General features: G+C 35.3%; 3 protein-coding genes across 4 annotated transcripts; 1 reads left to right on the top strand and 2 right to left on the bottom strand.

Annotated features, from left to right (window-relative positions):
- Window positions 1-51110: 51110 nt before the first annotated feature.
- On the top strand, window positions 51111-56201 carry LOC141696995 (homeobox-leucine zipper protein HDG2-like). 2 transcript variants are annotated; one of them, XM_074501171.1, is made up of 12 exons: window positions 51111-51248; window positions 52371-52685; window positions 52819-52936; window positions 53014-53202; window positions 53304-53777; window positions 53910-54011; window positions 54216-54416; window positions 54537-54717; window positions 54815-55071; window positions 55259-55354; window positions 55448-55827; window positions 55913-56201. In XM_074501171.1, coding segments are annotated over exons 2-12 (2265 nt in total). In that variant the 5' UTR covers window positions 51111-51248; window positions 52371-52419; the 3' UTR covers window positions 55914-56201. The 2 variants fall into 2 exon arrangements, with proteins under 2 accessions (XP_074357272.1, XP_074357271.1); XM_074501170.1 differs by lacking the exon at window positions 51111-51248 and having other exon boundaries at window positions 52193-52685.
- Window positions 56202-56318: 117 nt separating this feature from the next.
- Window positions 56319-61672, bottom strand: LOC141696996 (septum-promoting GTP-binding protein 1-like). The gene is made up of 8 exons (XM_074501172.1): window positions 61190-61672; window positions 60841-60961; window positions 60660-60753; window positions 60473-60512; window positions 60307-60390; window positions 57912-59364; window positions 56767-57759; window positions 56319-56590 (listed from the first exon to the last, which is right to left on the bottom strand). Exons 1-6 carry the CDS (start codon window positions 61502-61504, stop codon window positions 59200-59202), a joined length of 819 nt encoding a protein of 272 aa, XP_074357273.1. The 5' UTR covers window positions 61505-61672; the 3' UTR covers window positions 56319-56590; window positions 56767-57759; window positions 57912-59199.
- LOC141695324 (uncharacterized) lies at window positions 56447-58226 on the bottom strand. The gene is made up of 3 exons (XM_074499580.1): window positions 57912-58226; window positions 57649-57759; window positions 56447-56590 (listed from the first exon to the last, which is right to left on the bottom strand). Exons 1-3 carry the CDS (start codon window positions 58224-58226, stop codon window positions 56447-56449), a joined length of 570 nt encoding a protein of 189 aa, XP_074355681.1.
- Window positions 61673-72089: the final 10417 nt, after the last annotated feature.

The following is a 72089-nucleotide window of genomic DNA, read 5'->3' as shown; positions in this document are numbered from 1 at the left end:
GCACAGACATAAGGAGGGGAGTTTATGCCTAATTCTCCAATAGCAGCATTGTAATCATATCCTATTCCAGATGTTTGATTAACAGCTTGCTTACTGTAGAACTCTTTAGCCTTCGAACAAGAATTGAAGTAGGCTCTAACCTTAGTCTCAAGACCGGTGATCTTGTCTTTGAGAATAGTTTCGAGTTTTCTATAACAGTCAACTCTATTCTCTAGAAAAGATACCTGTTCTTTTAATTTGTCTTGATTAATATGCACAAGTCTTAATTCATTGACCTCTTTCTCAAGGTCTGTGATCTTTAAACTTAACAGTTCATTATCACGACGTGCACAATCTAAGTTACCTCTTAGATGATAAACCATTTCAGCATCAGAAAGTTTTACCTCTATTCTTGACGATGAAACTTTTCCATCAATAGCCATAAGAGCAAGATTTCCTTCATCTTCATCTTCACTGTCAGTATCATCCCAGCTTCTTCCCTTTGCCAGATAAGCCCTTTCAGAGTTCTTTCTTACTTGCTTTGGCTTCCTACATTCTGTGGCAAAGTGTCCCAACTCATTGCAGTTATAGCATCTAATGGTGCTTCGATCAACCATCCCTGTTTTGTACCCACCACTGCTGGTGTTAGAGGATGAAGATCCACCTTTCTGGAATTTGTTGTAGTTGGACTTGTACTTAAGCTTGGGATTCCTCCTGAATCTGACATGGGAGAATCTCTTGACAATTTGGGCCATTGATTCATCTTCCAATTGCTCCAGCTCTTCCAAGGAATAAAAATCATCACTTGATTGATTTGTAGTAGGAGGATCATATTCTGCTACTAACTCATTTTCCTCACCCTTGGAAAACTGTACCATTCTTTCTAACTATTGAGATTGTTGTTGTTGTTGACCTTCAGCTACAAGTGCAGTAGATATGCTGACCATTCTATCCTTCCCGTAGACTTCCTTCTGTTGAATCTGCTCCAACTCATAGGTTTTTAACACTCCATAGAGCCTGTCCAAAGAAATCTCACTCAGATCTCTAGCTTCTCTAATGGCGGTGATTCTATGTTCAAGATGAGCTGGCAGTGTTAAAAGGAACTTTTTGTTGACCTCCCTGATTGAATAATACTTTCCATTGATGTTCAGGTTGTTGATCAACGCATTGTACCTCTCAAACACTTCAGTAATTCCTTCTCCTGGATTTGATTTGAAATGTTCATATTCAGAGGTTAGGATTTCCAACTTGTTCTCCCTAACTTCCTCTGTGCCTTCATTAATCACCTCAATAGTTTCCCACATGTGTTTGGAATTTTTACAGTTCATCACATGTCTGTTCATCAAGGGATCAAGGGAATCAATTAATATTAATTGAAGGCTGGCATCCAAGGAGGCTTCTTCCTTCTCAGCAGGAGTAAAATCTTCAGGCTCTTTTGGATAGGTTCTAGCTTCAGTAGTCACCACACCATCTATTATTACCTCCGGTTCAATAATCATCGGAGTTTTTATACCCTTCTTTAACAAGTTTGAATATTTGGGATTTGCAACTTGTAAAAATAATAGTATCTTCTTCTTCCACATGATATAATTCTCTTTATCAAATTGTGGAATTTTAACGGTTCCAACTTTATGTGAAGTCATTATGAATTTTTGAATAAATAAAAATTCAAGGAGTTGAAAAATCACAAAAGTCTAGGATCTTGATTTGTTCGTTAATCAGAAGGCTCTGATACCAATTGTTAGGTCCCAATTTGTTTGTAGAAGGGGGGGTTGAATACAAACAGTACCAAATAATCAAATAAATGCGGAATAAAAAATGTGAAACAAAATTCAAGTTAAATAAAAATATTATTAAACTTGAAAGGTGTTACAACAACTGTATCGATTACAAGGTATTAATCTCAAATCAATTATCATAAATCTAGAATAAATTCGACATGAACTTTTTCTATTTTTGCAATAATTAGAATCAAATGCTAAACGCGATTTGAGATTAAGTTCTAGGGATTTTGATCCGCTAGATTGTTACACAAGAACAAGATAAATAATTCTAGTGGTTTGGATTTAACATTAAAAAACTAGAATTTTGATCTTGATGTAAGCAGAGAAGAAAATAAAATGTTTCAAGGCGGCTGCTTTCTTTTCTTTGTTCTTGAATGTGTTCTGTATGATTGAGAGTTTTGAGTTGAATGACTTCTGCTTCTATTTATCAACAGCCGAATTAATTGAATTGGAATGACAATCCTTTAAGCTTGTATGACAATCGGTGAGACTATCCTTTTGAGCTAGCAAGACAATCGTTTGAACCAGCATGACTATCGGTAGGACAATCTTTTGAACTGGCATGACTATCGGTAGGACAATCTTTTGAACTGGCATGACAATCGGTATGACAATCCAGATTGTCATGCTAGTTCATTTTCAATTGTCTTGCTGATTTAAGATTGAATTTAATCCAATTAAACTTCTGAAAATCATTAATATTAATTCAGAATTAATTAATCAATTAATTCAATTAATCAATAAATTAATCTTTGCAGATATAATTTATTTTCTTAATTAAATTATAAGACTTAATTAATTAATAGAGAATTAAAACTAATCTTAAGCAACAACCATTCTTCTGAAAATCTTCTGATAATCACAGTCAATTATGAATCAATTCCGCCACTTCAACGTTGACACTCGATGTACGGTCTGGTTCATGAGTGACTAACTTCTGTGACGTTTCTTCATGTCTTGACTTTGACGCTTTGATTTTCTTCAGATTAAATCCTTGTAATTAATGATACTCTGACGAGATCTCTGTCACTTGATTAAATCCACGATCTTGATTTATATCACTGAGGCATGATCAACTTCTTGAACTTCTTCCAGTGAATTACCTCCTCAAGTCTGTAGATGAACCTTGTTTCTGAATCCTTTGACAGATATTACTTTGTGAGATCTCTCTGACGGTCGATCCACTATTTACTTATTACATTCTTATTTGAGTTGAGTTGAATCCTCGAATATACAAATAGGCTATGACATATGACTTACATAAGATCTGAAAACTAAACATAAATCATATTAGCCATGACATTATCAAATATATCTAACAATCTCCCCCAACTTGTAAATTAGCATAATATACAAGTTTAACAGATATTTGATGATATCAAAAACATTAAGTACAAATGCATGAGAATTAGACTAGATAACTACAACTTACAGTCCTTAAAGCTTTACCAATCTTTAACTTCTGATAAAAACTTCAGTCTGTACAAATATTAGAATTTAAGCAGTTGTAGATCTTGACTTGGCTTCACTTTCTGATCTCTCTGATGTCAGGAGTTGTTCTGAGATAGTTCTTCAACAAACATCTCTCAGCATATCTAAGTTCATCAATCATTCTCCTTTTAGCATCTTTAAGCTCTGCATTATCTTCACCAATTTGAAAGATTGCAGCCCTGAGATCATTAATCTTTGCTTTTCTTATATCCTGATCCAGTCTGATCAAATAAGCTTTATCAGACTCAAGATTGAATTCTACAGCCCTGTAACCCAGAAAGGTAGTTATAATTTTAGCAGTGCTGGGCCTCATTTCAACTATATCACCCTTGTGATCTATGTACTTTGGAACATATGTGCTATCAGACTTAACAGAATAAAGTCTTTTCGGTCTTTGAATCTAATCCTTCAAATAGTTTACAGCACTTCCTGTCAATCTGTCATTCACTTGAAGTAAGAATAGTACATGCTCCAGTTCTTCAAAATACTTCAATGGAATGGCATTTTTCCTTATATGATAAACCCTACCATCTGTCATAAAGTACAACAAGATGTGTTCTTTCAAGTAGGTATGGTAAACCATTTGTATCGATTCCAGTTGATTCAATCTCTCAGGAGTTGCTCCAATACCTGGTTCACTCAAGGAAGTTGGATCATTGGTAGTGTTCTGTATTCTTCTTTCATCAGCACTTCCCAATCCAGTTTTATCTCTTGCTTCCTTTCTAGTAACTACTCTTGCTTCAAAACCACTTGCAGCAGTCTTCAAAGGTTGAGTCTGTTTTGCTTTAGTGAATCCTGGTAGGAGTGTCTTTGGTCTAACTTCTGATATCAAGTTAACTTGAGCTATGTCAGAGGTTACTTGCTTCTTTGGAATATCAGAACTTACTGTCTCTTGACTCTGAACAACTTGAGCCATGTCAGAGGTTATTTTAAGAACTTTTCTTGAAGTCAGAGCAAGATCATCCTTTTCATCAGTGATTTCTTCATTCTCAGGAGGCACATAAACCTTGATAGGTTCACCAACCTTTTCTTTACCCTTGGATCTTGGATCTATCTGCGGTTGTGATTTAGCCAATGGTGCTTCACTATTTGTCCTTTCTTTTATCACAATGCCTTTGAGTTTTGGAAGTGTCTTTTTACCAGAAGCTTCAGATTTAGATGTGACTTTTTCTGATTTAAGTCTGGCTTCTTCTTCCATTAAACTCTCCAAGTCCATTCCTGGATTTTCCTGAAGAAATAACTGTCTTGACATTTCTTCATCAAGATCTAAAAGTTCATCAGAACTTATCCTTTTACCAGTAGTAGAATTAATTCTTTTTCCAGCATCAGAACTTGTCATGTGACTTGTGATTTCAGCTTTTCTTGATGAGAAACCTCTACCTTGACTATGACCTCTACCCATTCCAGGGTTTCCTTGATCATCCTTTTCATCATCCTTCCCTTTCAGTGTCTTGTCAGTCTTGCATTTGGACTTAATTACTTTCTCCCCCTTTTTGGCATCAGCAGGTAGTAGAAGAGAGACAAGCAATTCCACTGAGGCTTGGATTTCAGTAAGTTGAGATTGCTGAGAAGCTTGATTTTTCAGAATATCATCAATCTGAGCTTGTTGTGTTTCTTGAGTCTTCTCAATATAAGAAATCATGTCAAAGGTAGGGTGGAAGAACTTTTTCTTATCAATCTTGTGAACTTGTTCTTGCTTCATTAGTTCTTCCCTTAAGAGATGTAACTCTGCATGAGTATTTGAATGAAGACCTTGTAAATGTTTAGTACTCAATGCAGTGACTCTAAGCTGTGTTTTGAAATCATCAGTATTTAACATCTCATCAGCTTTTGTCAATTGCTCAGCCAGATTCTGTGCAGAAGGAGCACAGGTGACTGAGTTCCATTCCTTAGTCCACTCCTGTCCTGCAGGAGTTTCACTCCAAGGTACTGGTGCTTCTCTTGTAACAAACTTCTTAACAAGTTCAGATTTAATAAATGTTTGTTGAGGAGCATGTTCTGAAGGACCTGCTTCATCAGCATCTGCTTGTAGAGCAGCATCACCAGTATCTCCAGCATTTGCAGCATCAGAACTTACAGAATCAGTATCTTCTGATAAAACAACAGTGTGATTAGCAATGGAGGCTTCAGCATCCTCTAATTGCTGATCTGGTTCTAAGTTCTGATCAACAACCATATCCTGATGCTCACCAAAATTCTGATCATCAGCATCTAGATGCAGAGAAGGTGTAGTAGATAACTCTGGAGTTTGAACAGCATCAGTCACATGTGTTGTTAAACGATTAGTTGCTGTTGGAGCTTCTAAGAGAATTACTTCAGGCACAACCAAGGTCTGGATATCAATATCAGCACTTGTGCCTGGATCAACAGGAGATACAGATTTTTGAACAGGAGATATAGGGTATGTTTGGTATTGCTGTTGCAGACAGCAACAACAACTTTTTGCTGAAAAGCAGTTAAAAAACTGTTTGGTAAAATTTAAAAGCTGCTTTTCGGAAAAGTGCTTTTGACCTAAAAGCTGTTGTTAGAGAAAGCAAGTCCCCCCATGCTTTTAGAAAAAGCTGCTTTTCATCTGTTGCGGGAAGCAGATGCTGATTTCACCATCAAGCCTTACCAAAAGTATCATTATTTCTAATTTTTTGCATCAACACATATACGTATAAAAAAATTACCAAACAAGTCATTTGATTTTTACAACAGCACTTTTTTCAGCAACACTTTTTCTAACAGCACAACAATTTTTAACCGCAATCCCAAACAGAGCCATAGATGGTGTGGTGGCCTTTTCAGTAATAGCTTCCTGAGTTGGAGTTGATGGAGAAGTAGAGACTGGAGCAGATTCCTTTTCTTGTGAGATCAGAGATTCCTGATCCCCTTCCTTAGCTGCTGCTTCTTCATCATCTGAAACTGGCCTTTTTGCCCTCTGTTTCTTGTATATCTTTGTAGATATGGATTCCTTGGGAGTTTCAGGAACAGTCATTCTTCTAAGCCTCTTGAGAAGCCTAGATCCCCCAATTCCGGAATCCTTCTGAGAAGTCACTTTCTCAGCTTCTTTAACAACAGGTTCTGAAGAAGGAACCTGTTTCTCAGTATCAGATTCATCTCTCAAAGCAATCTTCCTTTTCTTTTGAGGTGTTTGAGGAACAGTCTTTGTCCTCTTTGGCTTGGAAGAGGAAGGGTTCATAGGAGGTTCTGAGGATGAGGGTTGAACTGTCTGTGAAGTTGAGAGATATGATCTAAGATATTGCCTTAGTGTAGGTTGAGTAGAATGAGTGGGATGTTTTGATGGTTGTTGTGATGTTTGGGAGGTTGTGGTTGGTTGGACATCAGGATAAACAGATTTATAAGTAGCAGGATCAGCATTTACTAAGATCTATTTTACAGACTGAGGAATCTGTAAAGGTCTGACCACTGGTTTCTTAGTGTCAACATTTACCAGGTCATTAAAGTATCGTTTTGCAACTTTAAGAAGGTGGAGTTGAGGTACTAATTAGTTGAGGTTCATCAGTACAAAAAGTATATATAAGTTGACCGAATCTAGCAAAGTAGATAACATTCCTATCCTCTGTCATCCTATCCCCAATTAAACCTATTATAGCAGTTGCAAAATCAAAATGAGTTTGGTTTATAATGGCATACCCGATGTGCTGACTCATTATGGGTATGGCATCAAAATTCGAACACTTGTTCCCAAAAGCTTTAGTGATGCAGTCGAAGAAGAAGCTCCATTCCCTCCTGATATGAGCCCTTTTCAACTGCCCAAGCTTTGCCAAACTATGTTCATATCCCAAACTGGCCATTAACTTCTAAAGAGCTGATTCCTCTGGAATTGAAAAAGTACATCCTTCTGGGAGATGTAGAACCTTACGTATTGTATCAGGAGTGACTGCATATGAAGAATCACCCACTTCGAAAACAATACTAGGAGTACCATTTGGACCACCATTATCAAAGTTTCCAGTCCTCCAAAGTGTCAGATTTTGTTGACTTGAGAAGACGGAAGGTTGGGTCAACGCATACCCAATTTCACTATGTGCAAGAAGATCTTGCACAAAATGCAATTCAGATGGAGCTTCAGCATTATCAAGAATAGCAGCATAATTGTTTGGAACAAATTTAGCTCCATCAATGATTAAATCCTTTGGTGCCATGAAATTAATCGAGATGTGTAAGTGCCTGTTAGGTGTTTGATAGAATGTCAATATGAAAAACCAATGTTAGAAGAAGTAAGAGAGTAAAAGCAGATAGAGAGAAAAAGTGTGAAAGAAAATAAAAGATTAAAAAAATCCTCTCTATGTCTTACTTATACTTTAAAAAAAATGTAACCGTTGGACACCTGTCAGACATGTAGTAATAACGGATAGTTACTGGGCTCGAGAAAACAGTAATCATTACTTACCCACTTGCAGTTTTTCAAGGAAAAACCGTTCCACTTACCCAGTTATTCCATTAATCAAGGTGAAACAGTTTTAATTCAAAATTGAAACTGTTCCCACTTATTTAATTATTTATCACTGCAACATCAATATTCTGAAAAAAAAAATCAAGTGAAAATGACCATAATAAATCAGATGAGCAAGTACTGAGAATAAAATCAAAACTTAAGTTAAAACAGAATTTATATGGTCATCAGAATATGAATATATATCAGGATTTATCAATGCATTACAAAATATCTCAGAGACAAGATCTTGAAACAAAAACAAATTTCATTAATATATCAAGAGAATACATTCATGAAATTTAAATTACATCAGAACTTGTACAAGATTTCCCTAAGCTGCTAAACCTAACGTCAACAGCCTTTGTCCTAGCTCAAGAAGCAGGGCAAGGCTGATGATGAAGAAAAACAGGAAGAAGAAAATAAATCATTTCTTCTTCCTACTCTCGACAAACAGAATAACGAGTCATATGATTCGCTCTTGCAGGCGGAGAGCTTCCATCCTTTCCTCCTCCAATTGCTCCAGATGGCGATGGTAATCCATATAGAAGAACAGGAGGTGGGTGAGTACCTCCTGGGGAACGGAGTCCCAAATCTCATCAGGAATGGCAGTGACGTGCCATTCCTGCTGCCAATCAGCACAGCTCAGCTCCATGTTGAAAGTTTCGTAGTTCAAAAACATATTGTATCTGACCATGGTGTTTTTGATATAAAAAGTATGAAGGTGAGTTTGTGAGAAAAGATTTGATGGGAAGGCTGATGTGAAGTGGTTGTTTATATAGGCAAAAGAATGCCAGGAGACGCAAAGAAGTTTAATGCTAACAGGTAGAATTAATTCTACCTCATCTCCCCAGACTTTGAAAAAGAAAAACATTCATTGGAAAGAGAAAACATGGTTTAATGCGCACAAGAAGCAAGTAAAAGGTGACTGTTCAAGTACGAGTACCACTATCCCTAACCATAGTGATTATTAATCTTCCACTTCAACATATTCAGGTTTAAACTGAGACTGTTGTCAAATTTTATCCACAAATAAGTCAAGTAAAGAATCAGACGTGAATATCAGAACTTAGACTTATATCAGAACTTAACAGTCATCAGAACATAATCTCTTAACTCGAAAAATGAATGCCTATCTTAGTAAGTCCTCACACAAATTCTGATTTATATTCTTCAGAACATAATCATCAGAACATGCAATCAAAACTTGTCCTCAGAATTTATGCAATGTGACACAATGACTGTTCATCTAAAACAACATAGATCACCACAGTGATTTTCATCATTCATATGGAGTGGTTAGTGTGTGCATTAAGCTAAATATCAGACAAAGAGTAAAGTCTGATTCACTTCAGTATATCTTAGAAATAAGGCATAACTAAAACTTTTCTAAAGAGCTGTCATTATCCTGAAACCTACTGTTGAATGAGTTCATGTTTGATCCACCTCAACTATTGTGTGCTAATTTTGTGCATCTTTTTAAATTCCTTTTTACAGTGGCTTCTCAGTGTAAGTGAGTCACGACTGCTTATCAGAACTTATGCTATTATCAGAATATTTCTTCAGTAATCATAGAGTGTGAAAAGTCACCAAGAAAATATTTTATTTGCTTTTCTGATGCATATTACTTAATACCAGCAATGCACTTGGGTCTTCCCTTCCACATTTTTACTCTAGATCTCAAAGGAGTACCTGATTTTTAATCCTTGTCTTATTTTTTTTTCTTTTGATAAGTGAGGTTTATCAGCACTTAGTTCATTCGACAGATTTACTAGCATCAGAACTTAACAGATGAGTAGCATTATTCTAGTTTGTGACTTAGTAATAAGATAGACAAAGTAAACTCAACTAAGCTCAATTATCAGAATTTGCTTGTGTCAATAGATTTCCACAGAAATAATTACTTCTTACATGGGATCCCTTGTTTATTGAAGACTACTAGGTCAACATCTAGCACAGTTATCCTCATAGGATTGAATAGTTACCTAAACAGACATATCACTATCAGAGTTTAGAAACATTGATCAGACAACAGTCAGTACTTAAACATATTTTTCATTTAAGCACATAATACACAAAGAGATTGAATTCTGTAAATACTGATCATAAAGTCTGATGCAACAGAACAAAACTAAGCAGATTTAGAGAAAGAACCTGAAACCATTCCAAGTTCATTTACCAATCTTGTAAAAGTAGCTTCACACAATGGTTTTGTGAAGATATCTGCGAGTTGTTGATCTGTTGGAACAAAGTGCAATTCCACTGCACCTTTATCTACATGTTCCCTGATGAAGTGGTACCTGATGCTGATGTGCTTTATCATAGACTGTTGAACTGGATTACCTGTCATAGCAATAGCACTTTGATTATCACAGTAAATAGGGATTTTGAAATATGTTAACCCATAATCCAGTAACTGATTCTTCATCCAAAGAATCTGTGCACAACAACTTCCAGCAGTAATATATTCTGCTTCTGCAGTTGATGTGGAAATTGACTTTTGTTTCTTGCTAAACCAAGAAACCAATCTGCCTCCAAGAAATTGGCAGCTTCCACTTGTGCTTTTCCTGTCAATTTTGCAACCTGCAAAATATGCATCTGAGTAACCTATTAGTTTAAAATCTGATTCTCTGGGATACCATAATCCCAGATCAGCTGTTCCCTTAAGATATTTAAAAATTCTTTTCACAGCTGTTAAGTGAGGTTCTCTTGGATCTGCTTGAAATCTTTCACAAAGACAGGTAGCATACATGATATCAGGTCTACTAGCAGTTAGATAGAGTAGAGAGCCAATCATACCTCTGTAATCAGTAATATCTACTAATTTACCAGTATCCTTATCCAGTTTTGTTGCAGTGGCCATGGGAGTGGATGCACTTGAACAATCTTGCATTCTAAATTTCTTCAGCAAGTTTCTGGTGTACTTAGTTTGACAAATAAATGTGCCTTCTTCATTCTGCTTGACTTGAAGGCCCAGAAAATAGCTAAGTTCCCCCATCATACTCATCTGATACCTTGACTGCATCAGTTTGGCAAATTTCTTGCAAAGTCTGTCATTTGTAGACCCAAAAATGATATCATCAACATAAATCTGGACCAAAAGTAAGTCATTTCCATGGTTGAGGTAGAACAGTGTTTTGTCTATTGTTCCTCTGTTGAATCCACTTTCCAGAAGAAACTGAGCTAAAGTCTCATACCATGCTCTAGGAGCTTGCTTAAGTCCATAAAGTGCTTTATCAAGCCTGTAGACATAATCTGAATGTTTGGAATCTACAAAGCCTGGAGGTTGTTCAACATATACTTCCTCCTCCAATTCTCCATTGAGAAAAGCACTTTTCACATCCATTTGAAAGACAGTAAACTTTTTGTGAGCAGCATAAGCCAAAAATATCCTTATGGCTTCTAACCTAGCAACTGGTGCAAATGTTTCATCATAATCAATTCCCTCTTGTTGAAAATATCCTTTTGCGACTAGCCTTGCCTTATTCCTTGTAATTATGCCATCACTGTCAGTTTTGTTTCTGAACACCCACTTTGTACCAACAACAGATCTATTCTTTGGTCTTGGCACTAGGGTCCAGACTTTGTTTCTTTCAAATTCATTTAACTCTTCCTGCATTGCTTGCACCCAATCAGCATCTTGAAGAGCTTCTTCCACTTTCTTTGGCTCAGTCTGAGAGAGAAAAGAATTGTAAAGACATTCGTTTGAAGTACCTGTTCTAGTTCTGACACCTGCATCAGGATTTCCAATTATCAAATCAGGTGTATGTAATTTAGTCCACTTCCTTGCAGATGGAAGGTTTTCTCTAGAACTGGATGCTCCCCCATGATTCATGTTGTCTTCATTTTCATTTTCTGATGCTCCCCCTGAAACTATGCTCTCTGAGTTGGATTCTTCAGAATTTAGTTTTTCAGAACTATCAGAACTTGGCTTATCAGAACTTGACGAATCAGAACTTGAAGAGCCAGATGTATGTTCTGATGCTTCTTGAGATGTGGTATATTCTTGAGTATGCTCCCCCTGCATAGGTGCATCTTCCTTTGGCGTAGTCACCACAGTTTCAATAACATCAGAGTTTAATCCATCAGAGTTTACAGTATCAGGACTTAGACCGTCAGGATTTTCAGTATCAGAACTTGAGTCTTCATTTTCAAATCTCAACTGATCATGATCAATAAAATCTTCAAGACCAGTAATATTCTTGTCATCAAAAGATACATTGATAGATTCTATGACCACTCTTGTTCTCAAATTATAGACTCTGAAGGCTTTTGTGGAAAGTGGATATCCAACAAAGATTCCTTCATCAGCTTTTAGATCAAATTTAGATAGCTGTTCAGGATGAGTCTTGAGAACAAAACACTTGCATCCAAATACATGAAAGTACTTCAGATTTGGCTTCTTTTTCTACACCATCTCATATGGTGTTTTTCCTTGCTTGTTAATGAGTGTTGCATTTCGAGTAAAATAAGCAGTCTGCACAGCTTCAGCCCAGAAATAGGTTGGAAGCTTTGCTTCTTCAAGCATTGTACGTACAGCTTCAATGAGAGTTCTATTCTTCCTTTCAACAACTCCATTTTGCTGTGGAGTTCCAGGAGCAGAAAATTCCTGCTTAATTCCATGGTTTTTGCAAAACTCTTTCATTATCAAATTCTTGAACTCAGTGCCATTATCACTCCTTATGGTTTTCACAGAATCTTTGACCAATTTATCCAAATGTTTGACATGATCAATCAAGATAGACGCAGTTTCACTTTTTGTGTGCAAGAAATACACCCATGTGTATCTGATGAACTCATCCACTATAACCAATGCATATTTCTTCTTTGCAATAGACATGACATTCACTGGACCAAATAGATCAACATGTAGTAGATGATAAGGCTCAAGAATTGATGATTCAGTCTTGCTCTTGAATGAAGATTTTCTTTGTTTGGCATTCTAACAAGAATCACAAAGGCCATCAGGAGCAAATACTGACTTTGGCAGTCCTCTCACAAGATCTTTCTTGACTAGTTCATTTATATTGTTGAAATTTAAATGAGAGAGTTTCTTATGCCAATTCCAGCTTTCTTCAATTGATGCTCTACTCATCAGACAGATTGCAGAACCATCAGTACTTGTTGAAAGCTTAGCTTTATAAATGTTACCACGCCTGTATCCTTTTAGAACAACTTTGCCTTTGGATTTACTCATAACTTCACAGTGTTCTTCAAAGAAATCAACATGATAACCTCTGTCACAGATTTGACTTATACTCAGCAGATTGTGTTTAAGTCCTGAGACCAGAGCTACTTCTTTAATGATGACATTCCCAAGATTGATATTGCCATATCCCAATGTTTTTCCAATGTTGCCATCTCCATAAGAAACACTTGGGCCAGCTTTCTCCACAAAGTCTGATAGCAAGGCTTTATTTCCAGTCATATGTCCTGAACATCCACTGTCCAGAACTAGAATATTTTTCCTGTTGCCCTGCAATCACAAAGACCACTAATGATTAGTTTTAAGGACCCAGACTTGCTTGGATCCTTTGGCCTTATCAAGTTTGTTAACATTTGCAGCGGATTTAGCATCAGAGTTTATGTTAACATTTTTCTTATCAGAACTTACATTATCAGACTTTGAATCAGAATTTACACTAGAAGGAACAATGGAAACTTTCTTCAAAGAAGGTTTTAATTGATAATAATCATAATACAAACTATGATATTCCTTACAAGTATAAATGGAATGCCATAAACTACCACAATGAAAACAAGGATTTTGTGGTTTATATCTAACAGACTGACTCTTAACTCCTGATTTTGTAGGTAAGGAGTTCTTATTCTTTCTGCAAAAAGAAGCCAGATGGTTAGAACTTCCACAGTTATGACATGTTTTCCTAGGAGCATCAGGAACAGGTTTATAATCATTGCTTTTATTCACACCTTCCTTTCCATTCCTATTTTTCCTAGGTGATTTTACCTTGTTTGCATTCTTAACATCTTTCAGCTTATGCTTAAGCTGCTTCTTAGTCATTAAGCCTATGTTTACTTCAGCTGTCTTTTCCTGTTTTAGTTTGTCAGAAGTTACTCCCTCTTTAACTTCTGATTTATCATTATCAGACTTTACAGTTATAAACTTAACATGTTTTAACTTTGGCTTTTGCTTAACAACAGACATAATTTCTACAGTTCCTTTATCATTCTTATCCTCTCCATAACCTAAGCCCTCTTTCCAATTTTCACTACTTAGCAAATTTTGAGTTGTTCTGCCAGAGTTAGTCCACTCCTGATTATCTCTCTTTCCTTTTCTAACTCAGTTTTTAGAGATTCATTCATTTTTAGCACTTCATCCCTAACATAAAAAGCATCATCTCTATCCTTCTGAGTTTGATGGAACATAACTAACTCTTTTTTTAAGAAATCATTTCTTTTCTTAAAAGCAAGATTTTCAGAAGTTAATCTTTCACATGTTAAAGTTTGATCTCTATAACTAACAAACATGGTTTTAAGATATCTTCTCAACTCATTAATATCATCAGTATGAAAAGCATAAGTAGTTTGAGGTACCTTTGTTTCAGCAGCTTCAGAACTGCTCTCAGCACTTTTTTTATCAGCATTTGCCATCAAAGCATAGTTCTCCTCACTTTCAGAGTCTGAGGTGTCTGTCCAGCTTTTCTTCTTTATGACCAGAGCCTTGCCTTTGTCACCCTTCACCTTCTTGCAATCAGGAGATATGTGGCCTTTCTCACCACAGTTATAGCATTTGACATTGGTATAATCTCCTCTATCAGACTTTCCTCCTCTGCCCTCAGATCTTCTGAAATTCTTTTTATCAGAACTTGTGCCTTTCCTGGAAAACTTTTTTCCCTTCCTGAACTTCCTGTATGCAATCTTTATGATCCCTTTCACCATAAGAGCACACAGCTTCATCATATCATCAGCATCAGTCTCAGGCAAGCTTTCAGAATCTGAGTCATCATCACTTTCAGAACTTGATGACTCAGTATCAGACATTGTGAAAAGAGCTTTACCCTTGTCTTTTCTTGAGGTAGCTTCCTTGGGGGATTCTTCTTCAGCCTTAAAAGCAGCTGTCCTTGACTTTCCTCCTTTCCTCTTGCTTCTTTGTTCCATCTCAAGTTCATGAGTCTTGAGCATTCCATAAATTTCATCAAGAGTTGTTTCATCAAGACTGTAGTTGTCTCTTATTGTTGTTGCCTTCAAATCCCAACATTCAGGAAGAGCTAACAGGAATTTAAGGTTTGAATCTTCAAGATCATACTCCTTATTAACCAGTGACAGATCATTCAAGAGTTTGAAAAATCTATCATATAAATCAGTCAATGACTCATTAGCCTTTGAGTCAAAGTGTTCAGACTCTTGAGTGAGTATTGTCTTCTGGTTCTTCTTAATTGTATCAGTTCCCTGACACCTTATTTCCAGAGCATCCCATATCTCCTTAGCAGTCTTGCAGTTAATTACCCTGTTTGACATTACATTATCAATGGCACTATGCAGTAAGTGTCGTACCTTAGCATCCTTAGCAATTGATGCGATATCTTCAGCAGTATAATCACTCTTCTCCTTTGGTATGGTCTTTGCTGCTTCACCTACAACTGCAACAGCGAGCTTGGTTGGTTTGTGAGGCCCTTTCTTGATTCTATCAAGATATTCTGGATCTGTAGCTTCCAGAAACATGGTCATCCTCACCTTCCATATGGCATATTCAGATGGTCTCGGTATGGGAACACTGATGGTTTCATACCGACTTTGAATTTGTGTCTTTGGAGGTTCTTCAGTTTTGGTAGGCTTAGTTGGAGTTTCTGTGTCAGACATGATTATGTTTGGATCTTTAACTGTATGTGTGTTAACAGATAGGCTCTGATACCACTTGTTAGGTCACACACACTGTAGAGGGGGTGAATACAGTGTAAAATACAATCAAATCGAACTTTTAATATTTCAAGTAACAGAAAACAGACTTTATTGAGACAATAAACTCTGTTACAGTATGGAACTGTTACCTCTCAGTGATGAACAAATATCACGAGAGCTGCTAGGGTTATAATGAATAATCTTCTCGAATATGATAACACTTATAGTGTAAACCCTATGTCTGTGTTTATATACTACACAGTTACAAGATAATCGCTAATTGATATGGAATATAATTCTGCTTCCTAAAATATATCAATCAGATATCTTTTCTTCCAAGTATTCCATTCTTCACGGAACTCCTTCTTCATGCATATCTCTTCTTATGTTTATCTCGATCTTCTTTCCTTTAATCAGCTACTATCCTTATCTGAACATACTACAGCACTTAAGTTCTGATATCCATCTTCTGATGATTATCTCCTGATAATATAAGTATTGATATCCTTAAGTCCTGACTTCCAGTAAGTAGTGATTTATCCTGTTTAAGTAAGATCTGAAAACTAAACATAAATCATATTAGCCATGACATTATCAAATATATCTAACACATACATATACACATAAACACACACACATGTGTGTGTGCGTCTATATATATATATTCCACCTCTAAACAAATCTCTAAACCTGTGAACAGAGCCCGATTAAAAAATCAAAACATAAAAATTGAAAATAAATTAGAAGCTTACATATTTTTCACACAGTAATCGAACAGATCCAACACCTTTGATGGTTATTTACCAAGAATCGTAGCAATTACAAGCTCGATTTCAAAGATTATAAGCTTAATTAGGGGTTTCTACAAATTAGGGTTTTTATTGTTTGAGATGGGTTTAGGAAATTCAGATTGATAAAAGAGTCAGAGACAGAGTTGAGTGAGAGACGAGAACAGAGAGAGAGAGTAGAGATGAAGTTTGATATAGCAGAGGGAGAGAGAGAATAGAGATGAAGTAGAGAGAGAGAATCGATGAAAAAGTAGGAAGAGGGAAAAGTAAATTTTTGTTCTAATAGGGGAAAATAAAAATTTTGTTAAGGGGGAGAATTTTTGGTATTTTAACAGGGGAAAGTAAGAAGCGGGGACTTTTTTGTTTTTTTTTAAAATGATTATAGACATCGGCCAGTTAAAATAGTGATGTCTTATAACCCCTTTAATATTGGTTTTGAAGTGGCCGATGTTAAAACTGCTTTTAACATCGGTGATATTTCTAACCGATGTTAAAGGGGTGATGTCGTATGCACTATTTCTAGTAGTGTAACATGGTTGAAAAAACCAAATGCAAATGTTTCAAGTGTGGGCTGAGTTGTCATTTTGCAAATGAGTACAGAAAGTCAAATTCTGAAAAAAAAGATTTGAGCCTGTAAACTACAAAAAGAAATATGTTGAGTTGCTCGAACAGAAAATGAAGGCTTTCATAACTCAAGAAAATGACTGGGTAGCTGATGTAGATGATGCAGAAGAAGACATGAACTATGTCAACCTTTCTTTCATGGCCAAGCCAGATGAAACAGAGGTTAACTCATCTAAAAATCAGGTAATCACTATTAATCTTTCACAGCTTTCTAAAGATGAATGCAATGATGCTATTAATGATATGCCTACTGAATTGTATCATTTGCGTGTCACACTTAAATCACTCACAAAAGACAACACTAGAATTAAAGAGAATAATCAGTTTTGAGTGATAGAAATGATGCATTAGAAACTCAATTTATTGAGTTTGAGAAATTGAAAATTCAGTGTAAGGTTGCTAAAGATGAGTTAACAGAGTCTTTGAAGAAAGAAGAAATTATGAGAAAGTAGCTTGAATGAGAACAAGAGGTCATTAAAGCCAGGAAATCTTCTAGGGATGTTAGTGCTCTAATTGCTAAAGTTCAAGGGATTGAATCATTTTGTGAAGCAGCCTGGAAGAAAGATAAGAAGAAACTGAACCAAGAGTTAGTTAAAGGTCTGTCAACGGATGTTGAATTAACATATGACAATACTGTAGTGATATAAAAGGAAATTAGCTCATCCCTAGTTGCAACCTTCCAAAAGGATGTGACTATTGAATTAAGCCCCCAACCAGGAGCACAGAACAAAAAGGTTAGGGACACTAAAGACCTAGCTCAAACTTATATTAGAAAGAAGAAAACTAAAACCATGGGGAGTCATAGGGTGCACACACAGTGCAAACTCAAGTCACAGACTTGGTATCTGCACCTTCTCAAATTCAGTTTGATGTGGTTCCAGTAAATGTGGATTCACAATACCACTCTCTAATAATTGAAACACTTCAAACACATAACTCTCCAACTATCTCTCTGGATGGAGACATGATTTCTACATCAATTCCCGATTATCCATCTCTTAAACTCTTGGAGGAGCTCCATACTCAAACAAGTGATCATCATCTAATTGATGATTTGTTGGATCACTTGCCAATTCTTTCACAAAGTGTTGAGAGGTCTGTGCACCAAAACTTAACATCAATCTCCACAGACTCAACAATAGTTTCAACCTCTATTCCTCCTATTTCTTCTTTATCAATGGATATCCATTATCAGTTGATAAGTTATTGTCCTTAAACGGATATGCTTCACAGATAGTCAGAACTACACCTTCATCGGATATCTCACATCCGTTGACAGCCACTGCACAAACACTTGATATTTCAAAATCTATTATAAGTGCAGATGACTTAGTGATTGTCCAATCACTTCTATGATTGAGGGAAGGGAGTGAACTGAGTGAGAGGTTAAGTTGCTCCCAGGAAAAAGGAGAGGCTGAGAGTTCAATAATGCACATGATTTCTTCCAATGTGGCAAAAGTGAGTAAGGGAAGTACCACCTTAGTAGGTGAAGGTGAAGGTGTGAGGACATTGAGCCGGGGGGAGCCCTTGATGCAAGAATATAGAGAAAATGAGAAAAAAGCAGGTATAGGAGAAATAAGGGTGGCAGCCATTGCTAGTGAGTCAATGGATGTCAGTGATGCTGAAAAGGAAAGACTATATTAGCAAGAATACAAAGTTGTTATAGATTCTATTTCCTTGGATGCTGAGACATTTACTCATCATGTTATAGCCTATCAAACACTGTGTTAGGCCCTTAATCAACTATAGAGGGGGGTGAATACAGTCAATACAATCAATTCAACAAAGCTTCAACAAAATCAACAATTTTTATATTAACTGATAAAAACTTATTACAAACGTACTCTCTCGAAAGGATGAACAAATATCCTTGAGATCTGCTAGGTTATGCGAAAGATATAACAATGTCGCAATGCTTATAACATGAACCTAAGGTGTTCTTTATATAGAGCACAACTACACAATGTATAAGGAATCCTATTCTATCAACAACAAGGAAACCTATACAATTGCTTCTGAGATAAAGTCCTTCACCGTCTTGAGTTCCTGTTTCCTTTTCATTATCAAAGATCAACTGATATTACAAATACTGATTTCATCATCCGTTGATATCATCATCCGCCGATATCCTTATCCATAGATTACCAACATTCGTCGATGTTATCATCATCCGTTGATGTAAGTTCTAATATAAACTTCTGATAGTTTCTGCTTGATATCATCAATTGCTCATAACAATCTCCCCCAACTTGTTCATTATGGAAATATGGACAAGTTCCAATTGATAATGTCAAGACTATCTAAATGCAGGAATCAAATATGCATATTCAATCTTGCTTCAGTGAATATCAGACTTTACTCTTCATCCTGAACTGCTTCTTTAATTTGAGAAATGACATAGGTTAATTCCAGTTCATCAGCTCAGAATGCTTCATTATTCTTCCTTCTTTGATGATTTCTTCTTCTTCACATTTTTCTTCAGTATCATAAGCTTGTACTACTGTATAGATTGGATCTATCAGTATTTGAGATTTAGTTTCCTTAGATACTGTTTTCTTCTTCTCAACAACTTTGGCTTTAGACTTTGAAATCTTTTACTTCTCTCCTATCTTCTCTTTTCCTTTAAGCTTCATGTCAGTAGTTACAGTAACTTGTGATCTGAGATCTTCTGACTGATTTCCCTTATAACTACACCTCTAGTTGGTCTGTTAGAAGGATCGTCTTCATAAAGTACTTGAGAAATAATAGCAATATCAGCATTTGTTGTCTTCATGGAATTCTTGAAGTCTTCCTCCATTTTCCTTAGTTGTTCAAGATCAACTCCAGGATTTTCTTTTGCAAATATTCTTCTACTTACCTCAGAGTCAAATAATTGAATCTTTGGATCCTTATAGAATAGAGTTGTCTTTCTACCTTTAACTTTCAGAGTTGGAAGAAATTGACTTGCTTCAGCACCGGTATCTATCTCCAAAATATCTTGGTCTTCATCAGAAGCAGTTGTGACTTGTGAAGACTTTTGCATTTTTGTACTCACAGTCAAATATTCTACTCTTCTTTCATTCCTCTTACTTTCTCCTCCTTGTCTAAACTGAAATTTAGTGATTACTTTTGATCAACCACTAACCCCAACTAGCTCTTCACATTTTTTCCTTTCACTATCCTTCTGTCCCCCTTATTACCTCCATCAAGATTTTCATCATTAGTACTTGTCAATGTCAGCTGTTTGAATTTAAATTTAATAATTTTCTCCCCTTTTTGACTTCATCACCAAGCAGTAGAGAAATAATCAGCTCTATTGAATTTTGTACTTCTGTAAGTTGAGCAGACATTTTAGCTTGTTTAGCTTCCAATCTAGATTAGCCTGCTTCAATTTCAGTTTTCCTGACAACTATTGGTGAAATTTGTTTCTGAATTTCTAGATGAGTAGTCAGCTTTGAAGCAATCAATGATTCTTTGATCTGATCAATTTGAGTAGTAGTTGCTTCATGAGCTGTGTGTAAGAATATGACAACTAAAGTTGATGCTTTCAGATGATTTAGCATATTAGGATTTGTAATCTTCTGTTCTGCCATTTCCAGATGTGCAACAACTTGAGTTCTGGAAATAGGATATGTATTATCTTTGCAATGAGCATTTCATAGATTATCAAAATAATCATTTTCTTTCGTAGCATCTAACTCTTTTAGTTTCTGTTGTCTCACATGCATAGGCATATCTTTAGGAAAGAAAAGATCATCCTCAGGATCTATAATAACATTAGAAGCATTAGCTTCTTCACCATCATTAGATTCTTCAACAGCAACTGGATTTTGCACTAATTATTGAACTTCATCACCAGCTTCAGCATGTAGAATAAAATTAGAAATTGGTGCAGTATGTGATCCAGTAGCTTTAGAACCTTCCACACCTTCAGTAGTTAACTCCACATCTTCAAGTGTTGTAGATAAGTGAATTGGAGATTCGAGATTAACTTCCAGAACCTCAATTGTTGTAACATGCTGTGGTGAATCTGAAATGGATGAAACTTTATGAATGGACTATTGTGCTAATACATCTTCAGCAACAACAGGGATTTCTTCAGGTGATGATAAAGTAGAGTAAATGGACTATTTTCCAACAAAAACATAGATTGTCTCATGTGGTGGAATAGTAGAATGTATGGACTGCAAGAAAGTATAAGTACTTAGACTTGCATGGAGATTAATAGTCCTTGGTACATCAGTTTGTAATTGATGTTCAACAGACTGCTATTCAATATTTGTTTATTTATTACTCTGAGCACTACAAACATATAGCAAATAAAACTTAATCTCTCTATTATTCTAAAGTAGTCTTAATACTCCTCACACCACACATCTCATGACTTTCAATAGTTAGAGCTTCCTCACAAGGATTACTAAATCATATCTCTCATCTACCTCTCCTTTTGCCAGGAAGGATCCTTCCTCTCTTAAATTCTGCTATTCTCTCAATCTTTTCACACATATCACAGAAAAAGGTTCAGAAAGATTGTCCTACAGAAATAAGAGGTGGCTAAAGAAGGGTGATCTGTGGTCATACAACTAGAGGTAGTCCTTAAATAAGGTCTAGAAGTAATCATGCCAACAGGATTTATATCATGAATAATATAATAAATGCTGAAAGAACTAGATCAGTATTTAGAATAAATGCTGATAAAGTAATAACAATATTTCTACCTAGTGAATACACAATTAAGCTCACAGTTAATACTATGGTTATGACAGTTGTTGTTCATCAATAATGAGAACCTTCATTTGAATTGGAGAGGATTTGATCAGGTTACTGTCATGTACCATTATCTCAAATCTTGTTCTTCTTGCAAAGAACTAACACTTGAATGTGTTTATTGAAATCTATCACATAGTCTTCAATAAAAACTTATGAAACCTCTATGTCTCTGTTAGTATCATTAAGATCTACCTCAGCAAGTAGTCTCTAACCAACCAAATGTTATTTCTGAGTGGTGAGCACAATTCAAGAATTATGTCACTTGATTTGTGGTAACATTTGAGAAAAGAATTCAAGTTTTTCAATTGTAAGAAGAAATTTAAGATTTAAGATATTTAATGTTAAGAAATGAGTGTGAACAACTTTCTTGATGAGAAAAAGAAAGTTTCAAAGAATTTGAATCTAATGTAACACTCAAAGATAATAATCCTTATTGAATAAGAATTAAATCTTTCATAAATTTCTTCTTTAACAAAAGTTACCTCCTGCAGTGTGCTCAATCTGTACTGAAGTGATCACATGAACTTAAACAGAGAATAGTTTATTCACAAGCACCATGAAAAACATCTGAAGTTTATCATGTAGTACCAATTTAGATATCAACAATTAAAAAGCATTCAAGCACACACAAGATAGTAAACAAGTAGTTTAAGCAAAATGTTCCAACTTGAAATTAGCATCTAAATACATATAATTCTTGAGTTTCTTATCTTAACAAAATACACTAACATAGTTTAACTTGATGATTATCATCCCACATCGAAAATGTACAAATCAATGGTCCAACTTTATCTATATAAAGGGACCTGCAACAAACTCAAAAATCATAAATAACTAGACTTGAAAGCTATTATAGTTTTTAGTCTGGATCCACTTAGTCCCACATCGAGAAGGTGCGGAACTAACCAAGATACTTTCCAAGATACTTTTTCTATAAAAAGAGCTCTACTACTAATTTTATTTCCAAGGCAACATTTTCACTTTCAAGTGAAATGTTCCTTCCTACTAGGCTTTGTTTAGTAAAAGATGCGGGCTAATTTATTTTAGCTTACGTGCTTTAGTTAAAAGTTTCATCTTTCTATTCATATTTAGCGCTTATCTCTTATCATCCTTTCCTCTTTCCGTCATTCATCATCCTCGTCCTATCACTTCGATTCGTATCCCCTTTAACTCTTTATGGGAGCTTGACATATTCGAGCAAACCAACAATACACAAGACAAATTTTATTTAAAATTTAATCAAATATTTTTATAATATGCATAATACTTGTAAATATAATATGAGCACATAAATTTATTTTACTTAATTATAATTTTGTCGGGGTATTACATTCTTCCCCCCTTAAACTAATTTCGTCCTCGAAATTTAAACTCATTTTGTACCTGACTTATTGAATAAGTGGGGATATTTTGATTTCATCATCTCTTTGGGTTCCCAAGTCGCTTCCTTTATTCCATGGTTTCGCCAGATCACTTTCACAAGAGGTATCACCTTAGTTCTTAATTTATGTTCTTGACGATCTATTATCTCAACAGGAAATTCTTCATACTGCATATTTTCTCGAAATTCTATCGGTTCATAATCTATAATATGCGATGGATCCGGAATATACTTCCTCAGATATGATACATGAAAAACCTTATGAATATGCCCTAAACTCGGTGGTAATGCTAACTCGTATGCTACTTCTCCAACCCATCTAAGAATCTCAAATGGTCCAATATAACGTGGACTTAACTTTCCTTTCTTTCCGAATCTCATAATGCCCTTCTAGGGAGAAATCTTAAAAAATACAAAGTCTCATTCCTTAAACATCACCTCTCGACGATCCTTCTGCATAACTCTTTTGTCTGCTTTGAGCCGTCAAAATTCTCTGTTGAATCAACTTGACTTTCTCGGTAGTTACACAAATTAACTCAGGCCCTAAAATTTTTCTTTTTCCAGCTTCATCCCAACATAACGGCGTTCTACATCGACGTCCATAAAGAGCCTCGTATGGAGCCATTCCAATTGTTGCTTGAAAACTATTGTTGTACGTAAATTCTACTAAAGGTAAATGTTCTTCCCAACTTTCTTTAAAGTCCAATACACAAGCTCTTAACATGTCTTCCAAAACTTGAATTGTGCGTTCTGATTTCCCATCAGTCTGAGGATGAAACGTCGTGCTCATACTTAACTTAGTACTCATCTCTTCTTGAAAACTATTCCAAAACCTAAACGTAAATCTAGGATCTCTATCAGAAACAATTGAAACAGGTACTCCATGCAACCTAAATATTTCCCGCATATACAATTTTGCTAATTTCTCTAATGGTGATGATTCTGAAATTTCCAGAAAATGTGCACTCTTCGTCAGTCTATCCACAATAACCCAGATGACATCATTTTCTTTTTGTGAATTTGGCAAACCAAGTACAAAATTTTATCGTTATGTGCTCCCATTTCAACTCAGGGACAGGTAAAGACTGTAATAATCCCCCAGGCCTTTGATGTTCTGCTTTTACTTGTTGATAAATTAAACACCTTTCTACATACTCCACAATTTCTCTCTTTATCTTAGGCCACCAAAAATGTTCTTTCAAGACCTTATACATTTTCGTAGACCCGGGATGTACCGAAAAAGGTGATGAATGAGCGTCAGACAAAATTTCTTTCTTAATTTCTACGTCAGACGGCACACATATTGGATCCCGAAACCTAACGATTTCATCATTAACTTTCCTAAAATCCTTTTTACCTAACTCTGAATTTGAATTATTCCAAATCTCCTTTAAGCGTTCATCTTGGACTTTCCTTTATCTTTTCTAACAAGATGGGTCTAACCTCGATTTGATACACTAAACTCTCTTCCTCTCCTTTCTTAACAAATTCAATCCTAAATGTTACCAATTCCTTATGATTTATGGATTCCACTTCAATACTCAAACAATTCCTTACTTATTTCCTACTTAATGCATCAGCCACAACATTTGCCTTACCGGGGTGATATAAAATTTCATAATCATAATCTTTCAACAACTCCAACCATCTTCTTTGTCTCATGTTTATATCCTTCTATGAGAAAATATACTTTAAGCTCTGATGGTCAGTATAAATTTTGCACTTTTCCCCATACAAGTAATGTCTCCAATTCTTAAGAGCGAAAATTTCTGCAGCCAATTCCAGATCGTGGGTGGGGTAGTTTTTCTCATGGTTTCTTAATTGTCGAGATGTATAAGCAATTACCTTACCGCGTTGCATTAGCACACACCCCAAACCTTTTCTTGATGCATCACTATAAATCACAAAATCTTCGGTTCCATCTGGTAATCCAAGTACCGGGGCAGACGTTAGTCTTTTCTTTAACTCATCAAAACTTTGCTCACATTCTTCCGACCAAACAAACTTAACGTCCTTCCTTGTAAGATTCGTTAATGGTCCCGCTATCTTAGAGAAATTTTGAACAAACTTTCTATAATATCCGGCCAACCCTAAGAAACTTCGAATTTCTGTCACAGTATTTGGTTTCTCCCAATTCATAATTACTTCAATCTTTGAAGGATCAAATGAAATTCCTTCTTCTGAAACTACATGTCCAAGAAAACTTACTCTTCTTAACCAAAACCCACATTTTGAAAACTTAGCATACAACTGTTCTTTTCTCAAAGTTTGTAACACCATCCTCAAACGTTCTTCATGTTCTTTCTCAGTTCTCGAGTAAATAAGAATATCATCGATAAACACAATTACAAACTTATCTAGATAATTCCTAAATATTCAATTCATCAAATCCATAAATATTGTCGGTGCATTTGTCACCCCAAATGGCATCACTACAAATTCATAATGACCGTATTGAGTCCTAAATGCCGTCAATGGAATGCTTTCTTTCTTTACTCTCAACCGATGATAACCTGAACGTAAATCAATCTTCAAAAAGTAAGTGGCTCCTTGCAATTGACCAAAAAGATCGTCTATTCATGGTAGCGGATATTTATTCTTTACTGTCAACTTATTTAGCTCTCTATAATCAATACATAATCTTAGAGAACCATCCTTCTTTTTCACAAACAACACTGGTGCTCCCCAAGAGGAAACACTTGGTCTAATAAACTTTTTATCCAACAACTCTTGTAATTGTACCTTAAGTTCCGCTAATTCTGTCAGTGCCATTCTATATGGTGCTTTCGATACTGGTTGGGCATTCGGGATCAATTCAATCCCAAACTCAACTTCTCTTTTAGGGGGCAAATTTGGTAACTCTTCGGGAAAGATATCTAAAAACTCTCTGACTACATGTGTATCCTCAACTTTATTTTTAATTCCTTCATTCCCTACAACATATGCTAGAAAACCTTCACAACCTTTTCTTAACATCTTATAAGCCTTTAAAATTGATATCATAACACTGGGTTTTTCTACACTATCTCCCTTAAAATATACTTTCTTTTTGTTCGAGCCAGTTAAACATATTCGCTTCTTATAACAATTTAGATTCTCCCTATACTTCGACAACCAATCCATTCCTAGAATCACTCCAAAGTCCCTCAGTTCTAACGGTAATAAATCCACTAAGAAGATTTGTTCACTAATCATTAAGGGACAATCTCGATAATTTTATCTATGAACAAATTTCTACCGTTTGGAAGTTTTACCAGAAATCCATTATCTAGACTTTGCACAGGTACATTTAACTTATCCACATATTTTGTATCCACAAAAGAATGGGTTGACCCTGAATCAAATAACACATGAATATCTTGAGCACAAAGTGGAAGCGTACCTGACACAACATCATGAGATTTTTCGGCATCCTGACTTGTCATTGCGTAGGTTCGTGTCACTGCCCCAGGTGCTGATTGTTGAAAAGGTCTTGTTGTAGAAGTCCTATTTCCTTTAGTTTCCACTTCTTGCCTGACTCCTTTTTGTGGGCAGTCTCTTGATAAATGACCTGGTTGTCCGCAACTGTAGCAAGAAATCACTTTAGTCTTGGGACATTGAGAAGCTATATGTCCCTTTTCTCCACAATTGTAACACAGCCCATCAGCTCGATAACAAATATCGCCACCATGTTTCAGTCCATATTTCTTACACTCAGATGTGGTGATTCTCTTATCATTTCCCCAAAAATTCTCTTTCTTCCTTATATGTAGTTTCTTGTTGTCCTTCTTAAATCTTGAGTTAACACTCAATTCTGTCTCTCTTCCTCATTTCTTATTATTAAAGAATTGAGTGCGAGCTTCATAGTCCATTTCGGCAATCCTCTTATTCCCAACCAACTTATCAAATTGTTCCAACTCTAACAAGGACACCTTCTCTCTAATTTGGGGGTTTCAGCCCTTCTTGAAATCTCTGACATTTTCTGGCTTCAGTATCAACCTGATGAGGAGCGAACCTGGAAAGTTCCAAGAATCTTGAGAGATACTCTGATACGGACATTCCTTCTTGCTTTAGTCCTAAAAACTTCATCTCCATCTCATTCTTCATATAGGTAGGAAAATATTTATCAAAGAACAATTCCTTAAACCTTGTCCAAGCCATTTTAAAATAATCCTCAGTCTGTTTAACCGTATCCCACCAAAATACAGCTTCCCCCCCTTAATGAGTGTGTTACAAATTTTACCTTTTGCTCCTCTAAACATTCCGATATCTCTATCACTTTCTCCATTTCTTTAATCCATACATTCGCAACATGTGGATCCAATTCTCCTTTAAAAATCGGGGGATCTGCATCCTTAAAACCCTTGTATGTACACCTTCGCTTATTCTCACCTTCTTTTTCCATATTTTCAACATGTTCCCCATTTATTTCGGGAGTATCCGCAGTTGTCCGCCCTTCCATTAGGCTCTTAAACATATTCTTCATTTCTCCCAAAATCAACAACATCTCAGGGCTAATTTGTACACTGAATCCAGTCCCATCAGAATTTTCATCATCCATCTTCTCCTACAATTCAACATATAATATTAATCCTACTTCATTCGAAATATGTGTCGCACACATCATGATATACTTCATAATAACGATCGATCGAGTACTAAACACGCCATATTATATGTCACAATAACGATCATCGACTACTACACACGTCATACACCTTATATTGACCATGTTCAAGAATTACTACTACGCATTTTCTAAACGTACGTTAGGCCTACAATTGGACTACCCGCGACTCGAAATCCTATTTTCATCCTATTTCTAAACCTTATTTCTGATACCACTTGTGACGCTCCAGACCCCGGGATGACCTCAGAAACCCGAACCCGGGGATGCCAAACCAAACCAATCAACTCAATCTATGCTTACACAACCTTTTACTTAATTAATAATATATAATTCTTACAGTATTCCAAGTATTACAACCAAAGTTTACGATACAACCATAAGTCTATTACACGAGTATTATTCATTAAGATACTACACGCTTTTCATTGTCTACTAAGCCTTAGTTCATCACATTCTTATCATTTCCTGAACATCCTTGTCCAAAGTTCTTTCCAGTGGAAGTTAATGACATAAACGAGTGAGCTCAGAAAGCTCAGTAAGCATATGTAGTAGAATTCAACTGAGGTTTATCCGAGAAATCAAAGTTCATCAAACAAATATTCGAATAAAAAGACATGAAAGATACTACAATCAACAAAAATTCATCATATAGTTCTCACAAGATTAAAACTGAGTATTCAAGCATGACAGGTTCATCAATTCATCAAGTTGGGATCCCGGCCAGCTAAATAATCGGTTTAGCTTTACTTCCGATTAGGAAGTATCATCATCAGTTCATCAATATCAATGCAAGAATACTCATTTTTCATCAGTGAAGCATTAGTCAAACTCAAATCATCATTTAAAACATCAACAGTGAATCGGTACATTATATACTTACCTTGAATCGCTTTAAAATTTAAATACTTTTTGGGTCTCGAACCTCGATATAACTCTGTATCCTAATAATGTCAGTTGTAATTCTCAGTAACATTTTTCATTTCTTTTTTTTCTCAGATCGTTAATTTTATTTAATTAAATAAATTACAAATAAACAAAAGACCAGAGAATACGAATACTTACCGAACTTATGTTACTCGTAAGGTTATTCCTACGTTATAATTTAGCATGGTTATTTCTAAATATAGAGTAAGGAAGAATGCTTCCTCTACTCAAATCAATGTGGTACACTAACAAGATGAAGGGAAAAGAATTGCCTTGAATGGAGACACTAGGAATCCTTTCAACATGGAGTTAGGCGCCAGTGACAACAAGAGCCTCACTGGCGTCGGTGTCAATGCTTTGGACATACGAGTTACTTAGTTTCTTAATATTATAGAGTTCCTTTTATTTATCCACACTTATCTTCTTTCATGTATTCAATGTGGTATATTAAAAAAAACACAAAGTGAAAACAAAACAAATGGGAAACACGCACCTTGGCAAAGCCTAGTTTGTGCGTTAGCGGCATCAAGTCCTACACCACAAGTGACTAGCTGTTGCCATCACCAATCACCAATTTATTATTAATATCTAATGTCTTACTATATAATGCTATCACATTTACTTTTTGTTTCCAATGTGGTAGTATAGTAATTATATTTCTCATGACCTTCCCATATCCCACATTGCTTATGTTTTGAAGAAAACTCATGACTCTCTCTATATAACTGTGCCTTCATTGGTGTAAGTTTAACTCACTTTTTATCCCACATTGATAGAGTTAAGGAGTGCTTCTCTCCCATGCTCTATATAACAAGTGTGGTGACTCTAAAAATATATTATCAAACTTGTTGCTTTGGTTCTACTTAGAGCTAAATTCGTTAAAAGAAAATAGAATTTAAAGGCATGTTAAGTGCAAAATAAATCAGTTCAAAATTTAGAAGCAAATAAGTGTTAAGGCACTCATAAGCATTTTGGGTGTCAAAACATGAAATATTTTGTCCCACATCGAGATGTAAATGAGAGTGACCTCTTCCAAGCTCTATATAGCTAACGTAGGGCGACTCCTCTAAATAGACAAACTCATATTTGTTGCCTTGGCTACATTTTGAGCTAAAGCATTTAAAAGTTACTTTTTTTAAAATATAAGAGTGTTGTTGGGTTTCTCACTTGTCCCACATCGAAAATATTTAAAGAGAGACTTTTTTTAAACTCTATATATTTGATGTAGAGTTTCACCAAATAGCTAAGGTGTTTGCTTAGTCTTTCACCTACGCTTCCAGTAGGAGCCGAATTACTTAAGCTTTGAAAGAAATTTAAGCAAAATGTTCCAACTTGAAATTAGCATATAAATACATATAATTCTTGAGTTTCTTATCTTAACAAAATACACTAACATAGTTTAACTTGATGAACTTCATCCCACATCGAAAATGTACAAATCAATGGTCCAACTTTATCTATATAAATGGACCTGCAACAAACTCAAAAATCATAAACAACGAGAAGCTATTATAGTTTTTAGTCTGGATCCACTTAGTCCCACATCGAGAAGGTAGGGAACTAACCAAGATACTTGCTCTATAAAAATAGCTCTACTACTAATTTTATTTCCAAGGCAACATTTTCACTTTCAAGTGAAATGTTCCTTCCTACTAGGCTTTGTTTAGTAAAAGATGCAGGCTAATTTATTTTAGTTTGCGTGCTTTAGTTAAAAGTTTCATCTTTCTATTCCTATTTAGCGCTTATCTCTTATCATCCTTTCCTCTTTTCGTCATTCCTCATCCTAGTCCTATCACTTCGATCCGTATCCCCTTTAACTCTTTTTGGGAGCTTGACATATTCGAGCAAACCAACAATACACAAGATAAATTTTATTTAAAATTTAATCAAATATTTTTATAATATGCATAATACTTGTAAATATAATATGAGAACATAAATTTATTTTACTTAATTATAATTTTGTCGGGATATTACATGTCTGACCTTAGCATCCTTCATGATAGATGAGATATCTTTAGGAGGGTAGTCCTTCCTGTCTTTGTCTAACATGGTTGATTGATTTTCAGATCTTAAACTGTTTGTACGTTAACAGCAAGCTTTGATACCAATTGTTAGGCCCTTAATCAACTGTAGAGGGGGGTGAATACAGTTAATATAATCAATTCGACAAAGCTTCAGCAGAATCAACAGTTTTTATATTAGCTGATAAAAACTTATTACAAACATACTCTCTCGAAAGGATGAACAAATATCCTTGAGAGCTGCTAGGTTATGCAAAAGATATAACAATATCGCAATGCTTATAACATGAACCTAATATGTGCTTTATATAGAGTACTGCTATACAATATATAAGGAATCCTATTTTATCAACAACAAGAAAACCTATACAATTGCTTCTGAGATAAATTCATTCACCGCCTTGAGTTCCTGTTTCCTTTTCCTTATCAAAGATCAACTGATGTGACAAATACTGATTTCATCATCCGTTGACATCATCATCCGTCGATATCCTTATTCGTCGATTATCAACATCCATCGATGTCATCATCATCCATTGATGTAAGTTCTGATATGAACTTCTGATAGTTTCTGCTTGATATCATCAGTTGCTCCTAAACATTGGTTGTTCAGGTCAATGAGGAGGCAGAGAGGACATTAAATTTATTTCACACAACTGAATCAATGTAAAGGGCCTACGATGCAATTTCAACCCTGCCTTCTATAGCTGATGTTGATTCAGATTTTGGAGCTGATAATGATGATACTGATGTTGTGTTTGGTGAAGAAACTGGCATGAACATAGGGGAGATGCAGGCCCTAGTTTTACAACAGATACTCTTGATTGGATGCTTAGCAAGGAGTGCAACACTCATAATCTCAACTCTACTCTTTTCAAGCTCATCTCACAAACACAATCATCTCTAGCAGCCACTTCCAATGCTGGTACAAGGTCACTTCTACAAGCTCATCTAGAGTCCCTCCTGCTATACAGAATTTAACACCTCGGACAGACTCTAGATGTGGATGATCTAAAACTATCAATTGATGAAGTTAAGAAGGATCTGTACACAAAGGTGGATGAGAAGCTTCTTACAGCCACAATGAGAGAAATTCAGCAAAAGCTAAGGAATGAAACATATCTAATACAAAAAGTTGAGGCCTTGGATACAAGAATGTCAAATGTTGAAGATTCCTTGGCCAAAATACTTCAAGGACGAGAAACTCAAACTTTGTTGCTCCAACAACTGGTGGTTGCACAAACTTCAACTTCTACACTTCTACTTGGTGATAACAAAAAGGGGGAGAAGGATGTGCATGTTCAAGTCACTAAGGTAATAGTTCCATATATTACTATGCCTAAGCCACCAATAAAGGGGAGTTGGATAACATAGACCTCATCAACCTAGTTGTAGCTGAGTTACAACTTAAAGAGAAGAAGAAGAAGATTAATGAAAGGATAACTCAAGTATTTGGCTCAACTGCAAATCAATCAAAATCTATAAAACACATCACACAGTTGAGGCCACTTACTTTAGGAGAAATGAAGTTGGGGAAAGGTGCAAAGGGAGAAACATTAATATCAAATGAACTCAAGCCCGTTGTGGTGCTCAAGCCTAAATCTTCAACTTTTAGGTTTTCAAGCAAACACCCAATGGAGTTTGATTACTCACCTCCTAGGCCTAATTAATAGAAACTAATGGGCAAATCTATTGCTAGCTATAAGACATCCAAGAATGCAATATTGAGAAAGAGGATAGCCAAAATTTACAGACATAGTAAACTGATATGTATAACGAGTGGGCATCCCAAGTTTGTAGAAGCTAAGCATGAATACGATTTGAGATTGAAGACAAAGTCAAAACCAAAGAAAAAATAGGCTGCTATAGGAGCTCAAAAGAAAATTGAGAAGCCTGCTACCACAACTGAGAAGAAACTGGCCAATGAAGAAAAAGAAGAGAAGCCTGAGTGGAAAACATGCAAAAGAGTAAAGGTGAGAGCAAAGAGGCCGAACAAAGTCTCATAAAAAGAGAATAAGTCATCTCAATCTATTCCTACAAGTCAACCAACTGTTCCCATTAAGGAAACAGCCAAAATAAAGGTCAATCATGAGGTAAACTTTCATAGTGAGCCAATAGTGCCCAAGGATGAACTTATAGATTGGCACAGTTTACCAATTCCTGATCTAAACATACATTTTCCAACTAAGAAGAGAACTCAAAGAAAGAAAAACAAGCAAACCCCGCCTCCAACCAAAGCTATCTCAAGACCAAAGCCTGCTATCAACAAGGATGATCAACTCTACATATGTGGCATCAAAGAGTTTTCTGATATTGAGATCTATCTGGATCAACAGGAAGGAGTGATAGGAAATGATGCTACTTCCAGACTTCCAGAAAGATTGGTATTCAAATAAAAGGGTGGTCAAAGGATAATATGGCATTTCTACAAGATTCTCAATGAAAACTAAAATATCTTGGTTAAAGTATTTTCTGCAATGAAGAAGGACTTTGGATTCACAAAGGTTGCCAAGTCAGAAATATTCAAAAAGATAAGTCAAATCAGAAAAAGCTGAAGAGACCCTAGTGCACTACCAAGGGTTCTAACTATTCAAAATATTGGAAATATAGTGCACATGAAACCCTACTAGATCATGGAGTTTAGAGATAAAAAGTATGTCATAAGATTTTTTAAACTTGAAGACCAGCTTAAAATTTTAAGTAATGAAACTCTCAAAGAAATTCAGGAAATGCTGGATATTAATGAAGAAGATGAAGCCGAATTTTATAGACAACTTCAACTCCAGATTGAGGAAAATAATGAAAAGTTGGGGAAGAAAATAAAGGAATCAAGGAAAAGGAAATGAATTGCTCAGTCTAGAGGAGCACCTTGATAATGGCATGTAAACTCTTTCAACCTTTTTTGTATAGTTCTATTTTGATGCAGCATTTTGTAATTTATCTACTATTTAATGTATTATCTTTATAGGGTGTTTTATTATCATCAAGTCAACCTGAATTTATGCCTATAATTCCATTAGACATAAAATAGGGGAGATTGTTAGGAATATGTTGTAATCTTGATGATAACTCACCAAAACACCTTAAGTAGATTTATTAAGTGTCTTTTTGTAGCCTTCAACGGATAACCACGGTTATATATCCGTAGAAGGAGTAGCTTATGTCAATAAGTATGTACCATATTCTGTATACTGTGATAGATGGGGGATTTGGTAGTTTTAGTAGTTTCTAAATCATGTTGACTACAAGCAAGATATACAAAATAGGTGGGTTAAGTATAAATATAAAATGCCTTGTAATTTTGTATAAGTGAAAGAGTATTAACAGCTATGGAAAAATCTTCAGCTGCTAAATTACAAGTTTCAACGGATGACTCTACAAGCTTCAACGAATAATTCAACATGACTTCAACGGATAAGCCAGTTAATGTAATAACCCCAATTTTTGAGAAATTTTGAAACCCTTATGAATAGTGTTTTTGCTGAACGAGAAAACTTTTCATGCCACGCTATGTAGGGGTTCTGTTATTGATCTTATGGGATATTATTAGTACTCTATGTGGTATATAAGTGTATGTAAAGATCGTCAGAATCCAATTCCGAACACTTTGATTTTTCCCGGAAATCCACAAGATACGGAGAAAATTGAGTATAAGGTAACAGGATAAAAAGGATTTAAATTAAAGGATTATAAGAGAGGATCATAGAAGGAATACAATATATTGAGAAAGGTTAAGGGAACCTAAGTAATAAGATCCCGGGTATGATCCCTCAAACGATAAACGAGAACGAAAGATAAGCGAACCGTAAAACAAATAAGTGACCAAGAGACAAGCTTGTACAAGAAGCCAGGGATTGTGACATCATCAAACCAAAAGGTGTGGACAAGTGGGAGCATTATGACATGTGCAAGGTGATACAAGCATGACATGGGAAGGAAGGAGGTGTGGTGGCTTTTTAACCACACAAATTCAAGGGCAACAAGGTAATTAACTAAATCAAACACAAAAACAAGCCAACCAAGCCAAGCAAAATCATTTTCATCAAAATCAAAAAGAAACCAAGGCATGGTTCATCATGCTCTCGGCTTTTTACTATTGCAAATGGGCAAGAATTCAAAAACTCAAGATCCAAGCCTCCTAAATTGGTGAGTTAATTCCCTAATCATCTTCATGCTTAGTTAGGGCTATATCATGAGTTTAAGCCATCAATTCCTTCTTCATCTTCTCCATTTAATCAAAGAAGAAGACTATGAATAGTGTTTTCAAGTTTTTAACTTGAAGTTTTTCTTGTTTATCTTGAAGATCCAAGCATTCTTAAGACTTCTCAAAGCTTCTTAAGGCTTCTTAGCTCCTCCCACCACTTCAAGGAAGGTATACCATCTCCAAACCCTAGATTCCTATATATTATAAGATGATTTTGATTAGTAGAATGATATTGTAGCTTGTTGTTGTGATTAGAGTTTGGGATTTGAAATGGTAGTGAAATGGAATGGTAAATGTTGAGGTTTTGATGAAAAGAACTTAAGTATGATTAAAGTTAAGCTTAGGCATAAGTATGAATGATTAAATTGAATTGGTTGGGGTTGTTATGATGTGATGAGGATGGATGTTGGTTGTATGTTGGATTTGAGGTTGATTTGGAATGGGTTTGAATGGTTTAAAATATTGGAAATCGAGTAAACATAGCCGTCGTAACGTCCGATTTTCTTTGGACTGTTTTTGTGCATAGCATTAGAACCCGAGAACCCCCTGCTAGATTATGACCACTGCCATGTTTAGATAGCTCATGTTACGAGCTTCGTTTTGATATATAGTTCGTTCGATTCCGATGCACGGTTTAGGAGAAACGACCGTTTCAAGTAACGGCGTTTCGCGAACGAAACTTTTTCCCTCGCCTTACTTTGAAACATAGGTTAAAGACCAATAAGGGTTAATTAATGTATGAAACATTTATGGTAAGTGTGTTAGGCAGTTGGTAAGACACTCGCGAAGGAATCGCTTTAAAACTCGTAAAGGTTAAATTATTAAAAATGGTGGAGCCGAGGGTACCCGAGTGACTTAAGCAAATCAGTGAGCGCAAAACAAGCGTTAGAGTCTAAGTTAGTTAAAGTATAGATTTACAAGTGATTTTGGTTTAATTCCAACTTACTTGTTGTTTATAGGTTACCAGACTCGTCCCGAGCCTTTTATCACCCCAAGTCGCTCAGGCAAGTTTTCTACCCGTTATAACTGTTGTTGTGATGAATATATGTATTTGCATTATCTTGCGATAGATGCATGTTGGTTAATTAGCAAATGATGCAATATATTGAAGCATGCTGCTATGGTATATATATATATATATGCATGCCTGTTTCGCATTCTTTCAATATATATCTGTTGGTTCAGTTGATAATACCTATGCTAGAGAATAGCGGTAACTTGCATATACCCTTAGTATAGGGACCCAAAGGTGAAAATATTTTCTAAAACCGGGAGTCGAGGATCCCGAGTAGATTTTGTATATATGGATATGGATATATATATATATATATTTATATATATATATATATATGGTTATAGTTTTCCAAACTATTAATCGAATAAGGTTTATTCGATAACTTTAACTTTATTTTATTATTGAATATTATTTCGAATATTATTCGAAGGCGTATGACTCCTTTTATTTATTTATTTGAATATTATTTGAATATTCATTCGAGGGCTTATGACTCTTTTATATTATTTATTGAATATTATTTGAATATTCATTCGAAGGCTTATGACTCTTTTATATTATTTATTGAATATTATTTGAATATTCATTCGAAGGCTTATGACTCAGTTTATATTATTTAATTAATATTATTTGAATATTCATTTGAGGATCTATGACTCCGATTATTTGCTGAGGTATATTCTTTATTTTATTAAAGAATAAGGTGTCAATAATCAAACTTATTTTCGATTATTCAAATAAAGATAATACTTTCATATAAGTATATCTTTGATTATTTAATACTCGTTTCAAGTATAAGTTTTAATACTTCTACTTCAATTATTTTTTATAAAGATTATTCTTTATGGGAATATTATTTAAATAATAATATTCAGTCATTTTCTAAATATTCTGGGGACTGATTTACTTCATTAAATCAGCTTTACTCCAAACACTCTATAAAGTGTTTTCGAGTCTTCAAAATGATTTTTAAAGTCAGAGCGGATCCCAAAACTCATTTTTATATTTAAGATCTTCCTTTTTTTAAGGGGATTTAAATACTCGCTCAAAACCTGAGGGATCCGGCTCTGTGGTGTATTTTATATTCGCAACAAGGTTGCAGTTTTGGTAAATGAATTGATTACTTGCCCAATGTTCGGGAAGTAATCCCATCTAATTAAGTCGGCATAAGCGACAGGCCGGGGTACGGTCTATTAATGTGTAAGTGGCTGGGTGGCAGTCTATCAATGCGTAAGAGGCCGGGTGGCGGTCTAGCACAAGGTCCTTATGAGGCCAGGGTGATGACCGGTGGGGGATTCATCCATCTACTAGTAGAAAAGGTTACTTATTGGTATCTTTGCCTGATCAGCAAGATATCTGGTTTATGCCAAAATTCTTTTCCTTTCTAAAATTCATTGGATGTTTCAAACTCTGTTCATACTTTACATAACAGAGGTTCCAGGAAATGTTTAAGAGATATATATATGTGGATATATATATATATCGGGACTAGATAAAGTATCTCGTAACTTTATTTCATTCAATAATATTTCAAAGATTGAATCTATTCAAATCTTGTCTTGTAGTCTCATCTATGTGATGAACTTTTGAAACTGATTATAACTTGAACGGTGGTAGTTCAAGTAGTATTGGGAAAGATATAAGTATATTGGGGTATTTGGTAACCTCATCTTTTAAACTTATATCTAATTAATAATTGTCTTATGAATGACAAAGATTTTCAGAAAAACATTGAGACAAGGTTAGATATATGAGATCACCTTGCAACGATATTTTTTTATACAGTTATACACTGGGACTTTGTGTATATTATGCATGGAAGAGGACTTCCAATATTTTGAAAAGTATATATGTATATATACTGAATATTTTGCGACTTCATCGCATTAAGATATCAAACTTGGTTCATTTCTTTTGACCAAGACTTTCATGAGTATTATGAGTAGGCTCATATATTGTAAATCATTATACATATTATTTTGGTGGGCTTGCTGCTCACCCTTGCTTTATTTCTTCATCATACAACAACAGTTAGGAAAGATGGCCAGACTCCAGCAGACCCAGCGCAAGCGCGTGGGAAGCGTCCCGCGTCTTCCCGTTGATGTTGTAGCTGCTATAGCTGCAGAGGTAGATCTATTGTAGATCAGACCATCTACTTTTGAGAATCAATTATGTATAATTATAACTTGTGGCAGATAATGGCAATTAACTGTAAATTTATCAAGTAATCATTTTGGGTTGTAATAACTTTTAAATTGTGGATTCAAAGACTTGTACTTATTTAAATTTCATCTCTGAGACTATAATGGGTTGTGGTGTGTGTTAGTTTGGGGTCACAGCATAAGGTTATTTATTATTAATTAAGTGAAGTGATATTGTGGAAAGAAAGACCGTGACGACCCGGATCCCCGACCCCGGATCTGGGGGTGTTACAGAAATGGTATCAGAGCTAAGCGTTATAAACCTCAGAGATGATGGGACGTTAAGATAATAAGTTAACTAAGATAATAAGAACTCTTGCCAAGTTCATAGTCGGGCTACCTAACGTAGCACTGACAGTTAAAACCCTTATGGGAACCCTTATAAATATCGTGATAGGAGCGTAGTTCGTTATCGTATATGGTAGCGGGACTCCGAACCCTGAGGTTGAGGAGCAACATCGCGATGATATTTTATTACTAATTGGAGATCGGATTGTGGATCCGATAGAGTGTCCTAATGCAGGACCGGATGATGTTGATATTGAGGATTTAGCGGTTGAGGATGTTGTCCTAGAAGGGATAGTTGTTGAGGAGGATCCCATGGAGGATCCTGACAGGATTGGATAAAGGACCACTGATGAATTGATGACCATGGTTTGGTCGACTACCAGAGGTAGGATTGGCCGGTCACTACCAGAGGTTCGTTCAAGTTTGTAAGTAGCCCCCTTTAACGCGGCTTACTCGTAAGACTGAGAAGTTCGAATGGACAGAGAAATGCGAGAACAGCTTTCAAGAACTGAAGCAGAGGTTGGTGATGGCCCCTATGCTGACGTTGCCGGATGGAAAAGGAGATTTTGTGAAGTGTAGTGACGCTTTGCACAAGGGCTTAGGGTGCGTGCTTATGCAGCACGGTAAGGTAATCGCGTACATGTCAAGACAATTAAGGTAATATGAAATTCGATATCCCCGCTCATGAGCTTAGGCTCATGGCAATAGTTTTACCCTAAAGATTGGAGGCACTACTTGTATGGAGAGAAGTGCGAGAATTACCTAAGCCATAAGTGCTCTAGTACATTTTCACGTAGAAAGAGCTCAACATATGCCAGAGGAGGCAGTTAGAGCTAATCAAGAATAATGATTGGGAGATTCTTTATCATTCGGGGAAAGCCAATATGGTGGCTGATGCCCTTAGTAAAAAGGAGAGACTCAAGATGATAATGTCTTTTGGAGAGTTTATAAGAGATTTTGAGAAAATGGAAATAGAAGTGAAGGTAACCGGAGCCGGTACCGAAAAGCTGTTTGAGATTGCAATACAGCCCGAATTATTGGAAAAGATCATATTGTGCCAGAAAAAGTTATGAATGAAGGCAGAGAGCCAACAATTAGATAAGAGGTTAATACCGAGAAAGATGAGAAGGGAATAATGAGGTATTCCTATAGAATTTGGGTTCCGAAAGTTCAAGAGCGTAGGGATGAGAACTTAGATGAGAGCCATAGTTCGAGGAATAAGATTTAGAGCAAACCTGAGCGTGATAGTCAGGGAGGTCGCCATCAAGATAGAAGGAACCCATGACATAATGGAGTGGAAAATGAGGATTTTAAATTAAAAGATGACCCCAATTATGGGGAGTAGGATGAAACATTTCATACTAAGGAAACAGAAAGTCGAGTAAGGAAAGGAGACCCGAGACGGTACTCCTATACGGCAATTCATGGACCTGTCTAAAAAAAAGAACTTAGACTATTATCCCCAACCACCACCCTGAGGAGACAGTGCGGTGAGAAATTCTTTCAGGACCTTTAAGTCGCTAAGCTCTCAGAGTTCCATGAAACAAGCTGACCCAGCCGAGGCAAGAGCCTGGCTAAAGGAAATATAGGAATCATTTGAGATTCTAAATGATTGACGAATCTAAAAAGGGCTGTTTTTGGTCACTTACCCTCCTAAGAGAGAGACCACCCGCTGGTGAAAGACCAAGGAAGGCACGGAGCAAGAGATTATAATAAACTGATTTGAGTTCAGTCAATTGTTTTCAGGAAAGTACTTCCCAAGGTTATAGAGATAGAGTAAAAGCTTTAGAGCCAGAACAAAGGCAGACGAGTATGATGAATTATGAATCTAAGCTGTAAAAGTTGTTAAGATTCGTTCTGAAGACGCGAATCCAGAATGACGGGATATGTGAAATCAATGCTTATGTTGTGTTGGTTCATGAAATAATGATAAGAGAAAGGAAAAAAAAAAGAAAAAGGAATTGAAGTGGAAAGGAATATAACGGCAATAGAGTTTGAGGAATGATAAGGGAGTTGGGTATGAGGAAACCCTAAAGACTCATAGAAATAGAAATAGAAAAGTATGCATTCGTCAGGATGAGGGTGATTCACCATGAGTTAAAATTGATGGTTGAAGGCATAAGAGTTATGTATATTTTATCCCCTTTAAGTTGGGAGGATTCGAGGAAACCTTGAGGTAATTCGAAGGATAAATAATGAGACGCGGATAGACTGAGGAGACAAGAAAGTAAGAAATTAAGAAAATTGGATGAAGGAAGTGACCTTCAAGAATGGGAAATGTAAGACCGGTGGCTTGATACCCAGAAAGGGAGACGCCAGGTATGAAAGATATCCCAACATTGAGGTGACTGTTGAGATAAACAACAAAAGTAAATAAGGAATTATTAAGAAGAAGTTCACGTTGAACACGACCAATATCTTCCAGAACATCCTTGTTATCGTTACCAAATTAGGCAAGACAAGCGGATAACCGTTGTTATCTTTTGGAGGCCATATGAATTGACCTCAATTTGAATAAGGATGCTATTATGAAGTTAGGTATAGACTATCGAGGTGGGAATGATGAATATGATAATCTATCAAGGAAATATGACTTGATTTATTCGTGGAAGGATGCAGGTACCTTTTAAAGGTGGAATTAAGGATAGAACATCGGTAATTTAAAACGAATCCTAGGGGAATGCATAAAGGTTGGCATTTCACCCTTAATAGGGATAGTATGAGTTTTGACAGTATGAATTGGAAAGGATTAAGGTAATAATAACCTTTAAGGATCAGTGGAGAAATTTTTCAAGAAGTATATAGACAATGGTTCTAGTATTAGTAAATGGTATTTTGATATGCCCTGTATATAGGGAATACAGGAGGAACGATTGAACGATAACCTTAGAGGTTTTACAAGGAGAAAGGAAATATTCGAAATTCTCAAGAATAAAAATGTTGATAAAGGAAATATGACATAATTATAATGATGCCAAGTGGGGCACGTGTTAAACCACGAGAAAGTATGAATCGAACCAGTAAAGGTCGAAATTGTTCAGGGCAATTAGGACCTAAGATAAAAGATGTTCTAAGTATGATTGAGAGTCAGTCGTGACAGTAATTAACCTCTAAAGACTGAGGCAATAACTTATGGAAAAATGGTGATTTTTTTTTTTTACTCATCAGATTTTAAGGAATACATTTTCACATAAGCTGTGATTGAAATAAGGTAGAAAATTTATTTGGAGGGGGTTAAAGTGACATTGACTATAAGGAAATTTTACTATCAGGAAAGGCCAAAGAGGTGGCCGACACTTTAAAGGTAAGAGGATAATTATAGGCGCTTGTGCCAAAAGAATACAGTAATGATGGTTAAAACTGTGAAGGTTGTGTTATGGTTTGGAAGATTGACATTCCTTCTGATGACTGTGCAATACCCAACCGTAATAGTAGTTGGTAAAGGTTTAATTCGTGTAATCGCCATGAACGGGCTATCTATCTTAGAAGGTCCTATCTTGAGATAAGCCAGGACCATGTTTCAAAAAGGACTAGATGAACCCTTGAGTTAAGTCTTCTATTTAGGGCGTATGATTAAGAATGGTATTAACCTGCTATCGTTGCTTTGAGCGAAACTCTTCTGCAAATTTTATCTGCTTCATGTCATGTATGTATGTCAGAATCAGGAGTGTACTCCATGAATCATGAATGGTGATTATGTTACCTCCTTAGAAGGATTTGATACGACATGTATGGACTCCGTATGGTTAGCTATTAAGACTTCATGGAAAATGAATGACGACAGTAGGTCAGTGGTGGACCATAGTAAGGCAGCAATGATTCTGCGAGTATTGAGCTGATTACAACCGTGAGAGTTGTATTGGAATGGATGTTGAGATTGAGTACCACTAATCGGGTCGTGGTAGTGTATAAGTTATCATTGATAGACTAATTAAGTAGAGTATCTACCTAGTGAATAATTATTCTTTCTTATCAATAGAGAGTCGTATTATTATACGAGGAAGGTTGCGGTGCAAGCATAGAATTCTAGTAACGATGATGTATAGAATGAGATCCCAGATTCGATTTTCGATGTCGAGGGAGTTTCAAAGGTGATTATGTATAAGCTCGAGGAAGAGTGTGGGTCCATAGAATGATGGACGGGATAGCGAAAATATTTAGGCATGGGAAATACGAGGCTATAATGCTTGATGCTGATATAAATACGTATATGTTTTGTTCTCCTATGACAAACCTCTATAGTTCAGAGGTAGGTTCCAAGCCAGATATTTTGTGGCAGTATATTTTTTTCATATATACAATTCTCTTCAGTTCGTTCTTTTCTCTTCTTTTCATTTCATGTAAGCTGAGAAGAACAACCCTTCCAGAAGGGGAGGTATTGCCGAATGACTATCTATCTGTGTGATAGAAGCCGAGTAGGATACCAGCTATTGTTTAATTGCTTGTCAAGTACTAAAGGCTGGCCACCTTCTGTACTAACTATGCGATATAACAAGTGTTCATGATCATAGTGATCTCTCAACAAATTCCTTTACTTCTATTTGATTGATCAAATTTTGGAAAATAGAAACAACTGAAAAAGGAGTAATAAAGTGGTGGTAGTATGCGGAATGGGAACACATTCGTGATACTAAGGTTGACGTGGTTATTAAAAGGTTATAGAACGCTAACGAGCAAAAGTATAACCAGTATAATATTAGGAACGGAAGGTAGTAGCGATTACGAACTGGAAAAGAATGGGTATTGAGAAGCAGAAGCTCTAATGCTAAAAGCAATAATGAGAGTCTGTGCAATAGACTTGAAAGAATTTGGAATGATCACTTAATTCGGATTGAGTTATCTTACGACAATAGATCATATGTCATTATCGAGATGTCGCCTTATGAGATCCTTGAGGGAAGACAATGTCGATCTCCCTTATGTTAGAATGAAGTTGTAGAGCGCAAGATGCTCGGACCCGCAGTAGTCCAAAGGACCAAGGATATGATAGATCTAATCAGAGGACGGCTGGTAGTAGCCCAAGATGGACATGATAAGTATGTTGATTTGACACGAAAGGATAAAGAGTATGAAATAGGGGACCTAGTAATGTTATAGGTATCCCTTGGAAAGGATTGATGAGGTTTGGAAAGAAAGGAAAGCTAAGTCTACAATTTGTTGGACCCTTGGATATATTAAGACATTTGGGAAGTTAGCATATGAGCTAGCCCTAACCCCGAACATGTAGCAGGTCGTAACGTGTTTCACGTATCAATGTTAAGGAAGTGTAATTCAGATGCCAGATAAATAGAGGCATATGAGCGCATAGATATACCACCCGACGTAACCTATATGGAGCAACCAGGAAGGGTTATAGAGTGAAAAGGAACAAGTGCTTAGGAGAAGGATTATCAAACTAGGCAGAGTTTGGTGGTAGAACCACAATGTGGGAAAATTGACTCGAGAGTTAGAAAGTGTAATGCTAAGAAAGTATCCCCATTTGTTTTCTATCTGATTCCGGGACGGAATCCTTTTAAGGAGGGGAGACTGTAATAACCCCAATTTTTGAGAAATTTTAAAACCCTTATGAATAGTGTTTTTGCTGAACGAGAAAACTTTTCATGCCACGCTATGTAGGGGTTCTGTTATTGATCTTATGGGATATTATTAGTACTCTATGTGGTATATAAGTGTATGTAAAGATCGTCAGAATCCAATTCCGAACACTTTGATTTTTCCCGGAAATCCACAAGATACGGAGAGAATTGAGTATAAGGTAACAGGATAAAAAGGATTTAAATTAAAGGATTATAAGAGAGGATCATAGAAGGAATACAATATATTGAGAAAGGTTAAGGGAACCTAAGTAATAAGATCCCGGGTATGATCCCTCAAACGATAAACGAGAACGAAAGATAAGCGAACCGTAAAACAAATAAGTGACCAAGAGACAAGCTTGTACAAGAAGCCAGGGATTGTGACATCATCAAACCACAAGGTGTGGACAAGTGGGAGCATTATGACATGTGCAAGGTGACACAAGCATGACATGGGAAGGAAGGAGGTGTGGTGGCTTTTTAACCACACAAATTCAAGGGCAACAAGGTAATTAACTAAATCAAACACAAAAACAAGCCAACCAAGCCAAGCAAAATCATTTTCATCAAAATCAAAAAGAAACCAAGGCATGGTTCATCATGCTCTCGGCTTTTTACTATTGCAAATGGGCAAGAATTCAAAAACTCAAGATCCAAGCCTCCTAAATTGGTGAGTTAATTCCCTAATCATCTTCATGCTTAGTTAGGGCTATATCATGAGTTTAAGCCATCAATTCCTTCTCCATCTTCTCCATTTAATCAAAGAAGAAGACTATGAATAGTGTTTTCAAGTTTTTAACTTGAAGTTTTTCTTGTTTATCTTGAAGATCCAAGCATTCTTAAGACTTCTCAAAGCTTCTTAAGGCTTCTTAGCTCCTCCCACCACTTCAAGGAAGGTATACCATCTCCAAACCCTAGATTCCTATATATTATAAGATGATTTTGATTAGTAGAATGATATTGTAGCTTGTTGTTGTGATTAGAGTTTGGGATTTGAAATGGTAGTGAAATGGAATGGTAAATGTTGAGGTTTTGATGAAAAGAACTTAAGTATGATTAAAGTTAAGCTTAGGCATAAGTATGAATGATTAAATTGAATTGGTTGGGGTTGTTATGATGTGATGAGGATGGATGTTGGTTGTATGTTGGATTTGAGGTTGATTTGGAATGGGTTTGAATGGTTTAAAATATTGGAAATCGCGTAAACATAGCCGTCGTAACGTCCGATTTTCTTTGGACTGTTTTTGTGCATAGCATTAGGACCCGAGAACCCCCTGCTAGATTATGACCACTGCCATGTTTAGATAGCTCATGTTACGAGCTTCGTTTTGATATATAGTTCGTTCGATTCCGATGCACGGTTTAGGAGAAACTACCGTTTCAAGTAACGGCGTTTTGCGAACGAAACTTTTTCCCTCGCCTTACTTTGAAACATAGGTTAAAGACCAATAAGGGTTAATTAATGTATGAAACATTTATGGTAAGTGTGTTAGGAAGTTGGTAAGACACTCGCGAAGGAATCGCTTTAAAACTCGTAAAGGTTAAATTATTAAAAATGGTGGAGCCGAGGGTACCCGAGTGACTTAAGCAAATCAGTGAGCGCAAAACAAGCGTTAGAGTCTAAGTTAGTTAAAGTATAGATTTACATGTGATTTTGGTTTAATTCCAACTTACTTGTTGTTTATAGGTTACCAGACTCGTCCCGAGCCTTTTATCACCCCAAGTCGCTCAGGCAAGTTTTCTACCCGTTATAACTGTTGTTGTGATGAATATATGTATTTGCATTATCTTGCGATAGATGCATGTTGGTTAATTAGCAAATGATGCAATATATTGAAGCATGCTGCTATGGTATATATATATATATGCATGCCTGTTTCGCATTCTTTCAATATATATCTGTTGGTTCAGTTGATAATACATATGCTAGAGAATAGCGGTAACTTGCATATACCCTTAGTATAGGGACCCAAAGGTGAAAATATTTTCTAAAACCGGGAGTCGAGGATCCCGAGTAGATTTTGTATATATGGATATGGATATATATATATATATTTATATATATATATGGTTATAGTTTTCCAAACTATTAATCGAATAAGGTTTATTCGATAACTTTAACTTTATTTTATTATTGAATATTATTTCGAATATTATTCAAAGGCGTATGACTCCTTTTATTTATTTATTTGAATATTATTTGAATATTCATTCGAGGGCTTATGACTCTTTTATATTATTTATTGAATATTATTTGAATATTCATTCGAAGGCTTATGACTCTTTTATATTATTTATTGAATATTATTTGAATATTCATTCGAAGGCTTATGACTCAGTTTATATTATTTAATGAATATTATTTGAATATTCATTTGAGGATCTATGACTCCGATTATTTGCTGAGGTATATTCTTTATTTTATTAAAGAATAAGGTGTCAATAATCAAACTTATTTTCGATTATTCAAATAAAAATAATACTTTCATATAAGTATATCTTTGATTATTTAATACTCGTTTCAAGTATAAGTTTTAATACTTCTACTTCAATTATTTTTTATAAAGATTATTCTTTATGGGAATATTATTTAAATAATAATATTCAGTCATTTTCTAAATATTCTGGGGACTGATTTACTTCATTAAATCAGCTTTACTCCAAACACTCTATAAAGTGTTTTCGAGTCTTCAAAATGATTTTTAAAGTCAGAGCGGATCCCGAAACTCATTTTTATATTTAAGATCTTCCTTTTTTTTAAGGGGATTTAAATACTCGCTCAAAACCTGAGGGATCCGGCTATGTGGTGTATTTTATATTCACAACAAGGTTGCAGTTTTGGTAAATGAATTGATTACTTGCCCAATATTCGGGAAGTAAGCCCATCTAATTGAGTCGGCATAAGCGACAGGCCGGGGTACGGTCTATTAATGTGTAAGTGGCTGGGTGGCAGTCCATCAACGCGTAAGAGGCCGGGTGGCGGTCCAGCACAAGGTCCTTATGAGGCCAGGGTGATGACCGGTGGGGGATTCATCCATCTACTAGTAGAAAAGGTTACTTATTGGTATCTTTGCCTGGTCAGCAAGATATCTGGTTTATGCCAAAATTCTTTTCCTTTCTAAAATTCATTGGATGTTTCAAACTCTGTTCATACTTTACATAACAGAGGTTCCAGGAAATGTTTAAGAGATATATATATGTGGATATATATATATCGGGACTAAATAAAGTATCTCGTAACTTTATTTCATTCAATAATATTTCAAAGATTGAATCTATTCAAATCTTGTCTTGTAGTCTCATCTATGTGATGAACTTTTAAAACTGATTATAACTTGAACGGTGGTAGTTCAAGTAGTATTGGGAAAGATATAAGTATATTGGGGTATTTGGTAACCTCATCTTTTAAACTTATATCTAATTAATAATTGTCTTATGAATGACAAAGATTTTCAGAAAAACGTTGAGACAAGGTTAGATATATGAGATCACCTTGCAACGATATTTTTTTATACAGTTATACACTGGGACTTTGTGTATATTATGCATGGAAGAGGACTTCCAATATTTTGAAAAGTATATATGTATATATACTGAATATTTTGCGACTTCATCGCATTAAGATATCAAACTTGGTTCATTTCTTTTGACCAAGACTTTCATGAGTATTATGAGTAGGCTCATATATTGTAAATCATTATACATATTATTTTGGTGGGCTTGCTGCTCACCCTTGCTTTATTTCTTCATCACACAACAAGAGTTAGGAAAGATGGCCAGACTCCAGCAGACCCAGCGCAAGCGCGTGGGAAGCGTCCCGCGTCTTCCCGTTGATGTTGTAGCTGCTGTAGCTGCAGAGGTAGATCTATTGTAGATCAGACCATCTACTTTTGAGAATCAATTATGTATAATTATAACTTGTGGCAGATAATGGCAATTAACTATAAATTTATCAAGTAATCATTTTGGGTTGTAATAACTTTTAAATTATGGATTCAAAGACTTGTACTTATTTAAATTTCATCTCTGAGACTATAATGGGTTGTGGTGTGTGTTAGTGTGGGGTCACAGCATAAGGTTATTTATTATTAATTAAGTGAAGTGATATTGTGGAAAGAAAGACCGTGACGACCCGGATCTCCGACCCCGGATCTGGGGGTGTTACAGTTAAGCCTTCAACGAATATGAGATAAAGCTGTCAACGGATGCTATCAAGAAAGCTTCAACGGATGACATTAATATAGTGTCAACGGATAACATCTATGAAGCTTTAACGGATAATCAACAAGATAGCGGTTGACAGTGACTTGACAAAAGCTAACAGAGTCGCATGAGTTCATAGTGCACAAAAGGAATGTGGCAGCCTGATTGCAACTTTTAGAGGAAAATGAAGCATTTCCATTTTCATGCAAAACAAGCTCTGCAAAGATGTTGTATTTAACTTGGATTGCATTGGACTGAGAAATAAAGCATGTGCTTAGACCTAACTGATAAGAATATTATTCTTGTGTTATTGCACATGTAAACTTGGTGATATATAAAACAAGTGTAGCAAGTATTTTACAATAACTAGAACAACAAGTAGAAATTAAGTTATATCTCTAGAAACACTCTCAAGTTCTAAGTTGTAAGATTTACTTGTAAGCAGCTGTGTACAATTTGCATCACAGAGATTTCTTCAAATATACATCTCTGGTGAAAAGACAAATTCACCAGAAAATTTTTCAACTTGTGTTTATTTACTTTGTGTTAGTATAATACTATAAAAGTTATATATGCATTCTTGCATATTCTCAAACACAGTTGTATATTTCAGAAAGAGTTTTTTCAGAAAATCAAAAAGTAACCAGAATTCCATTCAACCCCCTTCTGTAATTTTGTTGTTACATTGTTGGGGAATAATAATGAGATGATGATGATGATGATGATGATGATGATGATGATGATGATGATGATGATGATGATGATGATGATGATGATGAACATGATGATGATGATGATGATGATGATGATTATCATTATTATTATTATTATTATTATTATTATTATTAGTTTAATAAATCCAATATTTTAATGATATATCACGTTATACATCTCATATCGAAGGTTTCTCCTTTTTATCAAAAAGGGGTTTTGTATAACTTCACTAGTATAGTTAAAGAAAATTGAACTCGAGAAAAAATCAAAGAAGTGAAATTCATTAATATTGTTAAAATTGATATCGGCCATTGGGTGAAATCAAAAAAGCGAAATAAATTAATTAATCTTGTATTATCATTTAGTTGGACAAAATCGAACTCATTAGGCTAAGTAAAACTAAATAAAAAATTATATAGTGATAATCAAAGTTTAATTTTTTTGATATTTTGGTACTAGGGCCACCAATATTCTGGTCTGGACTGTAAGTTAAACTAGATCGGATCTACCGGTCCAAGACCCCGAGCGAACATAATCGTTCTGATCCCCGATCTTTAAAATAAAAAAAAATCTAGTTTCCAATTCGTTTGGTCCAAAATCTAAAAAGGAAAATCAGTCCAAACCTGAGTGAACCTGAATTCATGTGTATAATTATTTTAACTTTAAATTATATCTTGAAAGGAAATACATAAAAGTTAAATATTTACACATATTATATGTTAATGATTCAAATTAATATGTAATAAATTAATGTAATAAAACAGGTATGTAACTCTAAATTACTAAACTTAGAACTTCGCATTAATATTTATATATTTAAAGATTAATATATATTTTTAAAATAATAGGATATGTCCTAACTTTAAAAGTTTTATAATCATAAGAAGTAACATAAATTTTTTATGTATTAAGTTTGAAAGAAAAATGAAAACTAATGTATAAACTAAAATTTTATAAAAATATCTATTAAGCAGGTTCATACCGGACCGATCACAGTGCAATCCAGGTTTTTTCTGATCCGAAGATCGGATATAGCCAGGTCGGTCCTCGATCCACACTTTTGATAAAATCTGATCTCAGGTGCGGTTTGGGTATTCTGTTTTGCAACCCTGTTTGATATTATTTTGTTTCAATAGTGTTTGATATTATTTTGTTTCAATAGTGTTTTCCTTCATGCTTTAGACAAAAAAAGAAGGTATAGATTATGTTAACGTTATACTTAGGGCTGATCGCGGTCCTGTTTGATATTATTTTGTTTCAATAGTGTTTTCCTTCGTGCTTTAGACAAAAAAGAAGGTATAGATTATGTTAACATTATAGTTAGGGGTGGTCACGGTCCGGTTTAGTTCGGGTTGGAGGTAAAATCTAAAAAAAATCATATGCTACAGTTTTTAAAATTTTTAAATCTACTCGCGACCCTTAACCCTTCTAAACGGCGTTATGCGGTACGATTTTAGATGATTCGGTTTAGTGAATTATTCGGTTTATAACCCGCGATATAATGACAATTAGAAACTACTGATGTTAGTAAAAAATGAATATGATTCTTCCCCATAAATGTATTAGTAGTATACAAATTACCATATATTAATCAAGTAATAACCAATAGTAGTCCTTCAATAATGATAAAAAAAAAAAATTGCAGTTCATGAATAACAACCGCAAACAAATGATCAAGAGTCTTCCAACAATAATTTAGACAAATAAATAGTGAAATGACATTAAAATTTGTACTCTCTATTGAACAAAAAGTTTTATTAAATTATGATAACTTTGGCGGAATTCAAGTAAGGAGCAATATAAAACTAATAATCTAATAATTATTATATATATGTGATTTTGTTTGACAGCAGGTTGGTTTAAGGTAAAACTGGAACCTAACCACCAATCTCGTTTCGGTTTTGCTTTGGATCAGATTAAAATCATATCGATTTATGCGGTTTTAGTGGTTCAACCAAAATCATGAGTCGTAGAATATATATAAATGCGAGTCATTTCAGTGGCACTAAGTGCTGCAGATGATAAATGGGTAATCTGAAATGCAAATATATGCAATGAAAATAAAATCTTTAATTATTTAGACTAGTTCGTTATTTATATATACAGGATATTATGAGTATACTCTATACATGTTTATATTTTAGATCGACGCATGCCAACCTCCAACTACCCTCACCTCTCTCTGCACCATAGCAATAACACCTCTTGCAGTCTTGTATATCTAATAAATGCAGTTGCTCCATTGCAATTACTACTCCTCTCTGCCACTGTGCATGTTAAATAATTTGCTTACTTCTTCTGGTTCTTTTGCAACTTTCTCTCATTTCTTTGGATCGTTGTTTTTATCTTATTCTGCCATTTGGCATCTTCTGTAGTCTCCGGCGAACGGAAAAGTAAGCAGTCACTATGTATACATCTCACACAGTTCACTTGTTACTTGAAACGTAGCTGTAGACAGCACATTTACTTCTGCTACACATAACTGCATAAGTATATACATATTCAAATTACATGTTTCATGTATGTTGTAGCCAAGTCATGAATATCATCTAGATATGTGAGGTTACCATAACTAATAATTGTAAAAATTAATCCCTCTTTATAGAATTCTTGTGCAAAAAGGGTATTTTATACCAATTAATGTAATGCTATGTAACTTCTTTTTTAAAAAAATAAAAATTAGTAGGGTTTATACCACACACTACTCCTTGCGACTTTAAGCTCGGACATTAATAATGTGCAGCTGCAAAATCAGAAAACCTTGTGTTGTGTCTGTCTATGGATGTCAGTAATATTTACTGTATGTATAGATGTGAGTAATAATAAATTTAGGTTTTGCTAAGTTGTACGCCTATGTAGGGCATTGAATGATATCATCATTTCAACAGGGCTGCAAACATACCAAGGTCAACAACTTTACTTTGGAAATTGTCATCTAGTATTGACTCTCGCACAAACGTGACAAATTTTGTGTTTTCTTTTTCAACTGTCCGATGTACACAGACAAAACTAAATTTTTATATTTTGCCTTTATATATATATCAAGTAATCGCATCCAAACAGACGTTCACAATAAATGTTGCTGCGTATAATATTTGTCTTGCAGAATTCTCCTTAGTTGAGATAGTTAATAGTCTCAATTACTTTTAAAATATATACTCCTGAAATTTATTATTATTATTTTGCTAAAAAGTCTTCGAGGATATTTATTAACGACCAGATTTTAATTGATCACTCTTATCAATTAATTATGGTCGATTTTGATCGTAATTTTTGACTAAATAAGCTCATTTCTGATTAAATTTAGCAGTAAAAAATATGAGATTTTCTTGTAGTAAATTTTGAAAAATTTTAATTTCTCCGTAAGACCGACTTTTTAATGTATATAAAGGAAGTTTGACTGTCCGTTAAGTTACCTCTTGTGGAGTACAAGATGCAACTTGTTTTTCTGAGTTTCTAGGCTAGCTAGCACTAGCAATTATTCTCTACTTACAAGTTTCCGGTGCAATATATAGAGTCTCTACTCAACTTTTAGAGTAAATTCCCAACCTATAAACAAAGGAGATGTTGTTCCAACAGTCTGATATTCTGATGATGGAGGGTCATGAGCTAATTATGCCAGTAGTATCAGAAATGGCACAAAGCAACTCGGAAGGGGATGATAGAATGAGGATCGGAGGAGATGCTGATGAAGTCGAAAACCAAGAATACGACGGTGATGCAGGCTCTGGCGAGGAAGAACAAGATGGTACGGGTACTAGTCAAGCTGGAAAGGGCAAGAGAAAGCGCTACCACCGCCACACTCAGCAACAGATCCAGTTAATGGAAGCGTACGTTATCCATATTTATGTTTTTACACATAGCTAGCTAGTAAGATTATTGAATTTTTTTATGTTTGATTTGTACTAATATCATTACCTTATACTAAAACATGTTGTGTTTGATCTTTGGGAATTGTACTAGCTTCTTTAAGGAATGCCCCCATCCCGACGACAAACAAAGAAAGGAACTTTGCAAGAGACTAGGGTTAGTACCTCTTCAAGTCAAGTTTTGGTTTCAAAACAAGCGCACTCAAATGAAGGTACGTACTAGCTTGTGTTTCCACTTTCTTAAATGAGTATATTGGCAGTCTACTAGCTAATTTCCTTATGTTTACAGGCTCAAAATGAGAGGCATGAGAATTCAAATCTCCGAGCTGAAAACGAGAAGCTACGAGCTGAAAATGTTAGGTACCGAGATGCACTTGGAAGTACTTCATGCCCTAATTGTGGAGAACAAGCAGCAATAGGTGAAATATCATATGATGAACATCATGTAAGGTTGGAGAATGCTCATTTAAGAGAAGAGGTACAAATTGACATGACACTCCATATCATTAAATAGAAACACACACATACATTTAAGAATTTTTCTTTACAAATTATGTGTTTGTTTTTCTTTCTCACCAGATTGATCGTCTATCATCAATAGCTGCAAAGTACGTCGGAGGTGGTGGGAATAAGGTTTCTTCTTCTGATTACGCCATGCTCTCCCATCCCGATTATGTGGCTCCACCACCTACTGATCAGCTAGGTTTTGGAAACAATTCAAGTTATGGGCAAGGATCAGCGGAGATGTATAATGTTGCAGGAGACATACTCAGATCAATTAGTGGACCACCTATGGAGGAAATTAAGCCCATGATAATCGAGCTTGCAGTTGCAGCAATGGAGGAGCTTTTGAGAATGGCACAGTCAGGGGAACCATTGTGGGTGCCTGGTATTAATGGTGCAACCGGTACTACGCTATGTGAACAAGAATACACTGAAGCCTTTCCTCGGGGTCTTGGCCCCAGATTGTCTGGCTTCAGAGTTGAAGCATCACGCGAAACTGCTGTGGTTATAATGAATCACATTAGCCTCGTTCAAATTTTGATGGATGTGGTATGTATCTCCTGTGAATGATTTTCGGTTTTGTATTCCAAGTATATTTGCTGTTTACTGTACAGTGACCAAAATAAATACTAATTATAATTAGTTAATATGTTTGATTTACTTGTGTTTTTGAATGACCAGAATCAATGGTCTACCATGTTTTCTGGAATTGTTTCTAGAGCAATGACATTGGAAGTTTTATCAACCGGAGTTGCAGGGAATTATAATGGAGCTCTTCAAGTGGTACTAATTACTTGATTTTTTTTATGGTTTTGCCAATGTGCCTAGATTTAATATATTGCACCTTCTGCACCGAAATTTGATCAATGTACATCAATATAGATGTTTAAATTGTCATTTCTGAACATTAAAACAAGACCAAAGATGAGTACAATGATTCTTAATATACATGTGTACATGTAAATGCTGAAGAGTATTTTTTCCCAGATGACTGCAGAATTTGAAATCCCTTCACCTCTAGTTCCCTCTCGTGAGAGCCATTTCGTGAGGTACTGCAAACAACACTCAGATGGGATTTGGGCAGTGGTTGATGTTTCAATAGACAGCTTACGCCCTAGCCCAGCAATGAGATGCCGTAGAAGGCCATCGGGATGTTTAATACATGAAATGCCAAATGGATACTCAAAGGTAAGCTGTTACATACCCATGATGTCTCTACCATATGAAGTGCCAGTTTTTTGCTGATTGTACAATCTCACTACATCCGGCCAATTTTATTTCCCTCATATTTATACACACATGTTATAGGTTACATGGATCGAACATGTAGAAGTGAACGATAGTGGTGTTCACAATCTATACAAGCCTCTACTCAATTCTGCGCTGGGATTTGGGGCCAAGAGATGGGTTGGCGCTCTGGATCGACAATGTGAACGCCTTGCTAGTGTCATGGCCACGAATGTCCCAACAAACATCGTCAACAGCGTTGGTAACTAGTTCATTTGAATGATATTGCTATTCTTAAATATTATGATGTACAATTTTTTTAGAGTGTCAAAGTGAATTCCTTATGAAATGACCTCCAGAGGGAAGAAAGAGTATGTTGAAGCTGGCAGAGAGAATGGTGATGAGCTTTAGTGCAGGAGTGAGTGGTTCTACAGCTCACAAATGGACTACACTTTCTGGAAATTTAGCTGACAATGTTAGGATCATGACCAGGAAAAGCGTAGATGATCCAGGTAGACCACCTGGGATAGTGCTTAGTGCTGCCACTTCATTTTGGCTGCCTGTTCCGCCCAAGGCTGTTTTTGACTTCCTTCGTGATGAGAATTCTCGAAATCAGGTAACTGCAAGTGTTTTTGTAGCATTTATACATAACATTGATCAACTGACCCGTCATGATAACATAAACATTTCTTTAGCATGGCAAAAAGTTTAACTAAAAACTCAGGAAAATCTCGTAAGAGATTGATATATGAATTGATTAATCAGTCTCTCATATCTTAATTTGCTAAAACAATAATCATCAGTGGGACATTCTTTCAAATGGGGGCGTTATTCAAGAAATGGCGCACTTTGCAAATGGCCGTGAAACTAGCAACTGTGTTTCACTACTTCGAGTCCATGTAAGCTTTTAATTAATTCGTTACCTATATATGTTTGATTCAAGACTAGGAATTAAATACTTTGATTTAGAACTAATAATCAGTATGTTACAGAACGCGAATTCAAGCCAGAGTACAATGTTAATACTACAAGAAAGTTACAGTGATCCAACAGCTTCCTTTATAGTATATGCACCAGTGGATATCATGTCAATGAATGTCGTGATAAATGGTGGAGACCCTGACTATGTGGCTCTTCTTCCCTCCGGTTTTGCTATTCTTCCCGATGGATCTCCAGTGCAATCTCATGAACCAGGATCCAGACCTTCCTCGGCTGGATCACTTTTAACTATTGCTTTCCAGATTTTAGTAGACTCTATTCCTACAGCCAAGATTTCTCTGGGATCAATTGCTACCGTTAACAATCTCATCAACTGCACTGTCGAAAGGATTAAAGATGTTATCTTGCCTGAGTCTCAGCCCCGCGATTTCTGGTAAGTTAAAAAAGAGTGTGCTTTATTTCATAACATAGTTTACTTGTAATTTTTCCATTCATGTACTTTTGGTGTTATACTGCAGACACACTTATGCATGTCTTGTTGGAAGTTGATTGAAGTCAAGATCGCACCTTTTAACGTAACTAATCAAGAACAAGACAGAGTTTTATGCAAAGGCTAGACTGAAGAGGTTTGGGCATTGACTTCTCAGAGATTTGTGCCAACTAATTAAACATGTAGTTTGTACTTATCCATCATTTCATGTTACTGATGAGGATTATTCGTTCGATGAACTGGTTTTTGATATCTCAATCATTTACAGTCGTCATTTTCTCTTGATTTATACTATTTGGGGAAGTTTGGACTTTTGATGACTGAATCTGAGTTAGCTTTGTTCCAATGATTTGATTAAATTATGTTCTGAAAACCAAAACTCAGTTCTTCTAGGCAAGCTTACCTGATACTCGTAAATCGAGGAGTACTTGGAATGCTACTGAAAAAGCTAATATCTTTATTGTCAATAAATACGAGTTAAATCATCAACAATTGTTTAGAATTTAGAACAGAATTATTTGTATATAAGAAAAATAGAGCTAGAAACAACATTTGAATCCATCTATGCGGTCTTGGTCTTGGCCGCAGGAGATGCCAAAACACTACAAAATATAACAACAATAGCAAGACCAAGAAGAACAGAGTACGTTCGTATAAGCTCAGCTGTTCCCTTCCCTGATCCAATCAACTCTCCTAATACAGGCACCTAGATAAATTTCCATAATGTATTAGCATTTCGAGCAGATAAGTCATAAAGTGTGTTTTTATTTTGTTTTTCCCTTGCAAGAGGTTAAAAGTTCGAGTTTTTAGCTGGGAGATGGCTGTGTAGTCGATAAATTTTTTTAAAAAAAGGAAGAACTGTATCCGAACGAGTAAACTTACTGTGATGGAGGCGAAGGAGACGGCAAGAATCAAAGAGGTGGTTCTGATCCATGATTTTCGAAAGATGAAACCGTATAAAGAGATGACAGCAAGAGGCCAATTAACAACAAGGTGGTAATAAAGAAGAGCTCTGAAAAAATCAGGCTTCTCTAATAGTAAATAATGTTTCTTGTCCCGGATGAAACTATCGATCACAGATTTTATGTAGTAATGGCTTGGGAGAAACACATGACAATTCGTGAACAGACCAACAACGGTCACAATTGTTAAGAACAATACGGTGATCGCGTCTGCAAGTTTCATCAGAATCCCCATTTTCTGATCTTCTCCAACTTGTCTCTATGTACTATATATGAACACAGATAAGTCTTGTATAGTTTGCTTGTTCTTTCACGTAAACTCTTCATTGAATGATGTAAATTTTACAACATCAACAGCACAAATATAAGAGGGGAAGGGGGCTTGTTCAAGTCTGGCGGCTGCAGCATGCATGATAATTTTGTTTTAGAAAAAAGTTGATAGTAACATGTATTTGTTCAATTTTATAAGATCGTTTTCGACTTTCTTCTAAATTATTAAGATTTTAGATGACCTGATTATCTTGTATGATATCAAAACTGGATTTAGGAAGTGTTGAATAGTATATAAGATTTGGCTAGGTCTTCCTCTAACACGACACGTTAAGGTTTTAGAAGATCCGGGGTTATTTAACAACTTTTATACTTCTGTTCTTAAACGGATGTAGAGTAAAGCAAAGCAAACATATCTGATAGAAAAGAAGAATTTTTTTTAGAAAACTATAATATCTGGTCCATATTTATTTTAAATTAAAAGAAGCGGAATTTCTTTGGTGGTTGTCTTCTTCTTGGCGGTTGGAGATACCAGAAGACTACGAAATATAACAACAATAGCAAGACCAAAGAAAATAGAGTACGTTCGTACAAGCTCTGCCGATCCCCTCCCCGATCCAACTAGTTCTCCTAGTACCGGAACCTGCACAAATCACTAAATTGTTATAGTAGTACATGCAGAGTTGTAGAACTTTTTTTAAGCAAAGAGGCTGAAAGTTCGAGTTTTAGTTGAGAAATTGCAGTGTAGTTGAACCATTTCCTAAAGAAGACAGTATATACAGAAGAATAACTTACCGAGATGGAGGCGAAGGAGACAGCAAGAATCAAAGAGGTGGTGTTGAGCCAGGACTTCCGGAAGGTGAAACCGTATAGAGAGATGACAGCTAGTGGCCAGTTGAGAAAAAGATGGTAATACAGAAGAGCTTTGTAAAATTCAGGCATCTCTAGTAGTAAATAATGTCTCTTTTCGCGGATATAACTATCGATTATGTGCTGTAGGTAGTAATGGCTTGGGAGAAACAAGTGACAATCCATTACCATTCCTCCAAATGTTATGATACTTAAGAACAACAAGGTGATTGCATCTGCAAGTTTGATCAAAATCCCCATTTTTCTTCTAGCTTGTTTATCTTACTATATCTCAGTATGATGATGCTTAATGATTGACGGGCAGTAAGGGAGCTGGTGAACAATTATAAATGCTGGAAGCTTAGCGTCTTTCTGCGGAAAAATGTGTACCATAAGGCCCGCCAGGCAGCTATACCATTATTAGCTTATCAATTTTATTAAGTCAATATATAGCTGCTGCTATGAATTTAAATTCTTTAAATCAATCTGCCAATAAGACAGTAAATACCAGAAAAGCGGTCGCCATCTCCAGATCCATGGCCTATTTCGGGTTCATTCGGAGCTTTGGCAGCCACCGTAGGAGGTGTGATGTTCATGCACCCATTTGAAGGGGGTGCAACACTAAGGACATCGTACTGGACCAATGCCGTACAATTAGGACCTCGATATGGTTTTGTTCTGTTCGCTATGTGTTAAGTTATGTTCCTTCTTGCTTTTTTTTTGGGCAATTCTCATTGTTGTTTGGAAACTATAGTAGAGAAGAGGTTTTTGGCCCCAAAAGGAATTTTAAGGTTTTAGATCCTTAGGAAATCCCCACACCAAAATTCTTTGATTTTGAACTCTGAATTGCAATCCAGATGTTTTCGGATATCCGGAAATATGTGACCAAGCTGTGATACCACATTTTGGAGACTCGGATATAACAGAGCATAAAAAAACTAATATTCGGCAAAGAAATGAGCTAACCCACAAATGTCAATGCAAACCAGATATTTTATCAGAAACATACATCTCTTGAATAAAATAAAGAAGACTGATAATGATCCATAGGCACATTCAACAAAGCTTGCCTCTGTCTTCCCGGTAGATATGGTAAAAAAACAACTCAAGTTTCACTGGGAGGTTACTACAACCTCCAAGCAACTGGTTGACGACTATAACTGATATTGCTAAATTTCTTGCAATTTCCTTGCATATATACATCTGCAAGAAGTGTGATCTCCGTAGTGTTGCTCTAAAAATCAATGATCGGCTCTCCAATTGTCAGGTTACGCTCCACAGACCATGGCAAATTGAAGATCTTTGCGGTGATAAATTTGAATATCTTGTTCACGTTAATGTTGTATGTTGAACTCGAAAAAAATAAAGTTGCATTCAGGGCCTTGGCATATGTCCTTGCCTACACAACACAGCAATTAAAAAACCAGTAAATTAAAAAGTGCCATGATTTCGTTCTTCTGATCAGTTCTCTCAAGCTACATGCATGAGAAAACAACACTAGGTTATTTTATGATGTTATGTACACTGGCAGAACCAGTGAAGGGTGAACCCAGAAGCCCCAAGTTGAAAAAATTACCAGAAGTTATATACCGAGCCACAGCTAATCTCCAAAAATCATCAAAAATTTCATTTTATAATATTTTAGCCTCAAATATTTTTGATTGCTGATTCTGCCACAACTTATGTAAACTACTTATGGGAGATGCATATACAATTCGAATTTTGGATATGGGTCCTTCTCAATCATGATCATGAAAGACAGCTAACTAGTGTTAGTCAATCTACAAGTAGAATAATCCATACACTGCAATAATTCTCCAGAGGTTACATCTACTTTATGAATGCAAAACGTTTTTAGTTCTCCTGTCGTTTTCCATTGGTATTAGTCGGACAATGAGCCAAATCATTTAAACATAGATTTAGACAGACGTGGCCAAACTTGCTATCTATATCTTTCAGTAGGAATATTAGTACATCTGCAGCATGTAATATACTGTACTAAACAAACTATCAAACAAATATTTGAATGGAGGAGAGATGCTGGATTTTAAAATAAAAATCCATTGTCTGTGTGAAAAAAAACAAAATATCTGGATCGTATCTTTTTGTATCTTGGTTATTTTCAAGTTATTTCTTATATTACATTACATTATCGCTAATCGCTAATGATTAGAATTTGTGCACTTAAACACCCATTAAGCACTTCTTTAGGCTGTTGAAGATATGAATTTATGTGACATTCATAAACTATTTGATAGACTTCTGATTGAGTCATCAACGTCTAATGGACTTTTGTACAATGAAAGTTGCCTAACAAATTTGAAAAAGAGTATAAGCTTACCTGATTAGCGATAGTCCATTGCAAATCTATGGGTAATTGAACAAAATCATCAAACTTTGTTCCCACCAGTACTGGAATTGCGCTCTGCAACAATTCAAACAAGTAAATGAATTATACTTTTCGCACAATGAGGATGATTATCAAACAGATTCAAAGCATTACTCACCTGATTCCATTTCCGGGCTTCTTGATACCATCTAATAACACTGACAGAGGAAAAAAACATAAAATCAAGGTCACAAATTTTGTTTTCTGGGATTACAATTGAACTGCAGCATCATTCCAACTAATTACTGTTGATTAAAATTATCCTCTATAACATAATGTGACATCAATTAGCTAGCTAGGTTTACCTGTTTAGAGTACAGCGACTTGTAAGATCAAACATGAACAATATTGCTACGGAATCTTTACAAGCAACTGGAAGCTGCTTTTGATTATTATTTCCTGCATCATATATCATATAACATTAATTTCCAAAGAAAATAATTTGAAGATCCCTTCAGAAAAAAAATCGATTAAGTAGTTAAGTACCTTCAACTTCCCAAATTGTATATGCAATCCGAGCTCCTTTGACACACAATGTTTTATCCATATGGGTCAATCCCATCACCTCTTGCAATTCTTTCGATTTCTCCCTGCCTGTATATTTTGCCTAAATTACAAAATTAACAATATCAATACATGTTTAACATATTGCTACAATGCTCAACAAATATTCCTACATATGTTCTCCAACCTATTGATCTCAGAGGTCCTAAGACATTTAATGAATGGTGTAAAACAGCGAGAAACGCGTAATTTTGATCATATTCGGTGTACTATTTGATAATATATTAAGCCATGCATATTTTTCATTAATAAAAAAAGTATCAGTAATTACCAGAAAACTAGTTTTTCCAATCTGGCAATCACCGAGGAGACTAATTTTCAAAGCAACCAAATCCGAAGAATCATTATGGTTTTCACAGCAGCACGACGCAGCACGAGACGGATAAGTAGCAGGAGGAGGAGATGAAGACCGAGGAATTGTGGAGGGAAGCAACTGCTTGTAACGAACAGATGATTTTCCTACACAACAGCTAAAAAGATGGCTCCATAATGAAGTAACACAGAACCGGAGATTCGCCATCCGCCTAATAATAATCCGTTTTACGTTCAAACGCCTTAAAATAACCTTCCGGCCAGAACGAGTCATGCTAAGACAAAAATTTGTGATGTTTGCAGTAACAAACAATGATGGCCTCAAGAAGTAGCAAAACTGTTGTTTTTATGGTTCCTTTGGGCCATGAAATATGGAAGCTGGTCTATTATGTTGGCTAGATAATTTTTTAATTTTTTTTTGTCAAATAACGGGTATGTTTAGAATGGGGTGCCTCGTGCCTTTTTCCCCACGTCGATTTGTTTATTTAACTTCCATATAAAAGCGACCACAAGATGGAGACAGTTGACCGATATTTGTGGTTGGACAATATCCGTTTTAATCAAAAAGGCCGGCTTCTTTTTAGTTTGTATTGAAATTTTCGGGACATTTGTCTACCGTCACCCTATTCTTTCTCTCTCCTATCATTCAAATTTATCAAGTATGATTGAGAATTAAGGAATTCTGGTGATCCCAAACCAGATTTTGAAAGGAAAGTGTAACCAATTACAAATATTGGGCCTATTTCTCTCTCGGCTTATAAGTTATTTATAATTTATAAGTTTGTAAATATTTATCTCGAACTGTTTATCGATCTAATTTATAAGTCGAATTTACAACTTATAAACTGATAAATTGAATTTTAATAACGACATACTTTTTCTCAACTTATTTTGATTTTTCATTTTTTTAAAAATTTTAGTTTTTAAATATATGTTTTAAAGTGTTAAGCTAATTTAAAAGTCATGAATTAAGATAATAATATTTTTAAAAAAATTATTTTAGTTCATTTAAGTTAAAAAATTATGACTTATAAGTAAAATTAACCAAACACTTACATAACTTATAAGTATTCATCTACTTATCACTTTTACTTTTAAGTCACTTATTAATTTTAAGTGATAAGTTACTTATTTTAAAATTTTCCAAACAGGCACATTGTTTCAAATTTTTATAACAATTTTTTTATTATATATTCTTGTGTACAAAATAAACGTAAAAAATTATTATTTTAGTGCATCTTGATTAGTTCTTTTATTCAATAGTGGTGGACTTTGTACATGGAACAGCTCCACCAACCAAATTGACCTAAAATTATAAATTTTCGCACTTATCGTGTTTTCACGACAAAGTTTTGAGTTTGCTGAATACGAATATTCAACATGCGTATCATATATTAAAAGAAAATTCTAAAAACATGCATGTTCGACATGTTTATGCTTAGATATATACAAAACATTCATCTTCGTGATGGATTACCCACGTTCATGTTTAGTGGGTATCTTGGGCAATCCTTCCCACAGCTTGGATAGTTTTGGATAGGTTTTCTGAGTAGAAATTAGAAATTTTGACATAGCACCCATACTATTATGATTTTAAAAATTATTTAAATAAATTAAATCGGTCCGTGCTTTGCACAGGTTATCAACTAGTCATAATAAAACCTGGTATTAATTCCCTTTCTTTGAGTTATCATTTAGATTTCGAAAAATAACTAAATTTTATCATGATTGTGTGAGTAAAATAGCAAATTTTAATAAATATTTTGAATTCCAAAACGAGCTATACCCTTTTATGTTACGATTTTTCAATTTTTTATAGTTTTAATTTTTTGACTTTAATGATAATTAGTTTGTGTCAAATTTCTAGTGAGTGAACTACTTCAATTTTTTGGACGCGGTCATCCACTTGATATTTAACCATATATATATATATGGCGATTCATATTCTAATAAAAAAAGATATTCTTTGGTTAGATTTTATTTTCAATGCCTTATTATAATTTTAAAAATAATCAATTTAATTTTTCTAAATTATTAGATTTCATTTATACTTTATTTAACTTTAAGTTAAGGTTTTATATTATTAGGTTTTCCGATTTATGTCAATCATCGAAAAACTTAATTAAATTTAATTTAACTTTTTCAGGTAAGCGTGGAGTTCAAAACCTGAATTTCTATTATCGTGCATTAAAGTATTATCTAAATATTAGAGAATATATTGTACATCTTTTAATTTGATGATAAATTTTCTTAAATGAATGGAACTTTATCATATAAATTATATTTCAGTACGAGTATATACAAACCAAACCAAACTGTTAGATATTGAGTACAACAGGGGGTGAAAGTGTTTCTTTGGATTTTTAGCCTTTTTAAACAGTTTAGATATTAGGTGAACAAAACAGTTTCTACTTTGCAGAGATATTTAACAAGAATAAAATAACAAACACAATATTTCAAAACTCACTTAATTTGTATTAATTAAGTTTGTCTTCCTAGAAATTTCTTGTTCTTAAAAATATAAGAACTCGGCTCCTTGCTTGAGAGAATACAAGAATATATAAATCTGTTTGTTACTCCTAAACTAAGGACCAGTGCATGTTTTATACACTAGCAGCATGTGTTTACAAGACTTGCACTAAAATATACTAAACTACTTTCTAAATTAACTTTTTTCTATTTAAATTTCTAACTTAGTAAATATGTGCAGAATCTTGCAGGTATGTGACCATCCTTTGTCCAGTTAATCTTGGCCCTTGATCTTGTATTCTCCCAGCTACTTTGTACACTTTTCAATCTAATTGAATAGATCATTTGTTGACTGATAATTTTGAATATTTAACTTGTCTACATTCGGTACTTGAGAGGCATGTCGAGATCTTTAGTTTGTTCTATAAAGAAGTGACATCTTGAAAAGTATAATGACTTATCGAGATCTCTAAGTTCTCTATAGGTATAATTGACTTGTCGAGGTCTCTAGATACTTGCATGTGAAATGACTTATCGATATGTATGAGATCTCTACATGTAAAATTGATTTGTCGATATCTCTGAGATCTTTATATATATTTTGACTTGTCGATATCTCTGAGATATCTATATGAGAAATTGACTTGTCGATATCTCTAATTCTTCAAATTTTCATTTGACTTGTCGATATCTCTTAGTTCCATACATGTAGAAATGACTTATCAGTATCTCCAGTTCTCTACATCTTCATTTGACTTGTCGATATCTTGGAGACTTCTCTATAAGCCATTTTGGACTTCTCGATAAGCCATTCTGGACTTCTAGAATGACTTCTCGATATAACTTGATCTGTCACTTGTCGATATCTTGACTTAGAATATTTTTCATAAAACAGTTTTATTCAACTCCAAGCTTCTTACACTTTAATCTGAGGCATGATCATGGCTTGATCTTCTTCCAGAGTTTATTCCTTAACTTGAATCTGTTCACAGAAAAATACTCCAGTCTAATCTTCAATCCTTTCTATAGACTCAAGTAATACAATACATAATACAGAATTTACTACCAAACAACTAAATATTAGGGATGTTAATGTGATTTAGTCTTGTTATTATACATGCATGTCTTTCATAACAATCTTCCCCAATTTGTGAGAAGATTGCTTATCACAAATTCATGTCTGATAATTATACTAATCCCAAGCTAAAATCAATTACATAAAACTTGACAGATTAACGAATACAATTTTCTATACATTTGATTATTACATAAATTCAACAATTACAGTCATCAAGTGAATTTCTCATAGCATGTTTCTTTCTTAATGAGGTCCTTGAGATTTATAAGTACTTGAAGTTCCTCTCTTATTTTTATCCCTCTTAAGGCTTCTATCAGCTTGATCCATTCATCCAATGAGTAACCATTGAGATAACCAACTCTAAATCTTGAAATTTTACCAACTTGAATGTTCAGGAAATGTCCATCTTTTGATATTCTACTCAACCCCCTTGCCTTGAGCTCATTTTACCTCTGCTCAAATATATCTATTTTCTTAGCATATTTCATATCCCTTTCTTCATTCTCAACCTTTAATCTTGCATGTCTTTTATTTCTTTCTCTCAATATCTCAGACATCATAACCTTCCACATCCGTGTACTTGTATCTGTTGGGTAATGAATACAACATGGGGGGGTGAATGTGTTTTAAATAATTTTAATGGCTTTTTAATCTTTTAATAATGGTGAACAAAGTATTCTGTATTGTGGAGATAAAGTGGTTAAACAGAATAATTAATACATGAACATGAACACACTTATCTTTCAAAACTCACTTAATTTTATATTAAAATCATGCTAGTGTTTTGCTACAAATTTTTGGGTTCTTAATATGTTAAGAACTCAGCTTCTCTCTTGAGAGTTACAAGAAATTTTAGATCTATTTATTACAACTAAAACAAAGCATCCAGTGTTTACTTTATAGAACAGTAAACACTGGTTTTTACACAGCATGTCATAGCATGTACTAAACCCTACTTTTGGATAACCAAATATTTCTATTTCTGGCTTAGTGTATCTTTGCTAATCTTTCATGACTGTGACTTTACTTTGTCAATTAATCTTGATCCTTGATCTTGTACTCTTCAAGCTGCTTTTGTATACTTTTCAAATCAGTGATTGATTTGTTTGTTGATTGATAATCTTGAATATTAAACTGATCTGCATTCTGTACTTGAGCTTTACATCGAGATATCCAGTTAGTCATATAGAGAACTCGACATCTCGATAAGTTTAATGACTTATCGAGATCTCTAATTAATCTATAGTTGTTTAACTTATCGAAGTCTCTGAGTTCTCTATAAGAGAGTTTGGCTTGTCGAGATCTCTCATCTTCATGTCTTCACTTTGGCTTATCGATATTTCTGAGTTCTCTAATGACAAATTGACCTATCGATATCTCAGAGATCTCTAGTGATATTTTGACTTATCGATATCTCAGAGATCTCTAGTGATATTATGGCTTGTCGATATCTCAGAGTTCTCTAGTGAGGAAATGACTTGTCGATATCTCCAATCTTCATGTCTTCAATTTGGCTTGTCGATATCTCTGAGTTCTCTAGTAGCTTTTCTTTGACTTCTCGATAAGTCATTCTGGAGTTCTCGAATGACTTCTCTATAACACATAATCTGTGACTTGTACATTTCTTGACTAATAATGTTTTTCCCAAAACATATTTATTCAACTCCAAGCTTCTTCGCACTTTCTCTGATGCATGATCTTCATGATCTTCTTCTAGAGTTTATTCTTAGGCTTGAAACTGTTTACTAGAAAAATATTGTAGTCTAATCTAATTACACTTTTAAAGACTTAAGTGATACAATACAAAATGCAAACTTAGATTACCATAAAACTTACTTAAGTTGTCAATTTGACTTAGTCTTATTTTTGTACAGGTATGTCTTGCACAACAATCTCCCCCAATTTGTGAGAAGATTGTTTATCACAAATTCATGCATGTTAACAAGACTAACCCCAAGCTACAATGAACAATTAAACTTTACAAAAAAATGACAGAATTACAATGCTTATCATTGAGAGGTTATAGAATTTTTAAAAGGAAATTCATTACATAAATTCCTCAGTTCCCCTTAAGGCTTCCACAAGCTTGAGCCACTCATCCAATGAATAACCAGTTAGATATTATGCTCTAAATTTGGAGAATCTGCCAACTTTTATGTTCAGAAAATGTCCATCATTGGAGAGTTGCTCATCCCTTTTACTTTAAGCTCATTTGATCTCTTCTCCATTCTTGCAAGTTCTTCTGTATACTTCCTGTCTCTTTCTTCCTTTTCAGCTTTTGCCCTTGCAATTTTCTCATCTATTTCCTTCACCCATACATAGTATACAGCTTTCCAAAACCTTGTGATTGTATGCTTGTCCTTCATCAAACTGATCACCCTTTTGAATTCTGTGATTGAAAGTGTGTCCATTAGATTACTGTCAAGTAAAGTGAAAGAACCATCACCATAATATATTCTGACTTCTGTATATGATACAGCCCAGATTCTGACTATTTCTTCAGCTAGCTGTTGAAAATATTCTTCATCTGTGAGGCACCAATTTAGTGGAAGAAAGTCAGCTTGATCATAGCAATTCCATAGTGATCTCTTAGTAACTGGCAGTTGCTTTGATTTTCTCCCAACAGATTTAAAGTGTGTCTTGATTGGAGGTTTATATGAAGGTAGGTTTGTGATTTTCTTCAAGCTGGTTTTAGTGGTAGTGATTTTGGATTTTGAGAAATGAATTTGCAGTTGGCTTGTATAGAAATTTTGGCTTTAAGGTGAGAGATGGTTGAGTGTTTGAGCTAAGGGATTTGGTAGGCTGAGATTGTGTCATTTGGATTTGTAGGGTTTGTTGGTGTGGTCCTGGATTATCTTCCTCTTTCTTTCTCCTTCTTTCATCTCCTCTCTTCTTGTCATCATCCTTCTTCTCATCCTTCTTTTTATCCTTCCTGCCAATTGCTCTTGAAGATTGACTTGGATTTGAGCCAGAAGGTTTTTGTTCATCATGCTTCTACTCATCATCATCCTTGTCATCTTTTAAATTAAAATGAGAGGATGGCAACATGGTGTCAGCATTTACCATATACCTTTCAAGAATTATGATCATTTCTTCATCTTCAATTTTTTTGGTCTTTTTGTACTTTAAATCGGATTGAAGAGTCATGATCAGCCTCATGTTCCCTCTCACACAGTTCTTGGGAACATTGAAGATTTTGTTCTTCTTGGTTTGTGAGCATATGTAGGACACCCCTTCGCTTGGATATAGATAGGCTTCAGGAAAAGCTGCTATCTGTGCATTTTTAAGCTCATGAAGAAGCTGAGTCTCATATATGATGACTACATGTACTTTTTTAATCACAACATCTAGCTCAGATGCCCTTAGTGTTCTGAGATTTGAAAGGGATACTTGAAGGCATCTATCCACACCACCATCATTGATGTTGACAACAATCCTCTTCTGTAAGTAGTTCTCAACATTTACAACCACTGCCCTGATAGAGTTGATAGTCTTGGTCAATGCTCTTTTGTATGTTATGTAATTATTTTGAAGAGACATCCTCAGGACTACTAGAAGTTCACTGAATTCTTGATCTTAATTTGGTCCTTCTGCAGCCTTGATGAGTCTTTCTTTTCCCACATCTTGAAATTTTTGAGTTTGTGAAGAGCTTTGTCCAACCTGAATAGGCTCTTTAGATTTAGATTTAGCATCCCTGAATTGTTGAATCCTAACCTCAATCTCCCCCTTAGTCTTGGTGACAGGCATGAGTAGAGGAGTTGGTAATTCTAGCTTTATTTCTTCAGTTACTGAGGGCAGTGGTATGTTGAGCTTCCCCATGATGGCTCCCAAAGCAACATAATTCTGCATTTAGAGATGCTTGTGATAGTCCATCAGGGTTTTGATATCTGCCTGTTGACTCTGCACCAAGGATGTAAGAGCTTGTACTTGTGCACTCAGCGAGTCATTGGAAGATTTGAGAGAAGATACTTGGTGTTATAGTTATTGAACTTGCAAGGTGGATGAGGATTGAGATGTGGAGGAAGTAGAAACCCCAAAAGTGTCCAGCGCAACCTTCTTAATTTCATCCATGCGCAAGGCTGAAGGAGCGTATCTGCTAGAATGCATTTGATCCAGCTTCAGTCTTGTATTATTAGAATGAATGATATAATTTTGAACTTGTTCATTCAGGGCTACAAATGAGGTCTTGAAATTCTTGACATGTGTTTCCATTCCACTTAGATCATATCTTGACATCTGGTCAGCAAAGTTTATGAATTTGTTTTTGATCTCAATCTGGGATCATTACTTTATCTTGATGTCCAGTCAATGTAATTTGAAGTGCTTTTCCAAAGTTGTGGAAAGCCTTGATTTGAGCCTTGTATACATCATTGATGGTATCATACACTTCCTGTGGAGTTAGAGATCTAGCATTTCTACCCAGAATAGTGATATACTCCTCCCTGAACTTAGCTAGCACATCATCCATTTTAATAGAAAATTCTTTATCTAGCCAAGCATCACAGTTTGTATCCTGACCAGCTTCATCAACAATTTTAGCTTGATTTTATTCAACATTGGTTTGGTAGGTGAGCATGATAGCTTGGTAGTCCTGATTTAACATGTTGGATGTGAGCAGCTGTTGTGAGATTTGTGCAAGGCCTCCAATCTGGTCAACTACAAGATCTTCAATGGTTGAAGGTTGATTTTCAGTTTCTTGAAGTTACTGGGAGATGAGATGAGATGGTTGAGGTTGAGAAGTTGAGGGTTGGTGTGTAGGGTCAGAACCACCTGTGATAGGAGTCACAGTTTGACTCACAGATTGCTCTGTGTTTATGACAGTGTGTTATCCTCCACTTGTAGTCCGAACCTTCAATTGAATTGGAGGGGATTTGACTGGGTTACTGTCATGTACACCAGCCTCAAACCCCTGTGCTTCTTGCAAAGCACTGTCATATGAATGTGATATACTTGCCTCTCCCATAGCAGGGTCATTGGCAATTATACTCCTAGCTTCAATTGTCAGAGCAATTTCAGCCAGGGTTTTGAGGGGGGTTATTCCTGGAACAGGAACATCCAATTGAATTGGAGAGGATTTAGATAGCTCCCCCTCAGGAGTACTACCCTCAAACCTAACAGCATGTGAAGGCTGTTTTGCACATGAAGGTGCATTTGTGATCACCATGGAGTCTTCAGTAAAAACTGATGAATCCCCCATATTTGTGATTATGTCATCAAGGTCTACCCCATCTTGTAGCCTCTCACCATCTAAGTTTGGTGTCTGGGTGGTGAGCAAGGTTTCATGAACCAAGTCACTTGAAAGGGGAAACACTTGAGGATTTGATTCAAGTGTCTTAGAGTAGGAAGAAGAAATATTAGATATAATATTTTGAAGCTTAGAACTGAGTGTTAGCAACTCCCCCTGAATGGATGAGGGAGCTTCAAGAGATGTGCTCTCCTTGTGTGTGCCATCCTTGTTTCTCCTTCCATACACCTGTATTTGTTCAAGTGATGGTTGTGCGGACTCTTTACAGGGTGCACTTGGGAGAATGCTCTTTTCAATAGAGACATCCTGTTGAGAGGATGTCCCTAGAGTTTGTTCAAGTCCCTTATTTACAACTACATCCTTTTGAGAGAATGTAGAGATGCCTTGAGTGGTCAACTCAGTTGTCTTTTGCTTCTTTGTTCTTTTGACCAAAGGTGACTCAGGTTGTATTTGTTCCTCACCACTTTCATTCAATATTGTAAGGGTTACGTCCTTTCTCTTCTTTTTACTCACTTCACCCTTTTGAGAGGATGAAGTGGTTGGTTTCCTATTTGTTATTGGTTTTAAAGAAGTAGGCTCAATATGGGAAGGTCCATGTGGGTGTGCCTGTGTTTGCGCTTCCACAGACTCAGGAACCATTATTGTACTAGATTGAACTTCATTTGTCCTCATGTCAGGCATAGGGTAAGGACATGTCTTAAATATTTCAATCATGAAATGTGTTAACCTAAGACCCACATCTACCTTATTCTTAGTAGTAAGTGATCTAAATAGGATTTTGGACACTTGGTTACAGTTTCCTATTAATGACCTATCTACACCTTCAAGCATATGTATGTCATTTACTTTATGATTTAAAGAAGACATAAAATATCTAGGAAGAAAAATTTCTTTACCTCTTGAAGTGAATGGCATGATGAGCCTGGTGCTCAATTCCTCCAGAATGTAGTGTCATACATTAATCTGCTTGTTGTGAGCCATTCAGTAGACCAGATTCTGAACAACACTAGAAATATTGTCAAATCTTGATTTCCTGCATGTGAAAGCTCTTATCACAGAATCAAACAGAAAGGACCACTTTCTTCTCAGATTTTTCTTGTTCAAGCTAGCTAAGTTAATCTTCTTAGAGTAGTTGATAAATACAAGAATTCATGCAGCCCCTCTTGAGTTGGAATCCCTACTAGCTTATCAGTTGGAATGTTCCAGGCCAGGTTCATATCAACTTCAGTTATCTCAACCTGTTGTCCTTTGATTTGACAGTTAACCACTAGACTTGAAGATTGATCTTCATTCACAACTGTCCTAGCTACAGCTGTGTTCCATAAATCCCCCAATACATCCAGATAGAGAACTGGGTTAGCTGTAAGAACTCCAACAAAGTAGGTTTTAGATAAGAACTTGACAAAACTTTTGAAAGCTTCAGGTGCTTGATTGGCATTTAAGAATGCAAGAAAGTTGGTCTCCTTTGGGATGAAGGGTACAATAATGTCTGTTGCCATTGTTGTAAATGTGAAGATTAATGGGTAAAAGAAATTAGAGAGAAAGGATTTGAAACGAGAGAGAAATCGGTTTGGAATTGAAAAGGCTAGGTCACTTAGAGTTCTCGAAGGAGTAAGTATATGTATGTCGAGATGTCTGGGTATTTATAGTAAAAGTAAATGACTAGTCGAGAACTCAAAAATAGACGTTTGGAATTTGTCTATCGAGAAGTCATTTTGAAAAGTGAAAACATATCGATAAGTCATTTTATTATTCTTGTAGAGAACTAAAAAATAAGATTATCGAGATGTCTAATAAGTACCCAGTTTGTCCAAAATGGACTGAATTATTTCTAATTTTTATTTTAATAAATCGAAATAAAATCAGAATAATTTTGCCAAAGGTATTTTACCAAAATAATTTATTGGATTAAATGATTTCAATTTTGAGTTATTTATAAGTTTAAAATCATACTTGTAGAGAACTCAATGAGTTAACACTTATAGAGAACTCTACAATGACTTATCAATAAGTCATAATGAAGCTTATCGAAAAGTCCTTCGAGAAGTCAGAAAATTGACTTATCGA

The sequence above is a fragment of the Apium graveolens genome, chromosome 11 (assembly GCF_009905375.1).
Source record: "Apium graveolens cultivar Ventura chromosome 11, ASM990537v1, whole genome shotgun sequence".
In the NCBI taxonomy this organism is placed as follows: Eukaryota; Viridiplantae; Streptophyta; class Magnoliopsida; order Apiales; family Apiaceae; genus Apium; species Apium graveolens.
This window is presented reverse-complemented; position numbering and strand designations above follow the sequence as displayed.

Excerpts from the sequence above, each read along its gene's own strand:
- LOC141696995 (XM_074501171.1), top strand. The coding sequence starts at position 52,420 with ATGTTGTTCCAACAGTCTGATATTCTGATGATGGAGGGTCATGAGCTA. Across the intron at positions 52,937-53,013 it reads ACAAGCGCACTCAAATGAAG|GCTCAAAATGAGAGGCATGA; the intron begins GTACGTACTAGC and ends TTATGTTTACAG. Across the intron at positions 54,417-54,536 it reads TGCCAAATGGATACTCAAAG|GTTACATGGATCGAACATGT; the intron begins GTAAGCTGTTAC and ends CACATGTTATAG.
- LOC141695324 (XM_074499580.1), bottom strand. The coding sequence starts at position 58,226 with ATGGGGATTTTGATCAAACTTGCAGATGCAATCACCTTGTTGTTCTTA. Across the intron at positions 57,760-57,911 it reads TCTCCTTCGCCTCCATCTCG|GTTCCGGTACTAGGAGAACT; the intron begins GTAAGTTATTCT and ends TGATTTGTGCAG. Across the intron at positions 56,591-57,648 it reads TTATATTTCGTAGTCTTCTG|GTGCCTGTATTAGGAGAGTT; the intron begins GTATCTCCAACC and ends AAATTTATCTAG.
- LOC141696996 (XM_074501172.1), bottom strand. The coding sequence starts at position 61,504 with ATGACTCGTTCTGGCCGGAAGGTTATTTTAAGGCGTTTGAACGTAAAA. Across the intron at positions 60,962-61,189 it reads TTGGAAAAACTAGTTTTCTG|GCAAAATATACAGGCAGGGA; the intron begins GTAATTACTGAT and ends TTTGTAATTTAG. Across the intron at positions 60,513-60,659 it reads AGTCGCTGTACTCTAAACAG|TGTTATTAGATGGTATCAAG; the intron begins GTAAACCTAGCT and ends TTCCTCTGTCAG.